Source organism: Tamandua tetradactyla, chromosome 23, assembly GCF_023851605.1.
Source record: "Tamandua tetradactyla isolate mTamTet1 chromosome 23, mTamTet1.pri, whole genome shotgun sequence".
Lineage (NCBI taxonomy): Eukaryota > Metazoa > Chordata > Mammalia > Pilosa > Myrmecophagidae > Tamandua > Tamandua tetradactyla.
The window spans coordinates 28,966,975-29,039,063 of record NC_135349.1 but is presented as its reverse complement, the minus strand read 5'-3'; the positions used below and the strand labels follow the sequence as shown (position 1 = coordinate 29,039,063).

The 72,089-nt window shown below is 37.0% G+C and overlaps 1 protein-coding gene and 2 pseudogenes across 1 annotated transcript; 2 read left to right on the top strand and 1 right to left on the bottom strand.

Moving 5' to 3' along the window:
- The first annotated feature begins 6,295 nt into the window (after window positions 1–6,295).
- Window positions 6,296–8,507, top strand: LOC143666737 (vesicle-associated membrane protein 7 pseudogene; annotated as a pseudogene).
- Window positions 8,508–21,604: 13,097 nt separating this feature from the next.
- On the top strand, window positions 21,605–22,528 carry LOC143666736 (olfactory receptor 9G4-like). The gene has a single exon (XM_077140310.1). It carries the CDS (start codon window positions 21,605–21,607, stop codon window positions 22,526–22,528), a length of 924 nt encoding a protein of 307 aa, XP_076996425.1.
- Window positions 22,529–51,119: 28,591 nt separating this feature from the next.
- LOC143666735 (olfactory receptor 9G1-like) lies at window positions 51,120–71,857 on the bottom strand (annotated as a pseudogene).
- Between the last annotated feature and the right edge of the window lie 232 nt (window positions 71,858–72,089).

Here is a 72,089-nt window from a genome sequence, read left to right as displayed (position 1 = left end):
CTACATCTTTCAGACGGCACTTAAGCTTCTTGTTTGAAGCCTTAAGCCCATCCCTTTCACCCTTTAATGTAGACAGTGTATCTAACAACAACCAACCAACATCTCCATAACTCTTATTTCTGCAAAACTCTGTAAAGGTGTCAAAAACATTATCCCCCAGAGTCTGGCTTCGTACAAGCGAAGCATTAGGAGAATCGAATGATGATATTTTGACTATCTCCTTTGCCAACTCAGTCCATGGATTGGGAGTGTCATTCTGATTATGGGAATCAGAGTCCTTAGTGTCTCTGAGTCCAGTCAGAGTAGAAAACCATTCATAAAAACCCATTTTTAAGATTCTGTTCCTTAAGAACCATTCCTGGTACCAAGATGTATTAGTTAGGGTTCTCTAGAGAAACAGAATCAACAGGGAACACTTGCAAATATAAAATTTATGAAAGTGTCTCACGTGACCATAGGAATGCAGAATCCAAAATCCACAGGGCAGGCTGCGAAGCCGATGACTCCAATGGATGGCCTGGATGAACTCCACAGGAGAGGCTCACCAGCCAAAGCAGGAATGCAACCTGTCTCCTCTGAGTCCTCCTTAAAAGGCTTCCCATGATTGGATTTAGCATCACTAATTGCAGAAGACACTCCCCTTTGGCTGATTACAAATGGAATCAGCTGTGGATGTAGCTGACGTGATCATGACCTAATCCCATGAAATGTCCTCATTGCAACAGACAGGGCAGCGCTTGCCCAATCAGATGAACAGGTACCACAACTTGGCCAAGTTGACACCTGTCCCTAACCATGACAGATACCACATCCCACATTGCAGATCACCACAGGAAACTATTATGATCAGTAAGAATTTTAAGATTAAAAGTACCATTTTTCAGGCCAATGATTTTGGTAGTCCAGAGGGTACTGAGGCCAAGTCACTATAGAGAAAAATAGAAGTTTCTTTGGTTTGAGGTTGCCTTGCAAATCTAAGTTTTTTTAGGTGGCATAACAGATAGCCCAAGGGAGTGTCCTTAGGGAGAATAGATTGTGTTGTACCATGGCCAGGGAAGAGAGAGAGTGAGGAAGTGGGAAAGAACAAGAACACTCAGTAGGGAGACTATTTGGGGTCACAGTTCAGGGGTGTAAACTGTGTCTGAAGAACAGAGGTGGGTGTCCCCACATTTGCATGGCAGAGAGAGAGAGAGAGAGAGAGAGAGAGAGAGAGAGAGAGAGAGAGAGAGAGAGAAAGCATCTCTAAATGGAGTCTGGGCATCCCCAGAATCCACTAGGACTAGGACCAGGAATAAGCAGTAGCCCATGGGATGTTCCAAATAAGCACTTAGATTTGTGAGAGTTGAATTCTGGCTGTACCATCCCAGATGGGCAGGGTGTTTATAAAACACTGAACAAAACTTTTCAGAAAGTGGGGTCCCCAGAATCCAAAGTGGGGCCTTTATGCTGTGTATGCCTCAGCCTAAATTGCCATGGACCCTGCCAAGATGTCCTGTGAGAGTATTTCAGCACAACCCAATTCCTGAGTCTTATGTTAGAGAAGGAGAGGACCATTTTTGGTTGCTGGGTGCAGTGAAGTGAAAGGAGGAATGCTCAAGCTACAATGGAGAGAGTGAGAACATAACCAGTTTTTGGCACCATATGTTAGAATAAAATTTGGGGGTGGTTTGGTACAACACTCAGAACCATACAGCAATCAGAGGTTGAAAAAGGTTTATTTTAAAGGAGGGAGGGGGAAGATGAGGAGGGGGAAGAGGAAGGTAAGGAGGGATGTTCTAGTTTGCTAGCTGCTGTAATGCAATATACCAGAAATGGAATGGCTTTTAAAAGGGGGGAATTTAATACATTTCTAATTTACAGTTCTAATGCCAAGAAAATGTTCCAATTAAAACAAGTCCATAGAAATGTCCAATCAAAGGCATCCAGTGAAAGATACCTTGGTTCAAGAAGGCCATTGAAGTTCAGGTTTTCTCTCTAGTGAGAAGGCACATGGTGAACACAGTCAGGGTTCCTCTCTCATCTGGAAGGGCACATGCCTTGGGATTTCCTCACCTGCTTACAGGGCCCCAGCTCTGGTCACATGTTTTGGGGAACCCAGGTTTTTTTCTCCAGTGAGGGCCCAGCTCACAACATTGGGCAAGAGACAAACTGCATGGAACCAGCTTCCAGAAGTTCTCCACCTTAGCACAGCCAAGAGCTCCCCTCTATCTCATATGCATTGTACTATCAGGAGGAGCACACCAGGGCATGTGTCATATTCAGTGGGGGGTAAAATTGTACATGTGTTAAAGGTCAGGTGGACTTAGGAACTGTTTCCCTTTCTAGGGGTTATGGTGAGACCCTTGCTATCCTAGAATAGCAAAAACAGCACTACTGAACTTGGTGAGGTGGGATTATAGCATACTAAGGACTTTCCTTTATGGTCCATACAGAATAATCTAGGTCTAAGAACTGCACTGGCGTGGATATTAGTTATAGCTTTCACCTTTTTCTCAACAAAGGTGGTCTTGAAGCATGCCTGGCATGTGTCATTCCCCTTGGAAGGGCTTATGGCCAGGCCAAGAAGAAACAGAGTAGTGAGATGCATGATGCTGGCTATGGGGAGAGCCACCATGTGAATATGGAATTAGCCTCGGGGAATGAGTGGAGACACACACTCTGGGCAGCGGCTAGGAAAGGGGAATTTACCTGGGTAAGAGGGATCCCACCAAATTAAAGTTGGCTTTTGGGAAGAACTTCAGGTGACCTATTCCCATGAGGGCTAAAACTGCTAAACAAAAGACAAATGCAAAGAGCAAGAAAAGACAATTAGTCCACAGACCCAGCAGGCCAGGATGTCCATGTGTCAATTCCTTAATCTTTGGCTGTGCATAAATCAGTCAGCTTCTGGAGTGACTGAAGCAGGACTCCAAGCTCTCCTCAGGTTCTGGCTGTGCATTGAATAGCTGCTTCCAGTGAAGTAGAATAGGACAACGACTGTCATTCTGGCCTCAGTCACAGCTGGTCAGCTGATCTGGGCTGTGATGAAGAAGGTGTGCAATGGATTCCAAAGTATGATGCACATTGGGTGTTCAGGATCTGGGGTGCACTCTCAGGGGTCATCTGCAGTAGGCCTCTTGACCTAAGAGTGGTGAATTCACAGGATGATCTCCACAACTCTGACAGCTGTTGGGGTTACTAAAACAACACTGTAAGTACCTCTCCATTGAGGCTGGAGGGAACCTTATTTTTCCAGTCTTTTATCCACACCGAGTCCCCTGGCTCAAACTCATGTAAGGGAGGGAAGATATTAAAGGGTTCTGATACTGCTTCCAACACCTTCCCTTTTAGTTCACCTAAAATTTTTCCTAATTTTGACCATAATTTCATTTTCCAGAAACCTTTAGCAACTTACTGTATTTGTTCAGGATTGGTCTTACATTTCCCTTATTCTGTTACAGTCATTTATTTTATCATAGGACAAAACTGTTCTCTTTTTCCTTTTAATAAAAACACATCCTGGGTGGGCCATGGTGGCTTATCAGGCAGAGACATGGGTTCCATTCCCTGTGTCTGCCTATGCAAAAAAAAAAAAAAAGGGAAAAAACACATCCTTTATATCCTTCATTATTAAGTCAAACTTCAAGCAAGCATTTCACCACATACAATTACTATCAAAATTGATTTTGTCAGAATAATATTAAATACTAAAAATTCTTTCATTGATGTATATTTGAAACATCAGTATACAATTTTTAATGAGAATTAATGGCACATATTAAGACTTTTTCAAAAAACTATAAGGACAAAACTTGCCAGCAAGGAGTTTCTCAATATTAAGCAACTACCCCAATTTAAAAATATGAAATATAAAACAAAGAGGAGCCTCACATTTGGAGTCAAAGATAGTGGGGTTTGGTCTAATCCCTTTGTCTGGAAGAAAAAGATTAAATGGGGGTACATAGGTGCCAAGGAAGCTAGATGCAGGTCTTCTGCCTTGCCATGAGTAGGAGCATTATTGTCTTTATAATTATAACTTGGTTTACATTTTTCTTCATGCATTCTCTTTGTCTCATTATATGAGAAAAACGTTGATACTTTTTCAGTTGACCACAGCTTCCAGCAGGGCTGGGAACATGTCTCTGTGGGAAATCCTATTACTGGAATTGAAGAACCATTTCCCATTATATCTTTTGGCCTTTCCTTTCCCTGTATTCCAGTGTCCCATGGAACAGCTCTGACATGTTATGTAAGACACTGTTAAGTGGATTGCCTATTTCTCCTAATAATCAAGTCATTATCAAATGTTTATATGTTGGAGGTGCTGCCTTGGTAACATTTCTCTGTGAGGGATTGACAGGGAGGAGGTAATATGTGTTGATCACTCTAATACAATTGCTGACTTCATAATTTGCTTTTTAAATTTCTGCATTGCATCTCACAAAGTATACTGGGTCAATTATTTTGTGGCCACATAGTGTCAGCAGGGCATTCCTTATTACACCTTTTGCAGCCAATGACAGCAAGTTAGAACTTTTTCCAGTCTGCCGACTAAACTTCTGAAAAGCAGTCTATATAAAGGGATTGGTGTTAATTCCTACAGGTTTTATGCAGGCAGCATAGTCCAGCACCATTCCTCTAGCCACTGCATCAGTAATTCTAACATCCAGGTAATTAATGGCTCACCAGTTTTCTGAGTAAAACATCTAAGAATGTCAGTTATTTTTTGTTCTTTTATAGTGATTTTGAAAGTAATCTGATTGTCCTTTTATCTTCTTTTTGCCTTTGTATTGGGACAGCTCCTATTTTTGGAGGATATTTACTCTTTTTTTTTCAGAGATTGCTCAATCTTTCTGTTTGCATATTTTTTTATATTCCACTAATAAAGCCCATTTCTTCTACACACTCCAATCACTTCCTACACTTTTTCTAATGGAATGTTTTCTAGACACATAGCAACTGAATAAACTTTCTCTGTTTAATTTTATTCCCCCAATCTTCACAGTGTCCTGTGCATTTTGCCCATTCCTTTGGAAGTGATGAGTAAGGTAAATCATCCCATCTTGGGAATTCTTCATTCTTTACTTTGAGTTTAGAGAACTTTTTCAAAAATGACATTAGCTCCTAATCTATGTCTAAATCTTATGTCTCACCATTACTCCACTTCTAGTGAATTTTGAAGAGGGGTTACTGACTTAAAAATTGCCAAATATCTTATATAGCATTAGAAAGTACAACCCGGAGGAGACAAAACATTTAAATCCAAAACACTCTGAATACAAACAGGACAAGAAACTGGCAACTTCAAATTTATCAAGAATGGTCCTAATAAAGCATTACAGTACACAGTCCATATTTTCTGCACAAATTTATTAAAGCTTGTCTTACTGACCTTTACCATTATGAAGCTGTGCTGAAATGTGAATCCTGCTCACAGTGCCAGTTTTTTGCACAAAAGGTAGCATAATATTTGTGGTCATTTGACTTATAGGTTTGGAGTCATGGACAATGCAGACTTCAGTGATATAAAAATAGATTTTATTAGGAAAGTAATTAAAGGAAAATAATTTAAAGATAATAATTAAAAGTCTTCAAAAGCATAGTTACATCAGATAAGACAGCACCAACACCTGAAAAGAAGTGCTGGAGAATTTCAGAAGCAGCATTCCAACTCTCATTAGTAAAAAAGCCACAGAAATCTTGGAGATAGCATTAAGAGTCTCCTTAGTTAAGATCCATAGCAGAGCATAAGATTTTGATGAGATGCTCTCTTTCTTTCATGAGATTTTTCTCTCCCTTCTTCTTTTCCTGTTTCTCCTTTTCCTTTCTCTAACTGCTTTCATGTAGGTTTTTTTCTCTTTTTATGATATCTTCACATAATAGTGGCCAAATTCCTATTAGCTTATGTGACTGGGCCCAGTTTGGTCCTCTGGGAACTGGCTAGGGGTCAAAAGGAGCTTCCTGGGAGCTAGATATTTTTATTAAATTACAACTCCTTCCAGGAGGATAACCAGTCCTCCCAGCTACAGTGCACATTTCAACTGTTTCTTACCAAGGTCATGCAATGGCAACATCAGTAGTACAGAATAGACCTTCTTAATGAGGTAAATTTTAAACCCTTTACAGATGTTTTCTTCTTACTTTGAAATGCAAAAATTTTAATTTATAAGACAGAGTAATGATGATCCATAATGTAAGATAATTTCTTTTTATCTTCCCCCAAATAATAAAGTTTAATTCACACAGTTTCCTAAGTCAGCCAGGGGTCAGCTTCCCTTTCCAGTCATGAGCAAAAGCTTTCTTGAAATTAGACACCATGCACCTCAATGCTGTCTTACTGACTTCGCCTCCCATATTGGTGGTGGCAACAATTAAGGAGATGTCTTACAGACAAGCAACAAAGGTTTTGAATAAACTGTTTCTTTGTTCAGTTTGGCTGCTCCCCTAGTGGAGATGTTTAGTGACTTTTGGCTTTGGTGGCCCAGTATAAACCTCCAGTTGGCCTCCTTTTTGGGTATGCCCACCCTGAACCTATGAGGATCATCATGGACTCACAGAATCCAAACTCACTCACAGCCTGGTGCATGGCTCCTATGGCTCAGGACTTCCTATCATTCACATAATCTCATGCACACACTCCAACACCCCTTCTGCACCCCCCTTCCTAAAACTAAACCTGAATATATCTGTTTCCCCTGGTCCTCCAGACAGAGACCAATACTGAGGGAGTCTTGAGAAATGATCAGTCTCCCCTTCCACTCAGGCTCCCCTAGTCTTTTATAAATGGGCTGAAACTGACACACATGGGTGATAATCAGTCAGATGGGTGGTGTTCCCAAGAATCTGACTCCAAAAACTGTCCTGGATCCATTGCCACTCTGGTGGTGATGAATGCCCTGGCCAGGGAGGTTAAGAATCTGAAAGGTGGGGAAAAGCACCATTGCTGGCACTGGATTACATTGGGCCTCCAATCTGGGCCATGTTGCTACTGCAGGCAAGGGAGGTAATAATGTCACCAGCTCTTGATCCTGGATGAGCCCCCAGAAATGTTGTGTGAAATAAGGCTGCAAGCCTCCAAGAATGTTACACAGAAATAACAAATCACAGCCAAGGCTCTGAAGCTTCAGGAAGTAGGTTTTTATTTATCTATGGCCATAGGGCTCAGCCAAGTAGCCTCTGAAAGTCTTAGCCCTGAGTAAAAGATTAACATCAGTTTTTATAGATAATAGAATGACATGTTAAAGACAAGATATGCTTAATATAGTAACTGGTGGGGTTGAAAGGAAATGATTGGCTGTTTTTAATCAGGGAGGGCATAATCTGGGTTTACAGAAGTAAATGAGCAGTTAGCAGAGAGGGCTTCACAGGGACTTCTCTTATCCTGCCTATTGACGATCCTCAGGGCCTGGGAGATTTTTCAAACAGAGAATGGCCTGAGAAAACAGGGGCCTGCCTGCCACAACAGGAAGTGGCTTTAACAAACAGGGACTGCCTGCAATAGTTGAATGCTCCAAAAGTTGAATGCTCTTGCAGAAGGCACCTGAAAGATTGAAGTAACTGCTATTCTTTTAGCTTTTCTTGCCAGGGGAACCACTATCCTTAATCTCACAGACTTCATGTGGAGAAAACTTTCTGGAAGTGACAGCAGATGCTGGCTAAGATACCTTCAGAAAATAACAGTCACATACTCAAAACAGCAATTAGTTGTTTCATTACACCTGGAAAGACAGGAATGCTACAGGATGTTAATTTTGAATGTTCTAAAGGATTTAATTCTTGACGGAGATAAAGAAGATGTTTAAGAGCACAGAAGCACCTCCATATGCCATGAATAGTGAGTGCTCAAGTGTCTTGGCTGCACTACTGAAGAACAAGGGCTTAGACTAAGTGACATTGATTCAAGTCCAACTGGATGAACTGAAAGGAATCATGGCCAGAAACCATGGCTGTTGGCTGCAGCTATGACCCTAAGGAATGTTAAATTAAAACAAGAGAGAAAGGGATCAGGGGATCCAGAGACATCAGTCTTCAGACAAGTTTATTTTCAGCCAAGTGCAAAATTACACACTGGCAAGAAAGGTGATAAAGGTTACCTGCATGCAAAAGCTAAGGAGCATACAATGTAAAAGCAGGTTCCAAGGAGTAAATACTTCTAAGGTTAGGATGTTAATTTCCCTTAAGCAAGTCTCTTCCACACCTCATTGTGCCTTATCTGCATATCTTAGTTTCTATTGAAGTTCCAGATCCTGAAAGCTCAAGACTGCATTTCCTTATAGACTTGCAGTCTGCAAGCTTTAGGTTAAACATCAACCTTTTAACTCCTACACATGGCAGAAAGATTGGAATTATCAGTAGCCCAAACAGTAAATCTTGTCACCTTCAAAAAGACCAGCAGAAGATTTGCCAAAGCCATGAGTATGAATAATCTCATGTTTACCATCATCATTATTGCACTGATTGTGTTGACCTATATCATTGTGTCACCTCTCTGTGCTGGATTTATGTGGCCAAGCTGTGTGAAGAAATAAGAAAGAAGAAGTTTTTGCTTATCAGCCAATTTATCCCAGTCACTTCAAGTTGAACTATTTATTGCAGCAGTAGCATTAAAAGGTGTTTTCTTCTTTTTTGTTTTAACTAATGTCTACTTTAGAGAAACATTTTTGGTTTTAATTGCACAAGGCTTTCACCAAGGTGGAAACCACCAGTTTTATTAACTGCATATTAAGCCTAAGAAGTAACTATGTATGTGAATGCAAACGTTTTCAAGAGACAGTGCTGCTTATATCTTATCCTAATATCTGGTTATTGAAGTGTTGTAGGCACTTCAAAACAAAATAGATGGAGAAAATAGCAAAAATAGTTGCTATTTTGAGCTTGTAATCAAATTTTTGTTTCTGCTTGTTTTTAAGAACTCAAACAGGTTAGTGTTCTAAACATTTTATGTCAATCAGATGGAGAACATTTTTCTAGTCCATTAGAAGCACACATAATTTCCCCTGTTCTCCAGTGTTTACTTTCAGAAACAAAGTTTAATGTGCTGATCATTCACAATACAATGAATACCTTGACATCCTATTTCCATATTACAGTTGATTTGAGAGGATGATAAGTTAAATATTGTTGAAGATTGTCTTGTTATATATCCCTTTTAGTTCTGTGGATATTTAGGGCAATTGTACTGTTAATTGAATATGTAGTGGAAAGGGTAGAGAAGCAAATTGCTCTGGCTCACAAAATATAAAGAGAACTACATTGGATGTGCTAGCAGTTTAGTTCTATGGGAGAAGTATTGTAGGAAAATTTTCCATTCTAGGCAAAACCCAACTGAATAGGGTTAAGAGCCAAATTCAAGATTTTGATTTCACTGTTTTTAAATAGCAATTTGAGCATCCTTTGTGGGATAATACATTCTTTAATCTCCCTAGTTTTCTAAGAGGGAATTCTTTTCAGAATTTTGAAAGTAGACAGTATGATGCTTAGAAACAATATGAAATAGTGTAACATTTATTTAATTGCAGTAAGAAAACAGGACAAAAATTATACTGCTTAGGCCTTTCCACCATGTGTTATCTATTATGTATTTTTTCTTTTTGATGTGTATCTGAAAGGAAAATATCTAATGCTGTAGATCTAATTATTTTTATTTATCAATAATTGTTTCTAAGTGAGAAATTATATTATGATGACTATTTTCCAAAGAAAAAAACAAATTCATCTATAGAACCTAGTTTCCTATTTAGACTAGTGATGTGCTTTGAGCATATTTGTTTATCATAATCTGCCTCAGTTCCAGTTCTTCCATCTAAACCTCTTGATACTTGCTACCTGCTTCATTTATTTGGAATATATCTTAGGTCCACTAGAACTCTTCTCCTGTTGGGCATGCATGGAACAAACATTTTTCCGGTCCTCTTTATCAAAACAAATGGCCTTTTAATTGCATTAACATTTACTATTAGAAAATACATCTGCTCTAGAAAAAAGATTGGCGCTTCTGAATAATTGTTGCCAAATGGCTTTAATCCAAAGAAAAAGGCTTAAAGATTATTTCCTTTTCATATACACACCTAGATAAATTAAATTTTCATGCTTCAGGGATCAATTACTTCACTGTTCCTTAACCTACTTATGCGTATATTTTGACATATTATTTTCATGTCATTTTAATCATCCTGAATTTACAGAAATAAATAAAATGAAACAATAAACTGTTGCAAACAGGATTTAGAGCAGGCAGACCTCTCCCCCACTTCTTATTCTGTTTCAGCTGCCTTCTCTGTGAAAAATCCCCAAATCCCCTCTCCTGACCTTCAGGAACAGGTGAAACTGCAAGCAAGTGAGTTAAGACATATTCCTGGAATACAAACCTCCTCTCCTAGCCTTCAAGAATGGGCAAAACTGCAGGCAAATGACATCTGGGATGGGGACTCTCCCCTAACAACTCATCTGCTTTTGTAACCTGCTTTGTGCCTTAAATTAACCAATTGTTTTTCCTTTAATATTGCCAGTCACCATATTAAGTTTACCATATCCCCAGCATGTAATACCGTCTATAAAAGCTAAGGTTGCCTTTTGTTTGGGGCCCAGACTTTCAGAGGTTACTCAACTGAGCCCCATAGCCATAGAAAATGAAGGCTATTTCCAGAAACTTTGGATCCTAAGCCTGATTTATCCTATTTCTATATAACATTCCAGGAGGCTTAAAGCCTTGTCCCATTTTTCATGCAATAAAACGTTGGAATATATAGTAACAACTATTTGCTTTTATCTTGTAAGCTGTCTACTAATGTATTTTGAGTGTATTTAAAAATAATTGTTACATAAATAGAGCTGTGGTTTTTGGGGAACCTGCTGTCTGTTTGTAACATAAGCTATAAAACTGCTGCTATTTTGAGATGGTTAAAATAAAAGCCATTTATTTCCAATTTACAGTTCATAAATTGCGTGTATGTATAATATGCTACTATACAAAAGAGAAAGTGGGGACAATGCACATAGCTTTGGAATCATTGTAAGATTTATATGCTTTAAGTTACTTCTTTTGAACGTATTCATTCATAGATGAGAAAAGAGGGTAAACTGAGAAATTTCAATTCCAAAGGTAATATGCTTTTTGTTGGTAGAGAAAATGAATTAGAAAGTTATGAGAAATGATGTCATATAAAATGGAAATGGAAACAAGGTTGCTGCTTTTTCCCTTATTCTTATATTTTGGCTTTCTTAAAATAAAGATACCAGATTTCTTTAGGTGCCTAAGAAAATAAATACCTTTACTTGACTGTGAGTTTCTAGCAATATAATTCCCCAACCAAATTAAAAAATCAAAGGCAAAAGTATAACATCTGTATGACACAGATGAAATATATGATAAATGATAGATAGATAGATAGATAGATAGATAGATAGATAGATAGATAGATAGATTCCAAAAAGCTTTAAGGTTAAGGGAAGAGTCTGGGTAACAGTCTCTACTGGGTGAAACAATGATTTATAGTGATTAAATTTATATGCATTTATATTTATTTGTATAATCAGTTTTATATATTACATATTTATCATTTAAAATGTGGAATATTTCAATGTAATGCATCACATTTCCTAGAAACAGCAGCATTTTGAAACACAAAACATCAGATGGCACCAACCTAAAAATTCCTATTATTGGTTTTCAAGGATAGATTGGCATTCACTGAGGGACAAAATACAGAAGGATAACCATGGTAGAGCAAAAAGAATATGGCAAGGAGCATAATTCTTGACCACTTGATATATTCTAGAAAATTTAATTACTAAAATTTGAAAAATCTTATATTCAGACACGTTTAATATTTGCATTCTGACAGATCTACAGTCTATTTTAACTGTTTTATTGTATAGTGTAACATATATACAAAACAAATAAAAAAACAATAATTTTCAAAGCACATTTCCACACGTAGTTACAAGACATATCCCAGAGTTTGACATGAGTTACCATGTGATCTTCTCATACTTTTTCTCCAGAATATAGGTGACTAGAAGGTTTAAATATTTTTATCATCACAATCCTTCTTCTTTGTAAAAAATAAGATATAAAAAAGCAATAAATTTCAAAGCATGGCACCACAATTAGTTGTAGAACATGTTTCAGAATTTGACATGGTTTACAATTCTACAATTTTAGGTTCTTACTTCTAGCTACTCTAAAATACTGGGGACTAAAAGAGACACCAATTTAATGATTCTGCTTCATTTTCATTTCTTGAATCCTATCTTCACCAGAGAGTCTGCTTTTAATAAAATACTATATATTTCATCATATCCTCAATAATATATCATACCTGAACTGCAAATGAATTGTAATTGAGTCTTTGGAGACTGAGGTAACTTTTTCTGGGTTGCTATATGGAAGGAGTCCCAAAAGACTGTTGTGGAAATACATATGTCATATCAAAGACAAACAAAATCATCAGAGGAGAGGGAAAGAATGACATTTCCAAGAAATTGCCTTTCTGACCAAGGGTAAGTATATGGGATCAGGGGTAGCTAAGCATTTGGTCTTTTTGTGTCCTTAGTTGTAATTAAGAATAAGACCTCAGTGTCTGGCCTGGCTTTCAAATGATCACTTCTGTGCCAAAGGTACACACACATATAAACTCATGCACTCACACACCACACACATGTACAGTCACACTTGCACACCATATGCTGACTTTAAAACAGGGTCCCATGCAACAATGTATCTGGCCTTCATCTTAAATTGGAAATTCAGTCTTTTAGCTTAACTTGAATCATCATACAGTCACTTACCTAGTGGAGAAACTTACAAGACAAAAAAAATGGCATGTTGTTTGACACTTAACAATGTTTTCCAAGCTGTCAGGGGTGGCATTTTCATTTCTTGATACTGATTTTCATTTTCCATAGAATTTTGTGAGCTCCCAGCAAAGGAAGCAGGAAGCAGGGCTGCTACAGGGGAAGACACAATTTACAAGCAATTCATGTCTGATATTTTCTGTGCCTTTTATTTCACATTCACATATTAATTGAATTTATTTCAAATTCAAAAAAGGTCTGAAGTCTTGGAAAAGAGTCCTCTCCTTCACTTATTCTTCCTTCTTACTGGTCTTATGATACATGAAAAAGTGAATCCTTCTTTGATATAAATGCAAGTGCCCATTTTCTCATCCTAGAAATATTTATAGACTGCCCATTAGTTACCAGGAAGTGTTCAATATGCTGGAGATACAACATTAAAAGAAAAGTCAAATTGTTCTGTTCTTACAGATGTCATAGTCAGGTTGTATTTAGGTGCAATAAAAAGATAATAAACTCAAACATAAGTTGGAAGAAGACAATAAGTATGGGAGAAATGGAGCATTCTGTGCAGAGTAATAAGGAGGGATGTGCTGGTGGATGTTGGCATGAAAACTAAAATAGATTATTAAGATGAGTTTACTTGAGAAAATGACATTTGAAAGGGGCTTAAAGTGAAGCAGGCAGGCCCCTGGCAGCAAGCAGGCCCCCTGTTTACTGAGGCCACTTCCTCTTTGGAAATTCTCCCAGGCCATAAGGATGGTTGAATGCACATTTAGGCAAGATGAGAGAAGCCCCCTTTCCCCATGAATGCTCATCTGCTTGTGTAAACTCAGGTTTGCAATCTTTCTGGGTCTGATGGTCAGCACACAACCAACTGTTTCCCTTGAGCACTGCTAGTTACCATATTAGGAAAACCCTGTCCCAAATGAACCATTCTGCCTATAAAATCTAGTGCCAGACACTGTTTGGGGAACAGGCTTTCAGAGGTGACTTGGCTGAGCCTTGTGTGCATGTACTAATAAAGCTTGCTTCCTGAAACTTTGGAGCCTCGATCCTGGTTCTTCTGGTGTTTTGTGTAATGTTCCTAGAAGCTTGCAGCCTTGTCCCTGGTTTTGCACTACATTTCTGGGGGCTTGATTGGGATCGAGAGGCCGGTGATATTCTCACCTTCCTCGCCCACAGCAATGGTGTTGCCCAGACCTGAGACCTGATGAAATCCAGTGCCAGCACCGGGGACCTTCCCTGTCTTTCTGAATCCCAACCTCCCCAAAGGAGGTGCTGATCACCACCAGAGAGGTGACAGATCCCGGACATTTTCTAGAACCATTTTCCTGAGAGCACTGTCCATCTGACTGGTAAGCACTTGGGCATGTTAGGCATCATCCCACTCATAAAAGACTAAGGGAGCCTGAGTGGCAGGGGAGCCTGATCACCTCCCTAGATTCTCCAAGTACCAGTCTGCACCCAGAGGACCAGGGGAAATGAAAGTCTTCAGGTTTGGTTCCAGGAAGGGCCATGCAGGAGGGGTGTTGGAGTGAGTGTGTGCAACTGTGAGTGAAAGGAAGTCCTGGGCCATAAGAGTCATGCAGTAGGCCACCACTCAGTTCAGACCCTGTGATTTGTGTGAAGCTGATAAGGGCCAGATGAGACTGAATGAAGTGACAGTTTGTTCAAAGCCCCTTGTTGTCTGTCTGTAAGCACTCTCCCTAATCACTGGTGATGCAAATATGGGAGGGCAAGTCAGTAAGACACCATTAAAGTGTATGATGTCCAACTTTAAGAAGGCTTTTACTGATGATTGGGGAGTCAAGCTGACCCCCAGCCATCTTGAGAAGCTGTGTGAACTAAAATGGACCATCTTTCAGATAGGTTGATTATCTGAAGGAACTTTTGAGTTAGAAAAGGTGAAGGCAGTTTGTAGTGTAGTGGCAAGGATGCCTGGGCACCCAGATCAGTTTCCCTATATTGCCACCTGGCTGGAAGTGGCAAAAAAGAAGCCAGGAGGATAAAGACTTGATTTGATGGGCAGTGTAAGGTGTTTCTCACACAAGTGGTGGAAAGTTTCCACAAGGAACTGATCAGGAAGTCCAAGGTCCTGGTTCTATCCAGGGCACCAGAAGAAGAGAACCCCCCACCTTATTTCATGCCACCAACACCTATGACCTAGTTGAGCTCCTCCATAGCAAGGCCAGACCTCCCCAGCAGCTCAGAGATATCACCTGAGACCCTACTGAGCCTGGCCATCCCTGAGCTTCCCGAGCCATGACCAAGTGAGGCCAAGGAAAATAAAGAGAATTCAGGATAAAAGCAGAGATAATTGCTGCTGCCTATGAAAAGCAAGACCAAGGACCCCTGCTGAGAACAACTCAGTGAGCCCAAGTGCCCTTGGGAAGGGACCAGTGTGCTTATTGTAAGGAAGAATGGCATTGGAAAAATTAGTGTCCCAATAAGGTTGCCTCATCAACAGGCAGGGGAAAATGGGACACAGGCTCCAGTCCTCATCTGGATCCCAACACCATTACTGTAGCTGTTGATGAGCTCTGATTAGAACAGACTGGATTCCATATTTTAGGCCCCTGGGAACCCATGGTCAGAGTGAAATGGGGGGGCTGAGCAATGGACTTTATGGTAGATACTGGTGCTGAACAGTCAGTGATAGATAACCCAGCCCTTGGGAGATGCTTTCCCATTTCCTGACCAGACAATAGACACAGTGGGTGCCATCAGTATAGTGCAGAAGAAGCCATTCCTGAAGGTCAGAGAGTTCAGTATTGGGGGCAACTTTGTGCCACAGCAGTTCCTGTACATGCTTGAATGCCCACTGCCACTACCAGGAAGGGACCGCCTCAGAAAGTTGCATGCACAAATTACTTTTTGGCCATGAAGGAGAAGCCTCTTTAAAAATTGATGGTCCACAGAAAATCTTGTTTCTAACCACATTACTGGGTGAAGAGTGGGGGTGGCATGAAGAGCTTAAAGCAGGAGGGGGAGGTCTGCCTTAATCTGCCATTTCCTGACATTCCAAGTGTCTGGGTTGAGCACAACCTGCCATACTTAGCCAAATGCTGCTGCCTCATGGTGATTACCCTGAAGTCCATGGCGCATGCTGTGGCACTGCAATGGTACCTGATTCCCCAGAAAGCCCTCAAAAGGGTTCCAAAGCCATTTAGCAAGCAGGAATCCTACCAGATCATCTGGCCATATAACTCCCTGTGGAACACTCCACTGATGCCCATGAAGAAAACTCAAACAGGGGAATTTCACCTGGACCAAGACCAGTGAACAGTCAACACAGCTGTGGAAACCATTCACACCATGGTTCCTAACCCATATACCCTCCTTAGCCTGATCCAGGGAAAGCCAGATGGTTCTCATGCTTGGACTTGAAAGATGTCTTCTTCTGCATCTGGGTAGCCCCAGTCAGCCAGAATATATTCACCTTTGAATGGAAAAGGTCTTCTGTGGGAAACAGAAAAAGTCTTCAGTGGTTCAAAAACTCCCCCCTATTTTTGGGCAAATGCTAGAGGAGGTACCTGCAATCATTACAATATGTAACAAGAGCACACTTTCCAGTGTCAAAGGTGGCACTCACATAAGCCCTGAGTCTAGGCATTTTGGATTTAGAAAAACCCTTCACCCCTGTTCAGCCATGAGTGGGAAGGGACAGCTATCAGTGTCTTAATGCAGACCCTTGGATCATGGAAAAGGCCTGTAGCCTATCTCCCTAGGCAATTGGGCAATGTAGCACTAGGATGGTCTTCCTGCTTAAGAGCCACTACCCTCCTAGTTCATGAAGCTGGAAAGCACACATTTGGGCAGAAACTAATTGTGCTGTCTCCCCAGTCAGTCTCCAGTCTTATGTTGCAAAAGGGGGCACTTCTGGTTGTCAAACGCAAGACTCACCAAGTACCAGGCCACTCTGTGTGAAGCCCCAAACTTGCACCTTGGCACCTGCTAAACCCTGAACCTCACAACTCTGCTACAGTCAGGTCTGGGACTCCAAAACACAACTGCATAGAGACTGTGGATGAAGTCTACTCCAGTCACCCAGACCTGAAAGAACAACCATTAAAATGTCCTGGCATCAAACACTTCACTGATAGAGGTGGTATGGTAAAAGATGGAATGTGTTATGCTGGATATGCAGTTGTCACCCTAGTAGACATACTAGAGGCAGAGGCCCTACCCTTAGGAACATCTTCCCAAAAGGCTGAGCTCATAGCTTTCATCCAGAGTCTGAAGTTGGTGGCAGGACAAGAAACCAATATATACTCCACCTCAAAATATGCATTCACAACATTAAATGTGCACAAAGAGTGAGGGCCGATAATGGCAAGAGGAAAGCATATCAAGCATGGGCCAGAAATCCTGATATTAATGGAGGCAGTCTGCTGTGGCTGTCATCCACTCTCATGGCCACCAGAATAGAAATTCCTTAACTGCAAAAAGCAACCACAAGGTGAACTCAGCTGCCAAACAAGTGTCACTGGGACAGCAGGGTTCCCTTCAGAGCACAAACTGCTCTTTGTTCTCCTCATCCTCCACCCATTATAGTGGTGGAAAGAAAAGCCAAGCTATTCCAAGTCAGAGGGTGACTGCCTAGGGAGGAAAGGGAAGAAATACCATGATGGATGGTCGGTCCTGCACAACAGAATATTGCCATCCCTGAAATCCTAGCCTGGCCCCTAGAATAGAACAAATTTTCACTTTTAAACTCACTTGAGGGAAAAGGTCCTCACTGTTAGTTTGGGCACTCACCTCTACATACCCAAGCACCACTCTTGGGTGAAGCTAGCATGTAAGAGGTGTGTCACCTGCCAGACAAACAATGCCAAGCAGCCCAGTGCCAAGATGGGAGGTCTTAACAACCAGTTAGCAAGTCTAAGTCTGTTCATAGATTTACAGGTAGATTTCACAGAGCTTCCATGGGCCCAGGGATATCGCTATCTCTTGGTGTTCATCTGAACCTTCTCAGGTTGGGTAGAAGCATACCCCACCTGCTTGGAAACAACCTGAGAGGTGGTGTGAACCCTCCTAAAAGACATCATTCTTTAGTACAGAATGCTGCTTACCATTGGCTCTGACAGTGACCCCGCTTTTGTAGCCAAGACTCTCCAAAAGCTAGCATAAGTCTTGCAGTTAACTTGGAAGCTCCACACTTCCTATCAACCTCAAAGCTGTGGATAGATGGAACTGATGAATCAAATTCTAAGTGGCAATTGAAGAAAATATTCCAAGAAACAAAACAGACCTGGTGCAGGTGCTCCCTATAGCTCTGTTTAAGATTAAATCTGCCCCAATAAATAAAATAGATTTCTCCCCCTTGAATTGGTATATGCATGGCCATCACCCCTCACCAGGGTCTGGCAGGGAGACCTCAGAGAAATAGGGAACCTAAATCTAACCCAGCACTTGGTTCAACTGGGATGGATTCTATGTGAGCTAAAAGGGAAAGCACTGGGAGCAGTGCCTGAGCCTTTCAGCATCTACCCTTCCCCATATGTGAATTTGAACTTGAGGATTTAGTATGGATGAAGGGACTGAAAAAAGTTCCCTCCAGCCTCAATGGAGAGGACCTTACCATGTTGTTTTGCAAACCAAACACCTGTCACAGTTGTGGAAATAATCCCATGGGTTCACCACTCTTGGGTAAAGAGGGCCACCATAGATGATCCCTGTGAATGCACCCCTCATCCTGAACACCTGACATGCATCATTCTCTGGAAGCCACTGATCACTTCTCCATTTCAGCCAAGACAAGTTGACCAGCCCATGATTGAGAGCTTTATAACCATCGTTTCCCTGCTGTAGCTCACTGGAAGCAACTAATCAATGCATGCCCAGAGCTTGAGGAGATCTCTGAGTCCTACTTTAGTCACCCTGGAAGCTAAGTGATCTACACATGGCCAAAGATTGAGGGATCGACACATGGACATCCCGACCTGCTGGGTCTGTGGACTTATTGCCTTTTTCTTGCCCTTTGCATTTGTTCTTCATTTAGCAGTCTTAGCCCTCTTAGAAGCAGGATACCTGAAGTTCTTCCCCAAGACCTTAATCCAACGATATCCTTTCTACCTATGTACTCTGTAACCACCATCATGTTCCTCACCCTCATAAGTTTACTCATCATCCCCATGGCCCCTTCAGGGCCAGGCATGACTCCACACTATTTATTCTGGTGAAGAAGTAAAAACCACTGTGGTGTCCTAGGCCTGGTAGGTATATGCATTTTCATTCCATGTCTCCTGCCACTCCTAATAGGCAATTTGCAATGCTCTGTTGCAGCCCTAGTGGAAAAACAAACCATGGCAAAGGTCCTGGTTGTGTGGAAATACCAGTACCAACACCTGCAACAAGAAGAAAATGAACTGTAAGTGATGCGACTGCTCATTGGTGTGGACAAGCATCAAGGGGAGAAATGTAGCAGGCAGGGCCCTGGCAGCAAGAAGGCCCCTTGTTTGCTCAGGCCACTTCCTCTTTGGAAAGTCTCCCAGGCCCCACGGATGGTTGAAAGCACACATAGGCAAGATAAGAGGCCTCTGTAGGCATTTCTAATGAAATATGAAAAGATCTCATCAAATATATTTATGTACCTGTTCTGACACTTTATAGTTTCTTGTGTAACATAGAGATGGATCACTTTCATCTCTTTGAAGGAATCTTGTTTTTAAGATTTCACTAATACCTTGAGGCTCCCTCTTCAATTCATTCCCTAGCTTGCACCCAGGGTGAATGTTAATTGAGTATATTTGATAATGTCACACCCCCCATCATGGTAATGTCTTCATTCATGTTGGTTTAAAGATGAAAATCCTCAATATGACTTCCTATAAACTCCTTGATTTGGTGTCTCTTCTGGCTCATCATTGACATATTGCACTGCCTTATTTTTATTTAATCTTTCTTAAGTCCTTGAGCTTACTAGGCTGTTTTCCTACAAGAAAGACAGATAAATACTTTTTCTTCTGATGTGTCTGATCTTCCCTCTCTCCTACAATGAGAGATCAATGCTTCTTATATTTCAGAGTTCATATTCATGTTTCTTATTCCACGAAGACTTTCTGAACAGTAGGCCAGAAAATGTATTTTACCCATTGTTATTCTTTTTAGAGACAAAAATGGGAAGAATAGTAGTTGGTTCTGTCCAGATATTCCAATTTTTTGCCCAAATCATATTGAATTTAAATGAGCCCCAGCTATGACTTTCTGTGTAGAAAAAATGATACACCACCAGTGCTTAAGTTTAAACATTGATTGCAAAAACCAATATATAAGTGATAAAGAATGTTCTGAGTAAACATTGGAGGCCACGACTTTATAACACATTTAGTACATGATGTTAAAAAGAATAATTCTTGTCAAGATAACATGATTTGAGGCTGGAGATTTCCAAAAAATATTTAGAATACAAAAGAATGGTGTTATGTGTCTAATTATGAATCTCCTAAAATATGTGAGATTATTATAGAGAAATTGATAATGTGTGTCATGTAATGTCATTGAAATGCTGAGTGGATAAAGATAAAAGTAGTGAAACAGAAAGTTGTAAAAGTAAGCTGAAACCAGCTTGTAAAGAATCTTGGGTATCTAACTATGGCATCTGTATTCTATGTGTTAATAAGTAGATAAGAGGTGGAGAAATAGATTGGCCTTCTAGATTTTGGGCTGCTTTAACTCAGTGCCATCATTCAGCTTGCAATGTCTCTGAACATTTGCAGGTTGATTTGAAAAATTAGGACACCCACATATTTCTTCCAAACAAGCAATTATACTGCATTTCAAGTAGAGGACATCTGTTGGTAGTTTAGCTACAACTCAAAGTTAAAGGTTTTAAATATTAAACAACTTCCAATCCTTCCTCCTATTGCCACTATAATCAGAGAATGTCACTTGGCTACTTAGACCATCAACTCTAATTTGTTAATAGTAATATTTACAAATGGATGCCACCCTCTTACCTTCTCTGACGAGCTTTGGACTTAAGGACATAATCTTTGAAGGATTTATGTTCTCGTCCCAATATTCAGTGTGCATGGTAGCAAAAAATGCACTAACCATGCATATAAATTTTACACCAATTACTGGAAAGAAAAACACAACACTTACTTTATCTTAAAATGAATATTTTTAAAGCTGTTTTTAAAAAGTAAAGAAATTTGGGTTTTCACCATAGAAGGCTACATCTTTGCCTTTGTTAGGAGAACGAGTGAGAAAATTATACACTTATAACAAAAGTTAAAAGCATGACCTCTTCATTGAGAAAATTCTGGGTTCCGACATCTGATGTTTTCTTTCCAGACCGGTAAACTTGAAAGTTATTTAAGCTCTCTGTTCTTCTGATTTATTAACTATAAAGAGAAAATCATAATTTCTGTCTTAAATGGTTGTGGTGATGAATAAAGTTGGTTAAGACTAGGAAATAATAGCAACTGACCCTTTTGAGTAATACGTAATTTTACCACATTACAAATAATAGCAGGAGTGTTAGCACAATATGGGTATTTATACAAATATCAGCAAAGTACAAGGCACTTAAGAATTTTTAAATTATATGTGGAGCAATGCTGAGATTTTATGAGTTCTCATTATGTGACAAATTTGGAACTGGTGTTTTCATGTATGTCTCCTTTACTCAATCATGTAATCTGTTAGTAACATGTTAGTAACTTTCATGAGCTTCAGATACTAAATTTCTATAATTCTATCAGCAATAAAAATTAAGCCTCTTGGCAATTGTTGAATTAATTGATGTCCTTGTTGAACTGTTGCATGGGAAAAAAATCATTTTTTTTGTTTATAATCTCAATCAGGTTTTTCCTCTGTAGACATGGAAGTGGGAAATCATACATTCCTAACTGAATTCATCTTGCTGGGCTTCACATCAGACCTCCAGTTGCAGCTGATTCTATTTGGAATATTTCTGATCCTCTACTTGCTAACTTTGTCAGGGAACATGACCCTGGTTATCTTAATCTGGACTGATTCTTGCCTGCACACACCCATGTATTTTTTCATTGGCAGTCTATCTTTCCTGGACTTCTGGTACACATCTGTGTATACCCCCAGAATCCTGGCCATTTGTGTCTCTGAAGATAAATGTATGTCCTTGGAAGGATGCAGGGCCCAGTTCTTCTTTTCCTGTGCTGTAGCCTACACTGAATGCTATCTCCTAACAGTCATGGATCATGACTACCACATGGCAATTTTTAACCCTTTACCATATTTAGGTACCATGACCAATTCTCTCTGTACTGGCCTTGTTGCTGGGGCCTACACAAGAGGTTTCTTGAATGCCATTGCTCATACTTCCAACACTTTCTGCCTGAAATTCTGTGGTCAAAATGTCATTGATCACTTCTTCTGTGATGTCCCACCACTGGGGAAAATGTCCTGTTCAGATACCCAGATCTATGAAAAAGTCCTTCTAGGTTTGGTGGGCTACACAGTACTGTCCAGCATACTTGCCATCCTCATTTCCTACTTCAGCATCCTCCTGGCTATCCTGAGGATCTGCTCTGCCTCTGGAAGGTACAAGGCCTTCTCCAGCTGCACTTCCCACCTGATCTCAGTCATGCTTTTCTATGGGTCCATGCTCTTCATGTATTCAAGACCAAGCTCTACCTACTCCTTACAGAGAGACAAAGTGGCTGCCCTGTTCTACACTGTCGTGAATCCATTGCTCAACCCTCTTATATATAATGTGAGGAACAAAGATGTCAAAGAGACTTTCAGAAAAGCAGTATGGAGATGAAATATCATTTTTCTTCTTGCTGAACATTCTTTTTGAACTTTCCAAATTATTGCCTTAGAAACACATTTTTAAACCTTGCAATATTAAAATTAAATAAATTATACTGAAATAATGAACTAGCATATAAATCACTCTTTAATTGTTATTATTGTGTCATGATGTAAAGTAATTTAACCTAAAATATTGAATTGTTGATATTCTCCCCAATGGTATTTTGCCTCTTTGCAGTACTAGGGTCTCCTTAAAATTTATCTTCTTGCTTGTTTTGGGAGTTCTTAGAGAGAAATAAATGGAATTGGATTTATTTTTGTATTTGTTTTAACATTGAAGTTTGATAAAAAAAACTATATTGCTTTTGGAGGAAGTATAGAATAGCTAGACTACTGGAAATGTGATCTGAATTTTAAAATATTATTTTAGTTTCCTGGGTACTAAACCAAATGTCAAAATAGTGCTTTCCCTTAAAGAACATGAAATTTTCTCTGACATTTTCTGGGCTGGAAGCTTTGCTCCTTCCTCGGTCAGTGGCATTCTGGAGGGATGACAATCATTGAGGTTTCTTGACCTTTATGTCTCATGGCAATGTCCTCACTGTTCTGTTGATTTCCAGTTTCTACTCCTCCATGTGACTTTCTCTTCATAAAGCCTCCCATATTATTGTTTATTCCCAATATCATTCAGTTGAATCACAACTTATCTAAAAATAACTTATCTACAATGGGTTCAGACCAAGGGAAATGGATTATGACTAAGAAAACATTTTTTCCCTGAGGTTTATAACCCAACCTGTCAGTATTCCCTCAAAATTCCTTTATAAAGATCAAATTGTGTATAAAGAAAATAGCTCTCTAACTCTGTGCTTTTTACTTTAACATAATATTTGGCAAAGTGTTTAAGAGTTGCTTATGCCATAAAAATATCCTAACTCTTTTAGGACTGTGTATCAATGTAAACAGTGACCTCTCTCTCATGTAATGGGCACTCCACAATACTCTCCTTCAAGGAACAGCATCATATATAACCCCTCTAGGGGAAAGTAAGAACAACTGGAGGAATTTCAAACACACAAACAAATAAACTTCAGTTATTCTAGACCAAAGATTGTTTTATTTTACCAGAAGAATTTATGATGAAAGTTAAAGTTCAATATTGGCATATATAAAATCTTTAGTAGATTTTTTGTCCAATACTCCCAATGACACTGCAAGTTAAGGATTATTGTGAGAAGCTGGAAGCCCAGAAGTTGGAATTTAGTTAAGCTTCTAAATAAGCTTCTATTAGTACAAGCTTAATAGCTTTTTCTGTGATACACACGTTCACAAAAAGATCAAAAATAAAATTTCAGTGCAAATTTTATAGGAATTTCACCATTCATATTTCTGATCTTTCTTTCCACTTGCATTTATTCTCAAACACCTTACTGCTGTCCCCTTATTTTCATAAAAAAAATTCTAATTATTCCTTGTTCTTCTATTACTACAGAAGCCCTCAGAGTGCTTTGCAAAAGGGACTTGGGTATATTTGCCAGATCTGAAAAACTCATTAATTTTTTTCACCTTCACTTAAAACCCATCCCATATTGAGAAAAATACTTGAACAATCATAGAGGAGATAGTCAAATAAAATTTAATTATTTGGGAACCCAGATGTGTCACGTAAACTTCTACTTTGTATTAAATCAGAATACCCTAGAATGAGGATAATTTTTGTCTGAAGGTTTACATAGAATTACTGAAAATTCTTCCCTCTAGAAATACTTCACAACATAATGAACAGAATGAAACCCTAGGGAAGTGCAGAGGTTAGTGTTTTCTTCAAACACTTGATCGAATGATACATATGTACAGAATCAGCAGTAGTAACTTGATATATGTTTGTGCAATCCCCTTTAATTTGGTGAGCTGTTTTCCTGATGTTGATGGTATTCAAGTACAGGAGACAATGGATATGGAGAATGTTCTCACTCATCATATAATGCAAAAGCTATAGTTCTGTGTGACTTGAATGGAATAACAACGAATATACAACTGAACCAGGCTCATATTAGCTTTAAACAGTTGTAGCTTTTGATGGATAAGCAATGCTTGCTGACATTACTGGTTTAGTTGAATATTCTGAAAGACTCATGCATTTTACTCAATCTTCAAAATCATTGACAGAGCTGGAAGATGCCCCAAATATTATGCATTCAAATATATGAACACACTTCTATACACACATGCATATGTAAGAAGGTTCTCACTAATCAGGTGGATGGGATAACATCTTCTGTGTATATCATTCAACCTATTTCCACAGACACATCAGTTCATGCTCACTGGGCCCTATACAAAATGGTCATATGTTGGTATGTGTTCTACCATATGGAATCTACTCATCATGGATATTTCATCACCTCCACTGCACAGTATCCAGAGTTCCTACAAAGTAAGCCTCTGTAGCAAACAGGTTCCCCCTTCCCCCACTTTCTTTTCTTATTCAGCTGCTTTTACTGTAGAAAATCCCCAGACCCCTTCTCCTGACCTCCAGGAACCAGTGAAACTGCAATCAAGTGAGATAAGACACATTCCTGGAATAGAGACCCCTCCTCTAACAGCTCATCTGCTTCTGTAACCTGCCTTGTGCCTTAAACTGACCAATTGTTTTTCCTTTAATATTGCTAGTCACCATATTAAATTTAATTTATCTCTAGCGTGCAATACCATCTATAAAAGCTAAGGTTGCCTTTTGTTCAGGGCCAGGCTTTTGAGGTGACTCGGCTGAGCCCCATGCACAGGAGCCAATAAATCACTTACTTCCTGAAACTATGGACCCTTACTCTCCTGTTCTAATTTTGCAGAATGTTCCAAGAGGTCTGCAACCCTGTTCCTGTTTTTTGCTCAATACCACCTCTATGCCTCTGATATACCATCATTTTCTGGGAGGATTGCTGACCCGTAAGAAGTAAGCTAACTAAGTTAGACTAGTTCTGCTAATCCAAAAATTCTGGGGCATTGATTTTCCTCTTAGGAACATTTTTTTTCATCGTGTTTGCTTTATATATCCATTTTATTCTTCAATTTTTCCTGTTTTAATTTCTAAATGTGTACTTTATAATGCCTTGTTCATCAAAATGGCACCCTACCTCACATTAACTGGATGGAAGGATGCATTAGATAAAAGGGACAGCAACAAGGCCTCCTGTATACAGAAAATATTGGTTTTATTATCAGCCCATCATCCAGAAAAAACAGGTTTCATGGAATAGTGAAATAGCTAGAAAAAGGCTTAATTATAACTGTTGAGGTGTTCTCCAAGATATGCTATATGTTTTGAAATGTTATCCTATCATATGATGTCATCTTTCTTTATCGAGAATATACATGTCAAGAAACTAAGTGTGTGAAGGAGACATGACCCCTATAGTGGCCAGGAGGTTGAGCCTTGCAGACCTCCAAGTTCAAAGAGTAAAGTCAACCAAAGGACTTACCTGCTGAGCTCTGACTTTCATTTTCACTTTTGACCCAAAGTCAGCCCTCCCAAACAATATTGAGAGTCAATAAGTGAGTATGACAGAAAAACAAAGGAAGGTCTGGTTTGTTAAAACCAAAACTGTTCTTTTAGCAGCTGGCTTTACCTTGTGGCTTTCTGACTGACTTTTGTGAGTTTTCCTTAGATTGAAAAATGGTACTGGTTGCTTTCACCTATCCTTCCTTCCTTTTCTCCTTCACTCAAGAGTCAGACTTGCATCTTATTCTTCTCTCACATCTAGACCATTCTGTCTCCCTCCCCACTTTCCTTGTACAACCACAGTTGTTTCCCCTAATAAAATCCTTGTATATTTACTGACATTTTCATTTCATTCTTCAGAGTACTCAGGATTACACTGTCTCTTTATCATTATATGAAATAACTTACTAGAATTTTATTTCCTGTCTTTGTAACCTTAAGCTCACTGATTAGGAAGGCTTATATGCCCAAGGGAAGAGTTCTTGACCAAAGAAGCATCATCAGTGTTATCATCAGTTGGAATCTGAAATGCCCCTGGCCATCTAGGACTCTACTGGCCCTGAACAGAGTGGGATCACTTTACTGAGAAGTGTGTTTGATCCCAATCACTAGAGGGAAATGAGTGAATGTTACAAAATGGGCCAAGGAAAACTCTATTTGCAATCCATATATTTAGCAGTGTATATTTATATTTAGCAAGACATACACCTTTTGAAAGGACACATTCTATAGCCCAATAAAAACAAGATTGCTAAACATTCACGTCTCATAAGAAAGAAGATAAGAACCAGGTAAACTTTCCCATTCAACTGAGAGATTGGGAAAGAATGAATAGACCACAACCAAGAAGGCCCATGGACAATAATTTTTACATACAATTATTTAATGGATAGTTGTAATTTTGTGTGCCTCAATTATATAGATCTTTGTTACTTCACTTCCTTCTGTCTTTTATTTAGACACAAAGCTGATTGTGAATGCAAAAAACCTTGGAGTATTTTGTGGGGAATTATACCTGTAATCCAGAAATTCCCCTGGCTCATGATCCTGCTGTAAAAGACCATCAAGAGTTGCATATTTTCTTCTACAGGATAGAGCTTCCAGAGATTTTTATATGAACATCTATAAAAATTTTTACTTCATGTAATGTTTAATTCATAAAACTCATATCTAAAAGACATACCTTGTAAACCAATTTCATTTAATTTTTAAAATTTATTATTTATATTAGAAAAATTAAATTTCTTCATAATTCATATTGTAGCTTCAACTTAATATACCAGATGTTTTTGAATGCTTTAAAGCCATAAACTATAGATGGTCTACTTCCAGAACAGTGATTAAAAACCTATCACTGAACATATATTTTAAAACACTGATTTAAGATTATTAATTAAATGCTGATTAAGTTAATATTTATTTTTATGGCTTCCTAAGAATGTTACTAACCTTTCTTTATCTTCTTATTAGGGCTTTGGTGTTACTATTTAGACATGATTTTAGAGTTGAGATGTTCTTTCCAGATACAAAATAATAAGAGTATACATTTAGCTTAGCTAAGGTTTTAGTCTCTGGATTTCTATTGATTCTTGTCTAGAAAATGAAACTTAGTTCCTTCTCCTAAAAGTATTAAATAAGAGTGGCTGGCTATCAGTTTGAGCTTCCTGTTTTGTAGTTAAATTTCAGGGTAATAATAATAGCACATCTTACATAAATATTTGTCACATCAATTTAAATTTTGTAGCCAGCATTTCTCTCCAGTTGATGTATTTTCTACTTCACTTTGGCTAGTATTAAATATTTTTTCTGTCATCATAACATACTTCTTTAGTCTGTTAACACTTAAAAAGTATATGTTATTCTATGAATTTCAATATCAGTAGTGAGAATTATTGAGCACTCTTGTTTTAGAAAACACCCGAGTCAGCATAAGCAGTACTCCTTTGTAGAACATTTGAATAAATCAAGCATTTTAGAATACCACTGCTTCTATTGGATTTCCAGTAGTTTAATGTGGGCAAAAGATGATAATTTATGCATCCCTGGGTATCACTGTCCAGGGCAATGTGTAAGGCTGTCAGTGCTAAGTGGACATTCCTGGTTCAGTGTAGCACTCCTACTCTTCTGAAATTACATTGTTAACAGAATGAACATAGCTAACAGTGCTTACACACATGGACACATGGGCATATTTATCCTTTATAGATATTAATTATATTAACATTGCCTCACATTTAAAAATAAATAAAAATTATATGGAACCTCTTAAAATCACTACCTGTTTGCCTTCTCTATAAAACATTTTTCTTTTGAATAACATGTACAATAGACTTTTGTTTCTTTCCTTGATTACTTCATAATAATTATCATCTGTTTTATAATAATAACTGTGTTTTTGGTGCTCAAAATATCACAATTTGAATGGCAAAAATTCATCAAGTTGTTTCTAAAAAGTAAACCATAAACTGATTCAGAACAATAAAATCTGTAGCTGCTTTATTAATTTTTCTTTAAGGAAAAACATATGTAAGAGATAAAGACATAGGTGAGATCATGTGTTCTGAGTTAATTTTACACCAAGTTGATCCCTAGGTGCTAATGGACCTCTGTGTTGAAGCTCAGGGGGATTACTACATATAAAAACATTTATATGTAGTATAAAAATGGGAAGAGAAAGTGGGAATGTTTTTTAGTTTAAATCATAGGAAAATTTTATAAATTAATTCAACTTATTTTCTCCTATATTTAGGAAATTACTGTATAGATATTATTTATAATGTGTATTAGCTTATAAAAATCTGCTTATGTTAAAGGGAATGCACTGTTATTTTTCTTTGTTGTAAGAGGAGAGTTCTTTTTTTAATTTAATTTGTTTGTAAATAACGTAGTTCATTCCAAATTGTTATGTTTTATATTAAATTTTTATCTGTAAGGTTGTCTTTATTTTCTTTTCTTATGTCTACTGAAATGACATATGTCAGGGTGGGAAATTCTTTAACTCTAAAACAGTCCTGACTCAAGGTACAAATTACTTGTGCTTGAGTTTCAAGTAACCTAAACAAAACTTTTGCTTGCATCTTCTTAGTGGTAGAGTAAAAGGATTTATTTGAGGAATTTATGCAGAGCCTCTTTCACATCCTTATTCCTCAGACTATAGGTCATGGGGTTCACATGGGAAACACCACAGTGTAAGATATAGAAGTTATTTTGTCCTTATCCAGTGAATGTCTAGACTGGGGGTGAGTATATGTGTAGAGAATAGAGCCATAATATAAGGTGACAGAGGTCAGATGGGAGGAGCAGGTGGAGAAGACTTTGAGGCAGTCCTGGGTGGAGCGGATCCTCAAAATGATGATGATGATGAAGAGGTAGATGGCCAGGATGAACACAATGGAGGTAATGATATTGGAGGTCAGAAGGAAGATCATTGCAACCTAGTAACCATTTTTCCTGCCACAACCAAGCTTCACAACGAAAAGGAAATCACAGAAAAATTCATCAATGATGCTGTCACTACAAAATTTTAAAGCAAAAGTTCTTTTTGTGATGACAGTAGAGTTAGTAAGGCCCCCAAATATGAGGCTGCCACCAAAAATGCCCATAGCTTTTCTGACATTGCCAGAGAACAAAGCAGTGACTTTGAGATGGCTACATAGCTGTCATAAGCCATGGCAGTCAACAGAAAATAAACTCACTATTGGCCAGCTCAGTGGAGAAGAAGAAATGTGCTACACATCCAACAAGGGAGATGCTGTTGTCTTCACAGATGCAGGTCACTAGGATCTTTGGGGTGTACACAGAGGGAGACCAGAGATACAGAAAAGCCAGATTTCCAATGAGAAAATATGTGTGTGTGGAGTCTGGAGTCACTGCAGGACAACCCAATTAGAATGGTGTTTCCCACCATGATTACAGAGTATATGCCAAGGAGCACCCCAAACAGTACCAACTGCATCACAGGATCTTTGGTGAAGCCCACTAGGATGAACTGAGTCATGGTGTGACTGCCCATCTCCTTGGCTACAAAGAATCTCACCTAAGAAGGGGGAAATGAGTGTTCATAATGAATCAATGTGCTGCATATTCTGAACATATGATAAACAACATCACACCATTGCTAATTCCAGAAGTTTAGAATAAATTAGTCAATACAAGTACTTATTTAATATTTTTAAATTTTCAACAGTTGTTAAGTTTTTAAAATTGCATGTGCACAGTCTGAATTTGTAAGTTATTTCATTCATTTTTTCTAGATGTGATTATTAAGCTAAATGAGATGCTTGTAATTCATATTTTCTTGTATTTGAGTTCTCTTCCTAATGTTGATTTGGTTTTTACTAAATACATGACTTTTAAAATAAAGTGAGATTTGTTTTCCCTAAATACTGTACTTCATATCATTTGTTAACATATTTTTTAATAAATCAGATATTTTTCTTATGGTGCACATACATACTGGAACAACCATACATACATACATACAACCATTTTAGTTTCATATTTCAAAATAGTATCCATATATATAGGAAATATTCAGAACATTATAAGAAACAATAAATGTTTTGATATAAAGTTTTGAAATGCATGTATACAGATGGATGATATATAATGACGTGTTTATAAGTTTCATTTGACAAAATGTATTTTACCAATATTCAACAATAGACACATAATACAAAAATAATTTTTAAATGTATGTAAATTTGGAATCCATTTCTTAAATGTTACATATCATTTTTTCTTTTCACTATTTTTTAAATTTTATTAAGTATTTTACATAATAAAATGTAAGGAAAAATTTGTTCATTAGAATATGATTGTGCAACTCAGTATTCCATCTGAAACAGAAATCTCTCTGTCCTCTTTAGGATTATCTGCAAACACAATAAAACATTATAATTAAATATTTGTGATGTGATATACCTAGAAACTACAAAATTAAAATTGAATCAAGGGCAATTCTGGTCACACTAACTGTCTACCAACCCCAGTCATTTTGTAGCTAAATAAACATAAATCTCAGTAAATATGATGATTAGCTGCTGCAGGCCCATTCTCTTGGGACCTAAGAAAGTGTTCTGATTATTCTAGAATCTCATTACTGGTATTATTAATTGTACTTCTTTCTGATCAAAATATAGAGTAGTGGAAGATAGGTCCAATTAGTTTTGCTTCTACAATTCCCTAAAGATGGCATTATCAAGGTCCAAAGAACACCATGTAGATAAGACAAATAATCAGATGTCAGTATTTGTCTGATTTAATCTACCTGAAGCTACTGAGAGTTCATCACTATCTCTTGCTAGAAATATTTTCTACACTTGGTTCTCAGGTCATTGTACTTACGTGCTTTCCTTCTGCTTCTTTTTCTGCCTGTTCTCAGCATTATTGCCACAATCTTTGAATTTTGAAATTTTCCTAAAGCAGCACTTTGACCTCTACTCTTCTCCATCTATATTCACTTCCTGGTGATCTGTCAGGTCTGATAGCTTTTAAATGTTCTCTATTTCTGAGTGAGTCTTAATTTTGCATCTGCTGACCCCTTCTTTCCCCCAAACTTCAGACCCATACAACCATATGCTTATTTAGCATCTCTTACTAGATGTCTACTGGGCATCTCAAGCAAAATTGAGTTCCTGACAAACCTTCTCAGTCATATTTCACTCCAACTTGTTTTTCCAGTAAATGGCATTAATTCAGTCTAGAGAAAATCATGTAATGACATTTAATATCTGTTCTCTTTATCTTTCATATCATACCTGATTAATTAGTAAAATTCTCATGGCTCTATCTTTAAAGTATATCAGAACTGACCATATTTCCCCAGTTCTAGTGTTTCCACCCTGGTTAAGCCACAGTCATCTCTACTTGCATTATTACAGAAGCTTCTGAATGATCTCCCATTACTGTAATCAGCCCAGTTGACTCAGTTTTCAACAGGGAGCCAGAGCAGTCCCGTTAAAATGCCATTCAAATCTTATTATTCCACTTCTGTGAACCCTCCACTGACTTCTCCAGTTAGTTGTGCTGGTTTGAAATGATATATGTACCCTATAAAAGATATGTTTTAATCCTAATCCCATTTTGTGAAGATAGCCACTTCTTCTAATCCTTATTTAGCACTGTATGTTTGAAACTGTAATCAGATCATCTCCCTGGAGATGTGATTTAATCAAGAGTAGTTGCTAAACTGGATTAGGTAGAAGCATGTCTCCACCCATTTGGGTGGGTCTTGATTGGTTTATTGGAGCCCTATAAATAAGGAAACATTTTGGAGAATAAGAGATTCAGAAAGAGCAGAGAATGCTGCAGCACCATGAGGCAGAGAGTCCATGAGCCAGTGACATTTGGAGATGAAGAAGGAAAATGCCTCCTGTGGAACTTCATGAAACCAGAAGCCAGGAGAGAAAGTTAGCAGATGATACCATGTTCACCATGTGACCTTCCAGCTGAGGGAGAAGCCCTGACTGTGTTTGCCATGTGTCTTTTCACTTGAGAGAGAAACCCTGAACTTCATCAGCCTTCTTGAACCAAGGTATCTTTTCCTGGATGGATGTCTTTGATTGGACATTTCTATAGACTTGTTTTAATTGGGACATTTTCTCAGCCCTAGAATTGTAAACTAGCAACTATTAAATTCCCCCTTTTAAAAGCCATTCTGTTTCTGGTATTTTGGATTCTGACAACTAGCAAACTAGAACATTAGTCAAAGCCAAAATTATCACAAAGATGTCCAAGCTATGTATGCCCTGACCTTCATCTCTCTGCTCCTGACCTCCACTGTTCTCCCCTTCAGTGCTTGCTATATTACAGCCATGTGGGAGGGCTCAGGGAAATATCTGCTGGCCTTCTCTCCAGGCCTCTGGGTTCCAACAACTTTCCCCGGGGTCATTTCTTTCTGCATTTCCAAAGGCCTGGGATCAGCTGCAAGTGCTGAGATGAGGTATGCTGAACTGTTTGGGCTGTGCTACATTGTGCTCTCCAATTTAAGCACCAGACAATTAATTCCAACATCATTCATTGCAGTAGGCACACCGCCTAGTCAACTGCAGATGTAATCACCAACAGATGAGGTTCATGTACCATTGGTACATGTCCACAGCAACAGAACTAGGTGCCTTCACCTGGCCAAGTTGACAACTGAATCTAACTACCACAGGTGGGAAACAGGAGTTCACTTTTTATCTCATGTTCATTTGTAGATTTATTATGAAGTCACTTAGGCTGCCTATTTTAAAGGAATCAGTTAGTGAAAAATGATAACTATTTTGTCAACTGTGAGCATCTTTGAAAGCACGGAATCCAAGATAACTAAAAGGGGTTACCTCTGGAAAAGGGCTACAAACATCTGGACTCAATCACAGTTTTGACCCTGTCTGATTCTAATATTCTCTGATTCTCTTAATAATCCCAGAATTTCATCCCTTATAAAAATCACAGCAAAGGATTTTCATCACTTTGAGTCAAGTGCTGGCTTAGTGTTTCCTATTTAACTTATTCCCTACGAAAGTCATCATAAGTAGGTTTTCTAGCTCTCTTGTGCTCTTCACAGCCAAGTTCCAGACAAACAGGGACAAATAGTCACATAATATGGTGTCTGATGATTGAAATATACCAACAATTTGCATGTCCTAATAGAATGGTCTTGTGAGGGAGGCAGTTTTCATTGAACATCAAATTATCTTTTATGTACAAAAGCTATTAAGAACCATGAATTAGAAATCATAGGTCTGCATACTTTGAGGAGAGTCAAACCTGAGATGGCAGTGTTGTAGTAGAGACAGCACAGGTCAAGGAGATGACGTGGTTTCAAGGTTTGTTTCCTTGCTCAACAGCTGTGAGACCTTATAATAGTTATTTAATCTCTTTAAGCCTCAGTTGCCTGAATGTAAAAGTAGAATAATAATTAGAATACCTATATGGAGATTTTGTAAATACTAAAGGTGATGATGTTTTAAAACTACTTAGCAAATCGTTTGGAGCATGGGTAACATTTATAAATCAGTTGCATCTAATTCAGAAATATCAAGCAGCACTTAATAGATTACTAAAATTTCAATGCTGGGGCCTCATTCCTTACAGTTAGAATTCAGTTGATCAGGTCTATCCATGGAGTCTCTTATCTGCTGCAATATCAACTATTATTAGAATGACAGCAGCAGAATGTTTCCAAACAGTTTGGATTCCAAGTGTACTAGATTCAAAGAATTCTTCATGGTTTTCCAGCTTGGGGGAAGGTCTAACAAGGCAATTATACCAAAGCATTCTTTGGGGAAGTTGGAAAAATCTTATTTGTGCTCGTTTGAAACTGTTATGTACCAGAGAAAAGCCATCTTCTCTTAATCCTAATCAAATCTTCTGGGTGCAGGCCTATTGTAGGGTCAGACATCTTGATTAGATTGCTTCTATGGAGATGTGATCCACCCATTCAAAGTGGGTCTCCATTTGTTTACAGGACTCCTGAAAAGAGCTGCCATAAAGAAACATTTGGGAGAATGCTCAGGCACAGACATTTGGAGATGCTTGCACAGCTGGCAGATGAAACCAAAACACAGACATTTGGAGATGTTAAGCTGAGAAGGTGAAACCCAGAGTCTGCCCCAGAGAAGATAAGTGAGGAACCACAGATACTTGGAGAACTACTGGAATCAGAAGAAGAGAGAAATAACACCCCAGACAGAAGGACCAGCAGATATTAGCCACATGCCTTCCCAGTTGACAGAGAAGGCCCAGATGCCATCAGCCTTCTTTCAGAGTCAAAGTATCTTTTGATGGATGTCTTACTTCAGATATTTTCATGGCCTTAGGACTGTAAACTTAACTTATTACATCCCCTTTATGAAAGCCAATCCATTTCTAGTGTATTGCATTCCAACAGCATTAGCAAACTGAAGCATTATTTAGTAAGTTTGAAAAGTTTAGTTTGGATACTCTGATACCAAATTCATAGATGCATTTAGTTATAATGGTTTCTCACATTATATGTTGAGTTTTGATAACATCAAATGAAAATATAATATATACACACATATACTGCACACATGTATGTTTATATATACATTTGAATGTTAATAAATATATAGACACTCATATATCTTTAATGTGCTTATATTTTCCATTTTCCACTATAGATCTATCCCTGTATTTTTCCATTCTGCTTTCTGCTTCATGAATATGAACTTGTATGTACAGTACTACATTTAGACAAGGTAGGGAGGAATGGAAATGAAAGAAAAGTCTAGGGTCAGAGTACTTAATCCCAGCAAAAAAAATGATTTTGAAAGCCACCTTCACCTCTTGACCAAAGCCTCAGTTTTGTTCCTTCTGTCCTCACTACAAAATCTCTATAGTTCTGGTCACTCCTATTTACCTATTTTCCCTTCAGACCTAGATATAGTAAAATTCTGTAGGAAAGGACTGTTGTATTTGTATAGTCTTCCTAACTCTGCTCATATCTTTGCAATAGGTCCCTTTACTAATTCTCCTGAATTTAATCAACTTCAGTGGCCTGTGTGTCCTGACAGAACTTTGATAGATATAGCAATTGGTATTTGGAATAACCCTAGAATCAATTCCTCAATGGTGTTTTGGAGATTAATTTGCTCATACATTTAAGGAGTATGCAGAAAAGTCTCTTGTTGTGTAAACAGGACACCGGGAATGCTTGACATATGGCATATGATGGCAGTAAGATACTTTAAATTATTTTCAGTAATGTCAATCCATGAAGTGTATGTAGAGAGCAAGGTTCTGAGAGAGTATTTGGTTATGGTGCAGACTTACTACCATAAATAATATAGATTATATAGATTAGGGGTCTTTTGGGTTAAAATCTATTAATAATATCCTACTGAGAATTTGAAAGGAAAGTTGGAATGCTCCACCTGCAACACTTAAGGAATTTCTAATTTCTGGTAGTCCTTTAGGAGAGGTTTGTTTTGGGTTCAAGCCAGTACTTGATTGTAAGCAAAGTTTTAATATCAATTAAGTTCTAAAATTGCCAGAGGTTGTGTGGCAGTTGGAGAGAATAGGTGGAAGGAAGAATTAGGATCTTAACAAATGTGTTAAGGGTATTTGACAGTCAAGGATAAGACTAACAACCAAAAAAAAAAAAACCCTACCTGTGCAGGCAAGCAATCCCTAACTTTCCCTTACCTAAGGAAACTAGCTTTACTCTGGATAGATATTTAACAACTGCAATTAGTAAATTGCCTGATAAGCTTATATAAATCTTTCAGCTGCTAGCACCACCACTCCATTTTGCTTGTACAATGATAGTCAAATATCAACATAGATAAAGAAATTCAACCTGCACTTAAAAGGTGTATACACTAAAGAATTATAGGACCTCAACAATATATATTGATAGAGTTGGGAAAATTCATGGGATTAATTTTGTGTGGTGGTATATCATCAATCAGGATGAACAATAAAACTTGATCAAACTGAATTTATCAACACACCTGCATCTGCCCAGGATTCAGAGACTAAATGTGTTTCCTCAAATACCTGGGAGTACCTTAATAGTCTGTTTGCTGGATTGCCACTTTAGTTCCTAAAGCAAAGATAACCAGGAGATTTTCACTTCAAATGACAGAGAGAAAAGAAGAATTTTTCTTTCTTTTTTAGGGTATGTCAAACTTCCATTTTTCTTACAAAAATAGTAGGAGTCACATTCACCTCTTAATCAAAGTCACAGTTTTGGTTCTCTGTTATTACACAGACTAATAGGAAATCGATCATTTTCACAGATTATAGAATATTATGCTGGTTAGTTTTCATGGAAGTTTGGGTTTTTGTCTATACTTTTGCTCTGGCTCATGGGCAGTAGGTAATGAGTTGATGCATTGGTCAGATATTTGAAAAAATAAATATTGAAAAATGAGTTACAAGACTGGCATAGTGGTATGTATGACATTATGGTATTATGAACAGTTCACTGTTCATAAGCCCAGACTATGAAGTCAATTCAACTCCCTTGTAAATGCCCACAAAAAGGAATCCACAAAAGGAGGACTTAAAAATCATGCAGGCAACAAGATCCATCTGTCAATGTTAATCAAGTATTCCTTCATCCAAACTAGTGTTTGCTTAATTGTACCCCATACAAAATGATAATGACAGTAGGGTTGGAGGTCATTTATAATCAAAGAGCATGAATCTATGTTCATCAAATCTGTTCTGGTAGCCATACTTCTGAGTGCCCAAATTCCCAATACCAGAGACTAATCATATATCCTCAATGTGTCACAGTTTCCTTGAGGTAGAGCCAGTCATTTGTCAGTTGACTGGACTGATTGTACCCATAATGCTAAAGCAAAACTTTTTTTCCATAAGGTTAAACACAAATGTTGGACATGTATTTTCTTTCCCTTTACATGCCATTTTTATCAAAACCAAAATTTATTTATAGAATACATACTCTTAAACATGACATCACACCCAACATGATTTCTAAAGAGGAGAAACATACTATAGAAAAGAGAGAACAATGAAGGACACAATACTCTTACAGATTTTATAACATCACCCAGAAACAGATAGCCTAATAGAATGCTTCAATTGTTATCTAAGGAGATGTTATACTGACAGCGGGTAGACAACACTCTATGAGATTGGAGTATTAGTGCAATTTATCATATATGTTAATGAAATGTCAATATTTGATTCCATCTCTCCAATAACCAGAGTGAGTTGGTGTAGAAAACATGAAAGTGGGAGTGGACCCTTACACTATTAACCAAATAATATAGGAAATTTACTTTTTGATCCTAAGTTAAACTTGGGTTCATGGGATCAAAGGTCTTAATACTAAAAGAAGAGATGTTTCCAGTGGAGAATGTAATCATGTTGCTGAGGAATTGGAAGTTATAACTACACCCTGGCTCCTTTGGTTTCCTCATACTATTGAAACAGAATCTTGATGATTGATTTTAACTACAAAGGAGAAAATTGAGTTGCTGCCAATAAAAGGTTTGAGAATGACCATATTTGAAACCCTAAGGTTCCAATGGGATGCCTTTTTTAAGATTCCCTTTCCCAGTAGACCTTTTAAAAGGCAAAAGTGTGGCAACTCACACAAAAAAGAAAGAAAACACAAAATACAAGGGCTCAGATCTCATAATAATAAAAGTTTAAATTACCCAATGAGCAAGTAACTCCATCCATATCAGGTGATGACAGACAGAAAAAAAAATGGTTTTGTGTCATAGAAAATGAATTTCTGATTGCAAATTTGTGCTTAAGCTATAGTTAAGAGTTTATTTAGTTGTATTAGTATTTAGTGTAGTTGCAGATTTTTGTCTAAGTCTAAATTAAATATTAAATACTTTAATTCAAATGTTGTATGTTAACAGACATAATGGTCACTCTAAAGACAGAAACCTATGCAGTATGATTCATGGAACATCAAGAGGTCTCTGTGGTTCTGAAATTCTCTCCTTGTTCTGAAGCTATAGAGTGTCACACCTGTATATATATACTATTGATAGTTTATTTAATGTCTGTGGGTATCATTACATATAAAGGCATAAATTTAACTGTAATATATTTTATGCTCTCTATATTAAACTATAACCTAAGTTTAAATTAAATCTTCTTGAGTGCTATATATATTTTCTATTGATGAATTATATTTCCTTAGAAAATTAAAGTTTAATTAAACATTTAACACAATGATCTTTTTGAACAGTTCAAGTACTTACTGAAGACAAAACATTATAAATTCATTTATGACAGAACATGTTACTAACTGATCAGTTATGTCTAATTAAAATCATCAGTTCTGTAGGTTTAGTTAAAATCTTCATTATATCTATATTTTGTGCTATAAGTTCCTATGATTATTTATAAGCACAGCTGTGATCTTTCCCTATTTTCGAAATATATTTAGATTTTTTCTTGAAATTAAGGTAACCTTTCAAGAGAAAAACAAGAATATTCTCCCATACCACCCAAGGTTAGAAATATGGACACTTAAATCATTTCTTCTTATTTGTAGAATGTAACAGCTCTTCTCCTAAGGTAAATAAAATATGAATAAGGTATCAAATGGTGGATTTTTTATAGTTAATATTTAGATATTAGTATAAATCCACCCTTTTAAACATGTTTTAATCTTTTTACCATATGCTTCCCTTGAAAATAATTTACTTTCAATTCTCACCTAGCATTAAATAGCGTTATTTAGAAAAAGTTAGTATTAGGAAGTAAATTAATTTTCTTAACTATACACTTTAACTAAAGTCATGGCTACTATGAGTGAACAATTTGTAATCTTGAGCACAAGGTTTAGTCAAGAAGAGTAGGTAATAGGAAGGGTTAATTTGAATTTTTTCAACATTTCATAGTGCTTTTTAAGTCCTAGGGACTAAAGAAAAAACAAACAAACAAAACATGGCAGTATCCCTAGATTAAGAGTCTCTATAGCAGATAAATTGGAAGAATGCATTTGGAAACAGTAGCTTTTTATCTTGTGAAATAGAATGGAGGGCATATAAATTGTCTTATTATTTATAGATATATGATATATATATGTGTTGTAGGTGTTTGCACATATGCTCCACAATTCCTCAAGTCCCATCATTTTCAATTCCTTGAAGCCTTAGTCACTGTTTTATTCAAGGGGATGCCATAATTTCTGTTCTGCACACTTAATAAGATTCCAATTATAATCAAAAGCATAATGATAATAGTTAACATGTTTTGAGCCCTCACTCTCTACTTAACCGTGTTTTAGTTGCTTTATATGCATTATCTCATTTAACCCATCCATTACACCTGTGAAATAAGTGCTACACTTGCCCCAGGAAGGAGGACAGACAAGGAAAATAAGGCAGAGATTAGTGAGGTGAATTGCATAAGACCTCTCCACTGCTGGTTGGTGGAGTTAGGCATTATTACTGTCTGTGTTACCACTAGGTATATATCCCCTGATAGTGTGTCATGGTGCTTGTTAACTAGAAACTAATTGTTTTTATCATTTGTTGTGAGTTTCATCATTCCTAAAAAAATCATCAAAATAGTTCTTATTTACATGGAAACTTCTTAACGGCTCTTTGGAAGATTTGGAAAGGACTTTAGTAAAACATTTTCCTGCTATTCTTGATGAAAACAAGTCTGTGCATTTGTTTCTCTCTCCTTATTCCTGTTCATCTTTCTCTTATCCATGAATTTCCTAATTTGGAAATTTTAGTTTGAGTTCACAGAATTATTAGATTTGAGAAGACTTGATTTCAATAAAAATATAAGAACTGATCAATATTGAGTATTGTATTATAGTCAATATTATTTGAAAGAAGATATTTTTGTATAATAATAATTTGCAACTTCTTGCTTCTAAAATGCCTTTCTAAGAATTTCCAAAATCTCTTGAACCAGTGTGTTAAGTTTAGTGCAACTTTCTGCCGGTATCTAAATTCTCTGAGAGCATAAAGAATGTCTTTTACATTTATCTGAGTATGTCTAGGTCTGATATTGACTAAGTTATCAAAATTATATTTTTGAAATGGTGAAGTAAAAAAGAATGAGGAAATGCATGAAAGATTGACAGTTTCTATTTGCTATTGTATCTGTGCCTGCCTCTCAGTTTCCTCATCACTACCTAACTTTCTAAATTGTTGCTTTTAATCTGCTAACAACTGGGATAAATTAGCCATACATGTTAACACTGCAAAAATTAAGAGTAAAGAGATACAAGTTGGGGGTTAGTGGATTTCAATGAATAGACTTTAACTTCTTTGGAAACTGCCCCATCCTGACACATGGGACAATATGGGTGAACCTTAAAGACATCATGTTGAGTAATTTAAGTCAGGCACAAAAAGACACACAAAAAAACAAATATTGCATGATCTCACTGATATGAAATAATTAGAATGAACAAATTCATAGAGTAAGAATTTAGAACATAGGTGAATAGGGGCTGGCTTTGGGGTAGAGAAAGGGAAGTTAATGCTTAAATCATACAGAATTTCTATTGGGGTGATTGTAAAGTTTTGGTAATGGTGGTGGTGGTGGTAGTACAACATTTGAATATAATTAACAGCTCTAAATTACATATGTGAGTCTAGTAAAAAGGGGGAATTGTAGTTTGTATATGTTATTAGAATTAAAATTAAATAACAAAACATGGCTATACAACAAAATCAGCCCTGTGTGGTTTACAGTAAACTATTGTTAGTAGTAACATTATGAAATGTTCTTTTCAGGAATTATAACAAACTTACTTCACTATGCAAGATGTAAATAATAAGGTTGACTATGGGAACTCTGTGTTTTATATACTTTCTACTTGATATTTCCATAAACTTACAACATCTATCTCTAAAATATTACTATTAGTTGAAAAAATCCTAATTGTGGTCATGATACTTCAAAATTTTTTCTGATGTGTCAGGTTCAGGAGGGTAAAATTTTACATAAAGCAGGACCATAATTTTTGTACAAGAAGCCATTTGGCATGTAAATGGCAGTACACTATTAGAGTCCAAGATGAATTGAAACCCCTTCCCTCCATTACTTCTAAATATGAGCAATTCTAATTGCTAAAGCTAAGCTGAATTTTCTGATTTTAGGCAAGTGTGATATTTTACATAGTGCCTTTCACAGGACACTTGCTTTAGCTGGTGGACAGCTTATACTCTAGTTGCATGACCCATGTACAGGTGTTTCTCTTTGTCTGGAAGTTGTCTTATTCATCAATTTTTGCTCTTTCTTCTTCTTTAACATAAACGCTTAATGACACAAATTTCCCTCTCAGTACTGCCTTTGCTGTATCCCATGAATTTTGATATGTTGTGTTTTCGATTTCATTTGCCTCAAGATATCTACTGATTTCTCTTGCAGTGCCTTCCTTGACCTATCACTTGTTTAAGAGTGTGTTGTTTAGCCTTCATATATTTGTGAATATTCTAGCCCTCTGTCTTTTAGTGATTTCCAACTTCATTCCACTATGGTCTGCAAAAGAGTTTTGTATAATTTCTATTTTTAAAAATTTATTGACACTTCATTTGTGACACAGCATATAGTCTGTCCTTGAGAATGGTTCATGAGTACTTGAAAAATATATGTATATTGCTGTTGTGGAGTGTAATGTCCTGTAAATGTTTGTAAAATCTAGTTCATTTACCATGTTATTCAAAATCTCTGTTTCCTTATTGATTCTCTGTCTAGATGTTCTATCTATTAAAAGCAGGAAATTGAAGTCTTCAACTCTTAAGGTAGAGGCTTCTACTCCTCCCATCAGTGTTGTCAGTTTTTACCTCATTTATTTTGCAGCATTGTGCAGGCTTGGTGAATAAATATTTATGATTGTTATATCTTCCTGATGAATTGTCCTATTGACTTAACAAAAAAAATAGATGTACCTCCACAAACCAATCACAATTAAAAGCATTGAGTTGGTCATCAAGAAGCTCAAAAAAAAGAAAATCCCAGGACCAGATGGCTTTACAGGTGAATTCTACCCAGCATTCAAGAAAGAATTTGTACCAATCCTATTCAAACTCTTTAAAAAATTTTTTAAATATTTTTATTGAGAAAGATCCACACACATACAGTCCAACTATATTATACAAACAGTGGCTCATATTGTCATCACATAGTTGTGTATTCTTCATTTTATATCATTTTTATAACATTTGCATCACTCCAGGAAAATAAATAAAATAAGAAAAAAGAACATATCCATACCATACCCTACATCCCTCCCTCTCATTGACACACAGTACATCAATCCACCCAATTTTCACTCATCTCCCTATTATTTATTTTTATCCTTATTTTTTAAAACTTATTTGTCTATACACTGGGTAAAAGAGGCATAAGACTCAAGATTTTCCCAAGCACATAGACACTTGTAAAAACTACATAGTTGAATAGTTTTCAGCAAAAATCAAGGTTACTGGAACACAGCTCAACAGCTTCAGGCACTTCCCTCTAGCCATTCCAATGGACTATAAAGTAAAAAGGGGTATCTATATAATGCATAATAATAGCCTCCAGGAAAGCCTCTCAACTCTGTTTGGAATTTCTCAACCACTGTGACTTTATTTTGTTTCATTTCTCTCTTCTATTTTTTGGTCAAGAATGTTTTCCCATTCTAATGATGCTGGATGCCCACTGTTCTCCAAGAGTCATGCCCCATGTTACCAGAATATTTACACCTTTAGTAGTCATGTCCCACATAAAGGGGAAGACAGTGATTTCACCTACCACACTGACTTGGAGAGAGACAAGCCACATGTGAACAACAAAAGAGTTTCTCTGTGGGTGATTCTTGGGCCTAATTATAGGCAGGCCTAACTTCTCCTTTGTAGAAATAAATTTCATACATGGAAAAACCAAGGTTGAGGGCTAAGCCAATTGATTGGATGTCCCCACTGCTTGCTAAAATATTAGAAATTCCCCAGAAAGATATGGTGACTATTTCTTTCTTTCCACCCAGGTCTGCAAGGAGACTTTGCAAATTCTTTTTTATTCTCTGCCAAAATTACTCTGGGATATTGCAGAAGAACATACTAACCTGTGCTAACCAAGAAAATGTCATGCCTTATTAAATATTCCATGTAATTATGATTTTCAAGTCCACTGACCATACAAGTTCAATTAGATAATGTGCTACCAAAATAAAATTGAAGAGAAGGTAAGCAATCTAACTCATTCTATGAAGACAGCATCACACTAATAACAAATCCAGACAAAGACACTATGAGAAAAGAAAATTCAGACCAATCTTTTTCATTAAAATAGATGCCAAAATCCAGAGCAAAATGTTTGCAAATTGAATCCAGTAACACATTAAAAGAATTACACACTATGTTCAAGTGGAATTTATTCTTGGTGTGCAAGTCTGGGTTAACACACAAAAAATCAAATAGTGTCATACATAGATCAGCAGTTCAAGGCAGAAAAATATCCTTTCATGATGAAAACAGTTCAAAGAATAGGGATAAATGGAAATTCCAAAACGTGATAAAAGGAATAGATGAAAAACCCACAGAAGACATCATCCCCAATGGGGAAAGACTGATAGCTTTCCCTCTAATTTCAGGAACAAGACAAAGATGCCCATTGTCACCATTGTTATTCAGCATTGTGCCAGAAGTTCTAACCAGAGCAATTAGACAAGGAAAAGAAACCAAAAACAACCAAATTGGAAAGGGAGAAATACAAATTTCAGTTTGCAGGTGACATGATACTGTACGATGAAAATCCTGGAAAATCTATATCAAAGCTGCTACAGCTCATAAATGAGTACAGCAAAGTGGCAGGGGAAAAGTTCAACACCCTAAACACAGTAACATTCCATACACTAGTAGTAAGCAATCTAAGGAGAAAATCAAGAAAAAAATTCCATTTACAATAGCAACAAAAGAATCAAACATTTAGGAATAAATTTAACTAAGAATACAAAAGACCTATATGCAGAAAACTACAAGAAATTGCTTTAAAAAATTTTAAAAAAACATGAAAGACCTAAATATGTACCATGTTTATGGATTGGAAGACTGCATACAGTTAAGATGTCAGTTCTACTTGAATTGATTTATAGATTTAATGCAATAAAAATTATAATCATGACAACTTATTTTGCAGAAATAGAAAAGCTAATAACCAAATTTATTTTGAAAGGTAAGGTGCCCTGAATAGCTAAAAATAAATTGAGAAAGAAAAATGAAATGGGTGATCTCACACTACCTGACTTTAAAGTGTATTTTAAAAGTACAGTGGTCAAAACAGCATGGTACTGGCATAAAGATAGATATACTGACAAATGGAATTGAATTGTATGTTAAGAATTAGACCTCTTACCTATGTACAAATTGATCCATTTATCAATTGATCCATAAATCATAAATTGATAAAGCAGTCAAGCCAACCCACCTTGGAGAGAGCAGCCTCTTTAATAATTAATGCTGGGGAAGCTGGATATCCATGTTCAAATGTATGAAAGAGGATCCATATCTCACATGTTATACAAAAATTAACTCAAATATATCAAATATTTAAACATTAGAGATAAAACAATAGAACTGTTAGAAGAAAATGTAGGGAAATGTCTTATAAATCTTGTAATAAGAAGTTGTTTCCTAGACCTTAAACCCAAAGCATGAGCATTGGAAAGAGAAATAGATCAATGGAATCTCTTCATAATTAAACATTTTTGTGTATCAAAGAAGTTTGCCAGGAATGTAAAAAGGCAGCCAATGCAATGGGAGGCAATATTTGGAAATTATATATCAGATAAGTATTTAGTATCTAGAATATATAAAGAGATTCTTCAATTGAACAACAAAAATATAAACAACCCAATTAAAAATGGGCAAAAGACATGAACAGACACTTTTCAGAAGAGGAAATATAAATGGCTAAAAGACACATGCAAATATGGTCAACTTCACTGAAAAATAGGTAAATGCAAATCAAAACTATGATGCGACATCATCCCACACCCACTAGAATGACCATTACTGGAAAAAAATACAGAAAACAAGTGCTGGAGAGGATGTGGAGAAAGATGGCCCCTTATCCTTTGTTCATGAGAATGGAAAATGTTACAAATGCTCTTGAAGGCAGCCTGATGATTCCTTAGGAAGCTAATTATAGAATTGCCATATGATCTGGCAATCCTACTATTAGGTATATATTCAGAGGAACCGAAGGTAAGTGTTAGGTCACAGAACAGATTCCTCACCCTCTCAGCTTCTTTGGCAGGTCCAGAAATCCAGATATGAATTAACTATCCATACCAGCTGGTGCTGTATACTGCAGAGGGCAAATGAAGACATCCCACACAACTTGAAATACAGTCTTAACCTATTTCTGCTGATAACACCCTTCCATAACAGTGCCTCATACTGCCTGATACCTGCAGCTGCAGATCAAAGAATAATAGTGTGCTGATGCCTCAGCAATCTATCATACCCTAGTCAACAAGCCCCAATCCAATCAAGAGACAACACACCACCTCCCTCAACACAACACCCTCACCCATGGCATCACTGTCTCTTTAAAACACAGCTCCCAGAACAAAGACTCAGAGCCATTTTTTTCTCTCCCTGCTGGCTCTCCAGGTGGGAACCAATTTCAGGCCCCTACCTGCTTTCTTCTTTTCATTCTACCACCTGATTTTTCCACAATTTATTCCTTCAATAAATCTGTTCATCTTTAACTCTCTGTCTCATGGGGAATCCTTAAAGATCCTGTGCCTAACAATAAGGACACAAATGGACATTTGAAAACTGATGCTTATAGCAGCATTATTTATGATTGCCAAGAGATGGAAATAGTCTAAATGTCCATCAACAGAAGAGTGGCTGAACAGACTGTGGAGATATATATATGGAATACTACACAGCTGTAAGACAGAATAAAGGCATGAAATATTTAAGATGTGAATGAACCTTCAGGACAATTTATTGAGTGAAATTAACCAGAAACAAAAGGACAAATACTGTATAGTCACAGCAATATGATGTAATATTAATGTATTAATGAGTGAACATTGAGAGTTAAACACAGGTTATGAGGACATAGAAGGAAGGTTGAGACTGGGCATTTGGTGCTAAAGGAATATAGATTGTGCAACAGGACTGATTTTGAAATTCAGAAATGATAGCAAAATACTGCCTGATTATAGCACAATGATATAAGTATATTGAATGAAGCTGTATACTTCTTCAAAGTATGGCTGAGGGAGAAGGGCTGGGGGCACAGATGGAACCAGAAGGTAAGGCAGAGGATAAAGGCTGAGATGGAGTAACTTAAGAATGCCCAAATTGGACAATGATGGTGATTAAATATGCAAATATAAAAAGTTCTTTTCATGAGGGAGAACAAATTAATGTCAACATTGGAAGAGGTTGAAAATGGACTGTATACAGGAAAAGATATAATCAAAGTAAGCCAAGATCTCTAGTCAGCGGTAACATTGTAATATGCTCCCACTGAATGTGACAAAGGCATTATGCCAAAATTAAGTGTCAACAAACAGGGGACATGTGGGTGGGGTGTGGATTATATGCAGAAGAAAAGGAAATGTCTTCATATACATTATGGTGGCAAAGGCATGTATATTTGTTTTGGTTGGATTGTATGATGTGTGAATAAATTTGTTTTAAAATGAATAGTGAGAAACAAGAGCTAGAGAAAATTTGGAGAAAGAGATAAACCTATTCACAGTTGGTAGTGAAACTGAGAGGTGCAGCTTCTGGCCCCTCAGAGGGCACTGTGGTGCTGAGGTAGTTCATAAAAGTGACCTCAGTCTTATTGCTGTATTTACTTACTAAAATGGCTTTATGAATCTGTGTACTCACAAGAATGTATAAAAACATGTTTTTTGAAAGATGAAACAAAACATCTGCTGTGTCTGCTAGGCATGTACAGGTCTGCCTGCATTCCAGACAGAAGAAATCATCTATAAGCCAGAGCTTATAGCACTATCCCTGTCTATTCCCATAGTAACTCCCACTCTGCTTGCTTTTCTATATAATCTGGAGACAAAGGATATTCAGGGCTCAGACTTTGGATGGAAGTGCTCTGAGCCTGCCAGCAATAGAAAGCTTTTCCAATTCTCAGAGTGTCTGGTGCTTTCTTGTGTAGTGTTCAGAGTTTTTCCCTACTTCATTTATGATACATTAGATGGGAAGCTAAACACCCCAAGGAAAAAACACCCTTGTGTCCCCTCACCATCTCTGGAGAGGCCCAAGCTGTGGACCAATCTCAATCATCACTGGCATGCCCTGGAACCTCTACCTCTGGTTTGGGATCATTTAGTTGGAATGGGACACTGGCTTCCCTGACTGGGGGGGGAAGTCCTGAAAACAGCAGCCCTGAAAATTGGGCTGGAGTCCTGCCCTTTGGAGTAGTAAGAATGGCCACTTGATCATATATAGGAACTGACAGGTCCTGCCTTTTAGGCAGAAGAAGAGACTGATTACCTCATGAACCAGGCTATGTATCCTTCAGATAGAGGAAAAAACAAAGGAGAAAACCCCAGTAGTTGGATACACTCTGGTTTTGGGAGGCAATGTAACCTGTTTTTTTTGAGTGCCTGGTATGTAAAAGTGTGTGAATGAGACATGGGTCTGTCCCAAGGCTTTAGTGCTGTGTCACCCATGAAGTGAATAGAGTGCCCTGATCTGCAGTTCTGTGGGTCTTCATACAGCTCATAAGGTGGCCCTCTCAATCAAAAGAAGGAAAGTACAATTTGGGGGTTTATACCAGCCCATGTCATGCCAAGAGGACACTAAATTCCAGTGAGGGAAGTGGTCAGAGATGAACAAAGTGATCATCTTTTGTTTATTCTATTCTTTTGCTGTTTGGTGTCCTGGAGGGATCACTATAGGTAGTACCGAAAGCAAAACTCCCTTAGCCTGCATTCTTCAGAATTTTAAAAAAAAGATTTACTGGAGACTATGGAGTAAAGCTTAAGGCCCAAGAGTTGTGCAATTTTGTCAAATGGACTGGCTGACTTTTGGAGTTGGATGGCCATCCAAGAGGTCATTCAACCCCCAACTGATCTTAGCCATCTGGCAAGTTGTCACAGGACAGCCTAGCCACCCTGACCAGTTCCTGTACATCGACTCCTGGCTCCAACTTGTTCAGAATTCACCACCATGGCTAAAAGCCTGCATTGAAAGTCCTGGTAGCCCATGCTTATTTGGACATTCCCCTCCCCAGAGGAGTTGCAACAAAGCAGTTAGCCTGAGCCACAACTAATTTTCTGACCCTGGAGAACTCCCCATCACTGACAAAGAAAAAGCTTTTTCCACCATCAGACCACCAACTTACTCCAGTCAATCACACAGACCCATCATCCAACATTGCAAGATTGCCACCAGATTTGCATTACCCTCTTCAACACAGAAAAGCAGAGACAGATTTCACCAGCTGCCCTGAAGTAGTTGGAAGAAAATATTCCTGCAGGGATGATGAACACATCCCAAGATGCTCAAAATTCCTTCCCAGATGCTGACCTACAGTGGAACTCAAACACTGAAGCTGGCAGAAACAGTTTAAATCTCTACCAAGATGCACTCATTCAAGGCATGATAAAGCAGGCCAGAAAAACAATTAATATGTCAAAAACCACTGAAGTCCTACAAAAGTCAGATGAAGCTCTTTTCCAGTTACATGAGCACCTCTGTGTGCACCCCTTTTGACCCTGAGTCACCAGAAAACCAAAGACTTGTTAATTTTGCTTTTTTTGGCAAGTCCAACCTGACATCTGGAAACAGCTGCACAAATTAGAAGGGTTTTCTGGAATGAATATATTCCAGCTCCTTGAGGTACCTACCAAAGTTTACATAAATTGAAACCAAGAGGCATGGAGAGAAGCTGACCATGGACTAAAGGAAAAAGCACACTTACTTTTTGCATCACTCACCCAGGGCATCAGAAAGCCCTGATTCTCAAAACTCAGAACCTTCAAGTGGTCAGGATCAGGAGATAAAATGTCCACTTATTGAGGGCCATCTGGAGAATGCAGGAGAGACATTCCATTGGGAAGAAACCAGTGTGCCTACTGTAAGGAAGAGGAACACTGGAAAGAAGAATGCCCCCCAAAAAGATGGAAGAAAGGTACCAAGACCCCTCCAATCATGCAGCACTCAGAGCTATTGATTTTGTAGTCTAGCAGCCCTTGAAAATGACTCAGACTGAGAAAGACTGGGCCTCTTCATACTCAGCTCCAAGGAGCCCATGGTCATGATGACAGTAAGGGTTAAAAAAGATGGACATTATGGTAGACACAGGTGCAGAACATTCTGTTGTCAGGCAACAAATTGGATGAAAAACTAAAAGGCAAACCACCCTTATTGGTGCCACTGGTGTCTTGGCTCAACATACTTTCTTAATAGCCTATAAGTGTCTACTGGTATTCCATGAAGTTTCCCATCAATTCCCTTACCTTCCTGACTGCCCAGTACCCCTACTGGTCTGAGATTTCCTGACAAAGCTCCATGCTCAAATAAAATTTAATGCAGAAGGGAAATGTGTCCTGACGCTAAAGGACCCCCCTAAAAAATCAAGATGACCCTGACAGGTCCCCAAGAAAAAGTGGCACCTTTTTCTTGCCAAGAAAGACTGAAACTGATCCAACCATTCAAAGGTGCCAGGAGTTGATCCTTCTGTTTGGGAAGAAAACAGTCCAATGGGGCTAGCAACAAATGCCCCTCCAGTCCTTGTGGTACTCCACCCAGGAGTTGCCCCAGTGTGTCTTAAACAATATCCAGTCCCCCAAGAAGACCAGGTGAAATTCCAGGCACACATCACTACTTATTTGTTCATGATATACTACAGAATGCCAGTCTCCATGGAGCACTCCTTTGCTGCAAGTATGAAAAGCCAGCACCAATGATTACCACCCCATTCAAGACTTGTGGGCCATCCACAAAGTGATTGTTACCTTACATCCCATAGTGCAAAACCTATATTCTTTCTTGAGTTTAATTCCTGCAACAGCATCATTTTTCTCCTGCCTTGACCTAAAACGCATTTTCTTCTACATTTGTCTGGCAATGGTCAGTCAACCCATTTTTGCTTTTGAATGGGAACATCTGTGTATTGGAAAAAAAATTCATGTGGATGTGCCTGACTCAAGGGTTCAAAAATTGTCTGACTATATTTAGCCAAACCCTAGGGAAAGACTTGAATTCCACAACAAAAAGTATAATAATGTTTGCTCCAATATATGAATAATCTACTTTTAGCCAGCATAGCCTCACAAAACTGTCTAAAAGGTATAAGAGCACTCCTGATCCACCTAAATCAAGAAGCTACAAAGTCCCTAGAAAAAAGACCCAACTCTCTTTAAGAGGAGAGTTGTTTTATGTTTTAGTTTTTCTGTTGTTTGCTTGCTTTTTAGCAACACAAATATGGAATTAAATCTAATTTGTTATGTTTCATATAAGACTACTCTCACATAGATTGCTCTTAATTTCCTATCTTAGACCTTCTGCAAAATCATATCTTAATGTGGGAACTTCTGTAACTCTATAACCATCCTTGATCATGATGGGACTCAGTGGCAGCAATGCTGGAAATGCAAACATCCTGATCAAAATTGTGCTGCATGTTCTTAAAAGTAGAGAAACTGGATTTATTTGAAGAGTGAACAGAGAGCCTCTTTCACATCCATATTCCTCAGACTGAAGATTGTTGGGTTCAACATGGGGAGCACCACTGTGTAAAATACAGAAATTATTTTGTCACTATCCAGAGAATAGCTAGACCTGGGGCAAGCATATGTATAGAGAATAGACCCATAGAATAAGGTGAAAGATGTCAAGTGGGAGAAGCAGGTGGAGAAGGCTTTGAGGCGGTCCTGGGTGGAGCGGATTATCGAGATGATGATGATGATGATGATGAAGTAGGTGGCCAGGATGAACACAATGGGGCAATGACATTGGATGCCAGGAAGAAGAACAGCACAACCTGGTAACCATCCTTCCTGCCACAAGTGAGCTTTGCCAAGAGAAGCAAATCACAGAAAAAGTCATCAATAATGTTGTCCCTACACAATTTCAAAGCAAAAGTTCTTTTTGTGATGATAGCAAGTTAGTAAAGCCATCAAGATGTGAGGCAACCATCAAAAATGCACATAGCTTTATGGACATTGCCTGAGAATAAAGCAGTGGCTTTGAGATGGCCACATAGAGGTCATAAGCCATGGCAGCCAGTAGGAAACATTTGCTATAGGCCAGCCCAGCATAGAAGAGGAACTGTGATACACACCAAGAAAAGGAGATGCTCTTGTCTTCAGAAATGCAGGTCACTAGAATCTTCGGGGTGTACACAGAGGAATACCAGAGATCCACAAAGGACAGATTCCCAAAGAAAAATCACATGGGTGTGTGGAGCCGGGAGTCATTGCAGATCAACACAATGAGAGTGGTGTTTCCCACCACAGTCACAGAGTAAACTCCAAGGAACACCCCAAACAGAACCAACTGCACCATGGGATCTGTGGTGAAGCCCACCAGGATGAATGGAGTCACAGTATGATTGACTTTCTTGATGGCTACAAGGGATCTCACCTAAGAGGGGGAAAATGAGTGCTCATAATGAATGATGGTGCTGCATATACTGAAAATATACTCAATAAATGGCATCTCACTACTGGTAACTCTAGAAGTTTAGAATGAACTAATTGATACATGTATTTTTTTTAATTTGTGAAATCAATAAGACTTTACAAATGCATATTCAAATATCAAGTTTCTAAGCTTGTTAATTACTTTTTTATATAAGGAATGCCTAACTAAATGAAAGAGAGGCTTATCATTCCTATTTTCTTGTATTGTGGTTTTCTTTCTCATTTTGATTTACTTTTTGGCTAAATAGATAATTTCTAACTTAAAACATGACATGTTTTCTCCTAAAATAGTGGCTTACATACATATATTTAATATAATTTTTTTAAAAAAAGATATTTTCTTGTGATGTACACCTTTCATGGAAAACTATACACCAATTGGAATCATATTTCATAATAATATATAGCAATATAGAAAGTACTCAGGATATTATTAGGAAAAAAGGAGGTTATAAGACAGCAACTGATACAAAGTCTTTAAAAATATATATACAGACATATGATATTCAATGATGTGGTTATAGAGCACATCTGATAAAATGTCTTTCACCTATATTCAATAATAGACACATAATACTTAAAAATACTTCTAGATATAAGTAAATTTGGATTTAGCTCTGGAATATTATATGTTATTTTTCTTTTAATGATTTTACATACTATTATTAAGGGTTTTTACATAAGAAAATTAAGCAAAAATAAATGCATTAGAAAATGACTATATGACTCAGTATTTCATTTAAAACAGAAATGTGCCCATCTTATTCAGAATTCACTGCAACCAGGTAAAATATTTAATGAACTGTTTACTCTCTGCAAATGTAAGTACAATATTCTAATGTACCGTGTAACTAAAATACATAATGTACACAGCAATATACCTAGAAAATACACAATTGCAATCGACTTAAGTGACAATTGCAGTCATACTACCTGCTCACCCACCTGTCATTTTGTAACTAAATAAATATAAATCCCAGTGAATATGCTTATTAACCTTTGTAGGCCCATTCACCTGGGACCTAGGAAAATGCTGTTTATATTAGACTCTCATTGCTAGTATTCAGTTCATTTTTTTCTGAGCAAAATCTAGAATAATGGGACATTGCTTTAATTAAGATTTTTCTCCTAAAACTTCCTAAAGAGGGCCTTATCAATGTCCAGTGATCTCCATGTGGATTAATTCAATAAGCAAATTTCAGTCCTCATCAGATTTTTCCATCTGCAGCATTTGACACAGTATATCACTCTCTCTTGCTAAGTATGCCATACACTTCATTTTCAGATCATCATGTTTGCTTGCTTTCCTTCTACTTCTCTTGCTGCTTGTTCTCAGCATTACTATCACAATCTTTGAATTTTGAAGTGCCCCCATATCAATTCTTTAACATCTTTTCTCCTCAATCTATATGCACTCCCAGGTGATTCCATCAGGTCTGATGGTTTTAACTGTTCTGTATTTCTGAATGACTCTTAATTTTGTATCTGCTAACCACTTTTCTCCTGCAAACTCCAGACCCATGCATCCATATATCTATTTAACACCTCTTACTGGATATCTACTGGGCATCTCAAGCAAAGCTGAGTTCCTGAAAAACTTTCCCAGTCCTGCTTCTCACACCAGCATCTCTTTCCAGCAAATGACATTAATCCAACATAGAGAAAATCATGTAATATCATTCAATATCTATCCTCTCTATCTTTCACACCATATCCAATTAATTAGCAAAATTCTCTTGGCTCTATTTTTTAATTATATAATAAACTGATGATTTTTTTCTAAACTCCAGGGTTTCCATCCCAGACTAATCCACTATTGTCTCCCATTTATATTTTTGCAGAAGCTTTTGAATGTATTCCCATATCTTTCATCAGCCCAGTTGACTCAGTTTCAACAGGGAGCCAGAACAGCTCTGTTAAAATGCCATTTAAGTCCTGTTATTCCACTGCTTTCAACCCTCCAATGACTTCTCAAGTTAGTCAAAGCCAAAATTATCACAAAGATGTCTAATCTCCACAAGCCTGGACTTTTTCTCTCTGGTCCTGATCCCCACCATTCTCCCCTTCACAGCGTTCTATGCTCCAGCCATAGTCCCCTCCATTCTATTCCTCAAGTACAAAATAAGGCTTGATGGTTTTTGCAGTTGTACCTCTATATTTCAGGAATTCTCATCTAAGGCATCCTTATAATTAGTTCCCTTACAAAAATAATTTATTTTTATTCCTTTCTCTGAATTGATGCAAATGTTCTGAGAAATGATCATGATGATGAATATACAACTATGTGATGATTTTGTGAGTTACTGATTATATACAAGAATGGAATGATCATATGGTAAGAATGTTTGTGTTTGTAGGTGGTTACATTTCATTAAAAATGATTATGGTGAAGAATACACAACTAGGTCATGATATTGTGAGCCATTGATTGTATACCATATATGAACCATATGTTTGTTAAGATGTGTCAATAAGAATATTAAAAAATCTTTTTTTAATTAGCTCCCTTTTTGTTAGGTTTTGGATATGCATAATTTTACTTCTTTTATCTTCTTCCCTGTCTGCTGCATTGTAATTAACTTCTTGTCATTTCTTATGACCTTTTCCTACTTTATTATTTTCTCCAGTACAACTGATTTTTTTATATTACAAATACCTCATTTCTGTAAATAACTTTTTTTCCTTCACCTTCACTAGAATGGGCTCTTCCTCGTGTGATTTTGAGGGGAAATATATCAGTTCATTGTTTATTGCATGTTCATCTGTAGATTTATTATAAAGTCACTTAGGCTGACTGTTTTAAATGAATAAGTACGAAATGAGAAATATTTTATGGATGGGCAAGATCTTTGAAAGCATGAAGTCCAAGATAACTAAAGGCAGTTACCTTTGGAAGACTTACAAACACCTGGATTCAATCACAATCTTAATCCCATCTGATTCTAATATTCTCTGATTCTTTTAATGATCCCAGAATTTCATCATTTGTTACAATCATGGCAAAGAATTTTCAACATTTTGATTCAAGTGCTGGCTTAGTGTTTCCCATGCAACATTTAATTTATTTCCTCAAATTCATCATAAGTGGGTTTAAAATTTACTAACTTTAGAGGTTCATACCATGGAAAGATTCTACAAAGGCAATTAAACCTGTGTTGAGTCATTTCTGAGAATCATGCTCAAAGCAAAAGAAGGGAATTAAAAAATGATTATGATATATTGATAATCTGCTCTTTAGAAAATATCTTACTAGAACATTTCATTGTTAAATAACTCTGTGTAAAAAAAAAATATGTTTAAAAAAAAAGGGCAGGCCACGGTGGCTCAGCAGGCAAGGACACTTGCCTGCCATGCCAGAGGACCCAGGTTCAATTCCCAGTGCCTGCCCATGTAAAAAATAAAAAATAAAAAAATAAAAAATAAATAAATAACTGTGTAATATATCTTGCAGCTCCCATATAGACAAAAAATTTTCAAGTGCAGTCAATGGCCTTGTCCAAGGTTAACTCAAAACTTCAGCACCACTAGGATTACAAACTGAGATAAAACCAAATTGCAAAATTCAAGGTATACCCTGTTTACCATGCAAAATTTAAAGATGCGTAATCTTTGACTATCTATCCAACTACAACTATATTGCTTTAGATATGGTTGTGAGTTATCCTCAGTATCTATACAGGTAGATTTTGTACAAACATGTGCCCTCACTCCTCATAGAATCATTACCTGATTAAAAAGTGAAAAAATGGCTTCATTTTGACTAATATCATTAATAGCTTGTTAGTTTCTCCATTATATATGAACATGATACTTACTGAAAACTTAGTATCAGCCAGACACTCTTCTAACTGGTTCAGAATTTTCATCTCATTTTGTTGTTCACAATAATCTTATGAGGTAAAAGTAATTATCATTCCCATCTAAAGATGAGTTATCTTAGACTCAAAAAGTGTTGTACATACAACTGACAACAAGGCAAATCTGTAGGCTGAGAAAGCCAAGGCTCAAAACCATTTCTTCTAGTATTTTTCACCTGTATCCAAACTCTGACTCTGTCTAGCACCAACTGTGCTCTAGAATTTTTGCCAGGTACCAAGGACATAGGGTTGATCTAAGACTAAGACAAGGGCAAATTTTTTAGAATGAAAACAAGGCTTGTTAACAAATTAGTGAAACAGGTCATGATCAAATTATTATATGCAATTATATTATATGATCAAATTATCATACTCAATCATAAGAGACAGGTCAAAAAGGAGACCTTACCAGGTAGGGGCAGTGAGGATGCACTTATGTGCTCTGAGAGGTTTGATGTGGGAGGAGAAGCATGCATCTGTCCTTAAGCAATGAGTGGACATTAACCATGTGGTAAGAGGACAACCTCTGACAAAAGAGGCCATGGTAACCAAGCTGAAGCAGGTAATGGAGAAGGGCAGAGGAACTTGTGGAAATTTGGCAGATATGTCCAGAAAATACATGCTGTATTTGTTGAAGGAGTATGGATGGAGTTAGGTAAGATCACAGAACTCTTTATGCCACGCTCAGAATTGCTTATTACTCCCTGATCTTGCTGGAACTAGAAATCTCTAACTCTCTTGTATTTTTCACAGGCAAGTGTCAGAAAACAGGGATAAATAATCACATGATACACAGTCTGATGATTGAAATATACAGGCAATTTTTATTTCCTAAGAGAATGGGCATGTGTGGGAGGCAGTTTCCAATTGAGCAACAGATTATATTTTGTGTGCAAAAGCTTTTAGGAAACATGAGTTAGAAATCATAGGCCTGTATGCTTCAAGGTTAGTCAAACCTGATTCAGCAGTGTTGTAGTAGAGACAGCCCAGGTCAAGCAGATGACATGGGTTCAAGGTTTGTCTTGCTGCTCACCAGCTGTGAGACATTAGAGCAGTCATTTAATCTCCTTACACCTCAGTTGCCTCCATGTAAAAGAAGATTAATAGCTGTGATTACTAGTTGTGGCTTTTGTATATATTAAAAATGATGATGGTTTTATTTTTGTATGCAGGGGTCACATTTCATTCTTTTTCCATGTGAGTGTGCTGTTATTGCAGCACCATTTCTTGAATTTCTGGTTGTTTGTTTGCTTGTTTGTTTGCCTTTTTTGGGAATTGCATGGACTGGAATCAAACCCAGGTCTCCTGCTTGACAGGTAAGAATTCTATCACCAAACTACACTTGCACCCACTAGAAGAAATGACGTTTTAAAACTACTTAGCAGAGGGCTTGAAGCTGGAATAATTTCCATAAATCAGTGGTCTTCTAATTAAGAGATATCAAACACCACTTAACAGATTGCTAAAATCTCAGATCCAGGACCTGTCTCTTATAGTTAGAATCCAATTGATCAAGTTTGTCCAGGGAATCTCTTATTTGCTGCATTGTCCACTATTATTAGAATGACAGCAGCACTATTTTATACAAGAGAGAAGATGAAAGGAAATATTATATAAATAAGTTTTTACAGAATATTATAAAATTTGGGGAGAAAATATGGGCTGGTGAGCATAGATGTGGTGTCAGACAGACCTGAGCTGATTTCTGATTCTAACCCTTACTAATTTGGTACCAATAATCATTGATTTAGTCCTGCAAGGAATCAATTTACTCACATGCAATTTAATATATTTCTAATCTATAATAACACATTCCTTAAAAGATTGCAGGGAGATGTAAATTATGTTATTTATTTAAAATCTTAGCAGACTTTCTGACATACAATAATAGATATAATTCATGGAGAATTTAACATTACATTAGTTATTAATGTTATAAAATTGTCAAGTCATAGAATTGTTATTGTTATGCATAAGATTGAAGATGGCAAATATTGCCTCTTTTTCTTTTTGATATTCTTTAAATACTTTTGTGAAGACTCTGCACATAAGAACTTGCACGTCAATATCAATATCTAATCACTGAAGCTGGAACACAAGATGTGCTTGAGACAACACAGGACGAAAAATTGCCATGCCCTCCTCACAAAGATACAACATCCTTGCTGACCTGACAAGAATGTATCATGTTGACATAACTTATTTTTTGTTCCCTAACCCCTTCCTTTTACCTATGAAAATCCTAAATCACTCCTTCACTTTGAAATGGTTTTAGTAAGATTTCCCCAGTTCCTTGCAAAGTGCATTTGCAATAAATCACCTTCACACTGAGAGCCATGTTTCTCCTTTGTAGCACCGGGTCAGATGGGCCCTTTTATGGAAAGTGCCATGCTTGCAATAACACCTTCCTTATTCTCTCGATTTCTCTGTTTCTCTGGCCTATAATACACTCTATAAAAAATATTTTTGAACTTTTCTCAGGAGCATATTCCTTTGGGAAACTTAACTCTATGATTATTCTCACTAGAAAATAAGAAACTCCACAGAATACAACAAAAATGTGGGCTTATTTTCACCCGTTTTCCCCCTGAGGCTAAATATGGACACCAAATCACAAGTTAAAACTTTGCCTTAAGAAAGGAGAGCTCTTGGGTTGGCCACAGTGGCTCAACAGGCAGAGTTATTGCCTGCCATATTGGAGATGTGGGTTTGTTTCCCAGTGCCTGCCCATGCAAAAAAAAAAAACAGAAGGGAATTCTTTACTGATACTCATACCAGACATAGAGAGAATCTGAAATGAAAGAAAAGACTAAGGTCAGAGTACTTAATCTAAGACTCCTTCCCTGCAAAGGTAGTGGAAGCCAAATTCACCTCTTGACCAAAGCCATAGTTTTGGTCCTTCTGTTCTCAGTGCAAAATCTCTATAGATCTGGTAATTCTTCCTACCCCTTGTCTCTTCAGTTTTAGGCATAGTGACACTCTGAGAACAGAAGGACTTTTGTCTCTTTTGTAGCTTTTCCTTATTCTCTTAACTTTTGTAAATGACTTCTTTATTAATTTTCCTTAATTTAGTCTATTTGAGTGGCTTGTGTTTCCTGACAGAACTCTAACAGATACAGTAATTTATATTTGGAATAACCCTAGAAGAAATTCCTCAAGAGGGGTTTCTGTGATTCATTTGTTTACATATTTAAAGAGTATACAGAAAAGTCTCCTCTTGGATAAATTGAGCACTACTAATCCATTGCACAGGATGGCATTATGATAATATAAGTCATTTCATGAAGTTAAGGCAGATAACAAATGAAGATGATTCTTTAGAATAGTTCAAGAACTTTCAGAAGACAAAGCATTTTTAATATAAGAATGACAGACTATGTGACTAAATTTTTACTTAAGCCAAATTAATAACATCAATTCTGTGGGCTTGATTGATTATTTCATTATGTCTGTACTTTGTACTGTAAGTTCCTATGATCATTTGTGATCTTCCCATGCTATAGCAATAATATTCAGAAATTTTCTTGAAATGGAGGTAATTTTTCAAGCAAAAAACAAAGAATATTCTTTACCACCACCTGAGATTAGAAGACTTGAACATGCAGATTTTTGCTTCTAATTTGAAGAAGGAAAGAGCTCTTCACCTAAAGTAAATACAATAGGAATAATTTTCAAATGCATGATTTTCCTTTTTTATAGTTAATCTTTAATTGTTACTATAAATGTCTCTGTACAATTTGAAATATAAATTTTACTCTTTTGCCACATATTTTCATCAAACATAATTTACCTTCAATTCTCACTTAGCATGTGATAGTGTTTTTCAAAAATAAAAGATACATTTAGAGAGTAAATGCCTTTGCTTTACCATAAAATCATGGCTAATATGAGAGAATTCATTTGTAATCAAGAAAAACTATGGAATAAGAAGGGTTCATGTTAGTTTTTTCAACATTTCAGAATGCTTGTTATGTCCTTGGGGCTGGAGAAACAATCAAATGAACAAAGCATGGAAGGATATATAGAAAAGCCAAATATTGATAAAAAAAAGATAGACTAATGAAAAAAGTTGTTTCTGCTTACAAACACATATATGATCATAAAAATAGAATATATTCAAATGATAAAATGGTTCACCTGAGAAGACTCTGAATAAATCTTAAAGACAAAGAAATTTAAGAGGATGTCATGTATGGCTAAAATTTAAAGGATTTTGTAGGAATTTCTATAAATGGCAACTTGGATGAAGGCATTGGGAAACAGTAGTTTTTGCCTTGTGAGGTAGATTTGAGGTAATAGCTACATTGATTGAGATGCCTTTAAAGAATCCACATGTAATTATAAAACATTCAGAGTTTTTGCAACCTGTGAGCTTGATTCATGGTGAGGATGCCAAATTCATGGGTTTAAGGGACAGACATTTTTCCAAAAAGAAAGTTGTTCTTCTTATTCCTATGAAGAATAGGAGACTTTGCACAGTCTGATAGAAATAGAAACGTTTAAATGCTGAAAAAATTGTGCAATTTAATGGTTTTTACCTTTTTTAAAAGCAATTTCTGGCACAAAGTGTTGAAAATGCTCTTTAATGTCACTGTGCATTCAGAAAAAGCCACAGGGATGGTTGAATATTCAAAATAACTACAGTGTTTATACGTTGTCCTAACTTATGTTCCTCAATGCATACAAATTCTATAAATAAATGTGTGCCTATGGAAATAAGTCTTCTATTTTTGGTATGTTTTATCATTTATAGATATACTGTATACATGTGTGTTGTAGATATTTACACATATATTCAGCAATTCTTGAAATCATCTCAGTGAATCTGCTCAATGACTTGAAGCCCTAGACTCTGTGTAATTCATAGGGGTGCTATAATTCCTGTTCTGCCCACTTTACAAGGTTCCAGTGAGAACCAAATGTATAACATAAGAGTGGATGTCTATTGAGCCTTCACTACTTGCTTAACTCTGGTTTAGGTGCTTTATATGTATTATCTCATTTAACCTATTCATCAGACCTGTGAAGTAGGTGCCACTCTTGTCTCATTCTGCAGATGAAGAAAATAAGGAACAGATTGGTGAGGTGAATTACATGAGTACTTTGCTTGTGGGTGGAGTGAGCATCTGCCCTGTCTACTTCACCAATAGCTATGGTCCCTGATAGTGTGTCATGATGTTTGCCAACTGTAAAACTTGCTGTTAATATTATTTGTTGTCATTTTCATCACTTCTAAAAGATATCTAAAATATTTATTTACAGGAAAATTTCTTAAGGGCTACCTGGAAAACTTGGGAAGGAACTTGGTGACATCCTTTACCACCATTCTTGATGACAACAGCACTGTGACTAAGTTCCTCAGTCCTTATTCTTCTTCTATTCTTCCCTTATCCTTGAATTTATTTTGGAAAATTTAGTTTACAAGTTCACAGGATTATTTTATTTGAAAAACCAAATTCCAATAAAAAATATAAGAAATCCCTCTGAAGCCTATTACATTATATTCAATATTATTTGAAAGGAGGCATTTTGATGCTTCAGGTCAGTCTTTTCATAGCCTGAAAGTTTTCATTTCTTAAGTTTCTTTCCAAGATTCTCCACTATCTCTGAAACCAGTTTATTTCATTTATTGCAACTTTCTACTGGTATGTAAGTTCTCTAAGTATAGAGAATTTTGATTATGTTTACTGTTATATATCTAGCTCTGGTTTGTACTAGTTTATCAAAGATATTTTGAAGTGAAGATATAAAGAAGTAAAAAAGGAGGTAAAAGGGAATGAAGAAATGCATGAATGTTTGACAGCTTCTACTTGCTATTGTAGCTATTCTTGCCTTCAGGTTTCCTCATTGCTCCATATCTTTCTAAACTGTTGCTTTTAATTTCTAAAGACTAGCAGAAATTAGGCAGAGATATTAATGCTGTGCAAAAACTAAGAGTGAAGAGGCACAGGGGTTAGGGACTCTCAGAAAATAGCCAAGTTAACTTTAACTTGTTGGAAGTTTTTGATTAATGATATTTTCCTGAAATTCTGTATCTATTTAATGTAATAGTAAAGAAGGCTGTGCAACCCTGGAAGCTCCTAGAAGCAAACACCAAGATAGAATAAATGTGATTTTGTCAGGGTAAACAGCTGTTTGTGTAGGGTAAAATGAGCAGGGAGGTAAAAATGTTCAGGAGTGACATTAGAGCAAGATGAAACTATGACACTCAAATAAAGGAAAGAGGAAAGGAATGATGGATAAAAGCATCCTACACCATTTTGCAGTCTAAGAATAATTTGGCAAGTCAATGGAAAGACCTACAACTCAACAATAAAAACACAAATAACATAATTAAACATGGGCAAAGAACATGAGTATATATTTCTCCAAATAGGATATACAAATGGCCAAAAGCACATGAGAAGATACAAAACAACATTAGCTATGAGGGGAATGCAAATGAAAATCACACTGAAATGCCATTTCACACTGACTAGAATGGCTACAGCTAAAAAAAATACAGAAAATTTACAGCAGTTGAAGAGGAGGTGGAGAAAAAGGAACACTAATTCATTGCTGGTGGGAATTTAAAAGTATGCAGCTGCCATAGAATGTGGAAGATACTTTTGTTGTTCTTCACAAAATGAAGTATAGAATTACCATATGACCTGACTATCACACTACAAGGTACATTCCTAAAAGAATTGAAAACTAGGATTTAAACAAATATATGCACATCAGTGTTCATACTGACATTATTTACTATTCTCAAAAGATGGAAGCAACCTAAGTGTCCATTAACTCATCAGTGGATAAAAAAATGTCGTATATCCATACAATGGAATATTAATCAGTATTAAAAAAGAATCAAGTTCTGATTCATGAAACAATATGGATGAATGTTGAAGACAACATGTTGAGTGAAAAGACAGGCACAAAAGTACAAATATTGTATGATCTCATTGATATGAAATAGTTAGAATAAACAAACTCAGAGAATTAGAATCTAGAATACAAGTAACCAAGGGATGGGTGTGAGTAGGGAATAGGGAGTTAAAGCTTAAAATATCCAGAATTGCTATAAAATGGATTGTAAAATTTTGCTAATGGATGATGGTGATAGTAGCACAAAATTTTTAATGTAATTAATAGTTCAGAATTATATAGGCAAATGTGATTAAAAGGGAAATTTTAATTTGTATATATATATCTAGAATAAAACTAAAAAAAACATTGGGCTGTACAACTCAATGAACCCTGCTGTAAACAATGGACTATCATTAATAGTAAAATTATGAAAATGCTCTTTCATAAATTATAGCAAATGTACTTACTCTCTATACAAGGTATTAGTAATAAGATTGTATATTATAACTCTGTATTTTTATATATTTTATATGTGAAATTCTGTAAATCTAAAACTTTTTTCAGTAAAATCTTAACAATAAAAAAAATCCCAGCTGTGGTCATTATAATTCAAGATTTTTTCTAATGAGTTATATGCAGAAGGATAAGATTTTACATAAGGCAGGACTATAATTTTTCTATTAGGAACTGGGTGGTTTGATAGATGACAGTGCACAATGAAAGTGCTCACATACACTGGAAACCATTCTCTTCATTACTTCTGACTGTGATCAATCCTAATTCCTAAACCTGAGAGGAAGTGTCTGGGTTTTAGGCAAGTGTGATGCTTTATTTTACCTTTTATAGGATACTTACAGGCAGCCTGTGCTCTAGCTGTTCAACCCACAGCCAAGTGTCCTTATTTGCATGGAAATTATCTTGATTGTAATGGGAAAGCTTGTTCAGTCTAGCCTGTCTGTGACCACCTTATCCTTTCACAGGGGTCTTAGTCTTTGAAAGTAGAGGTGTCTCATCAAAAGGTGCTGTGAACCCTAATAAGATGTAAGTCTGCATTCATGCCCACCAAAATAATTATTTGATCATCTGAAGTCTGAATAAAGGTCAATTGATTATTAGGGTAGTGTCCTTCCACTGAAAAGAACTCAATACCAAAGTGGGTATTTTTAATGTCCCATTCGAGTACCCACCAGACAAGGAAATTTTCCTTTTATAGCAAAAAAGGCAAACACCAAAGGGCTGCTGCTGTCAACTCAAATTAAAAGAACTAAAGTGCAAATGCCCATTACCAGAAGACACCAAAAGAAAGGCCAGATCCTCTATGAAAAAAGGGGTGTTTACTGCCAAGAGGACTCATGACAAGAAGCTGGGCCATTGTGAAGTTGACAGAGCACAAAGAGCTACTGTTAGTACCTGTGCTCAAATCCAAAAGTGGCACTGGAATCAGGTTGTGACTTTTCAGATAACCATTTCTGACACTATGTTATGGGAGCCAGAAAATAACAAACTAAGCTGTGAGTCAACAAATGCATTTACTTGGGATCTTACAATTGCAGTTTAGGGATAACAGATTCAAATTGTGTTCTGTGTTGGCTGTTCAAGGCATGGATTTTTAAAGGAAAAGATTGCATTAATTGTTTGTGGTTGGTGGATATTAAAGGTGATTCAAATGTCTTTCAGATTTGAGGGTATGCCAGTTTAAAATGATCATGTACCCAAGAAAAGCCATGTTCTTTAATCCTGATTTAATATTATAGAATAGTATTTTTTTATTTCCATAGAGATGTGACCCAGACAATTGTGGGTGGGACCTTTTGATTAGGTGGTTTCCATGAAGACACATCTACCCCCATTCAAGGTAGGTTGCTTATTGGAGTTGTTGAGGAGGGAACCACTTGGAAAAAAGCTTCAGAGCTGACACAGACAGAGATGTTTTGGGATGCAGAAAGAAAATATCCCTGGGGAAGTTGTTTGAAATGAGATGCCAGTGAGCCTTTCCATCTTACAGTGAAACTCCCAAAGTCATCGATACTTTCTTGAACTAAGGTATCTTTATCTGGATGCCTTATTTCAGATATTTTTATAGCCTTAGAACTGTAAACTTGTAACTTAATAAATTCCCTTTATAAAAGCCAACCCACTTCTGGTATATTGCTTTTCCAGCAGCATTAACAAACTAAAACAGATAGTCTACTGAGTTCCTTATCTTCTATTTTCTGTCTTATGTCCAGACGTCTTCAGGGTTTTGAGGAATATTGCTCCTTGAGGCTTTGTATACTTTGTCAAGTTATGATATTTGGTTGAGATTTGCATAAGAATGAATTTCCAATTCCATTTTAAATCTCTTAGCCATAGAAAGTCTATTTTGTTTAATTTTTGTAAGATTAATATGTGATTACAAATTCATGAAAGAATGTGAATGATGTGTTAAGCTGGTTAACTGAACTTTAAATTCAAAATAGCTATCATACTTTGAAGAAGTCTAAGGCGCAAGAAACCTGATAAAGATATCTAATTATCTTTATGTACTCTGTGATTGCATAACCATGATCTACCAGCTCCTCCAAGGCTTGTTCTTCCAAGGCTCCAAGGATGCTGATTTCACCAAGGCATTAAGGAATTCATTATTCCTATGGCATTGGTTAGATGTGAAACCATGCTTTTTTGTGATGAAGAAACATTCTATTTTTATGTTTTATATAAATACCAACTCATGTTGTCCTAGCAGGGAGTTGTAACCTCTTTACAATTCTCTGGCATAAGTCAACTTATTAATCAGAGTCCTTTGACTAAGAGGAAAGTGGGCAACCTTTGAGGAAAGACTGTAAGCCAAGATAGATACTGTATACATTCCTCCAAGAATTCACTTGGTTAGCTTGCAGGTATCTTCCAAGGAATACAGTCAATCTTGAAGTTATTGTTACTGATGCTTAACTGTCACTAATTTCCAGAGACTGAAAAACACCACTGAGATCCACACTCCTGATGTGGGTTGAGTGCATCTATCAGTGGACCGACAGAGACCAGGTATGCAGACTGTTGTTATTTACCCAGACTCAGAAAGTGTTTTGGGTGAATATGGATGGAATAAAATGGAATGTTCATATTAGATACTTTTATGTGATCCCCAGAATGAGGATGTTTCAGTTTGCTAGCTTGGTTCAAGAAGGTTGATAAAGTTTACAGTTTCTCTCTCAGGTGGAAGGGCACATTGTAAACATAGAGTTTCTCTGTCATCTGGAAAGGCACATGGTGAAGATGTCAGGGTTCCTCTATCATCTGGAACTGAACTTAGTGAACACAGCATCATCTGCTAGCTTCTTCTCCTGACTTCCTGTTTCATGAAGCTCCCTGGGAGGCATTTTCCTTCTTCATCTGCAAAGGTCTCTGGCTTGCCTCTCTCTGAATGCAACTTTGGGGATATTGGGGAGATCACTTTTTTCTCAGCTCCACCTTCTCCAAGCATTGGGACTGCACCCAGATAAACATCACATGAGGATTTAACCAAATGTGGAACCAGCCAACCATTTCAGAGAAAGTCAGGACTGGACATGGAGTAATCAAGGAAGGATTTGTGGAAACTTCTTATGTCTGATGGGCATGATCCAAGGCTACTGTGTTCTTTCTTGGTCTTTTCTGGCTGGTGGACTTTGCTTCTCATGGCTATGTCATTCTGCTCTGCTCTCTGAATCTCCCACTCTCCAAAATGGTTCCTCTTTAAAAGAATTCCAATAAACCAATCAAGACCCACCCAAATGGGTAGAGACATGTCATCACCTAATCCAGCTTAGCAACCACTCTCAACCAAATCACATCATCCAGGGAAATGATCTGATTACAGTTTCAAACATACAGTATTGAATAGGGATTATTCTACCTTTATGAAATGGGATTTTTATTAAAACATGGCTTTTCTAGGGGGTATATTTCCTTTCAAACCAGCACAGAGGATAACCGTTATTATCTGATTGTCCAAGTGGAATCCTCAAGGCCATCTTTCATTCACTGCTCAGCTGAAATTTTCACAGTCTATCATGTAATCACTCACATAAACACGCTCAATTCCACTATTCCACTTGCCCTCCATTCTCCTCTTCTGACCATAGCTCAGCTTCAGTTAGGCATATTCCTTTGCCCTGGTCCTTCACCAAAGCTATTTATTGCAATTAGAGAAAACCCCCCAGCCTTCCCTCTGTGGCCTTGATCTTGCCTCACCTTTCACCCCCTCCCAAAATAGAAATAATCAGATAAGTTCACCCACTTGTATACCAAAAAAGGCAAACACCAAAGGGCTGCTGCCAGCAACTCAAATCAAAAGAACTTAAAGTTCAAATACCCATTACCTGAAGACACCAAAAGAAAGGCCAGATTCTCGACAGAAAAAGGGGTGTTTACAGCCAAGAGGACTCATGACAAGAGCCTGGACCATTGAGAAGTTGACAGAGCACAAAGAGCTATTGCTAGTACCTGTGCTCAGATCCAAAAGTGGCTCTGGAATCAGGTTGTGGCTTATCAGATAACCATTTCTGACACCATGTTATGGGAGCCAAGAAATAATAAACTAAGCTGTGAAATATTCATATTTCCTTCTCTACTTTCAAAACTGATAATGTGCCACAATGCATCTTGTTCTTCTCTCACACCTAGACTTTTCTGCTTCCCTCCTCACTTTGCCAGGCAATGACACACATTTTTCCCTAATAAAATCCTAGTACATTTAATTACATCTTCACGTCTCCTCTTCAGAGGACCATGATTTGCACTGTCTCTGGAAGTGCTACTAGAATCTTATTTTCTGTCACTATTACTGTAGGCTCACTGGATTAGGAAATCATGCTCCTAAGGGAAGAGTGCTTCCCAAAGGAACAGCATCAGTGTTCTCATCAATTGGAATCTGAACTGCCCCTGGCCATCTACGACTCTATTGACCTTGAACAACAGGGATCACTCTACTGAGCAATGTGATTGATCCCAATCACCAGTGGGAAATAAGAATTTGCTACAAGGAAAACTGTTTGAAAATCCAGGTATTTAGAGGTATACCTCTTAGTAGTATCTTAGAATACCATTTAAAAGTGAACATACTACCGCACAATAAAAACAAGATGATCAAACACTTGAGTCTCACAAGAAGGAAAATTTGGGAAACTTAAGCAGGTAACATTCCCAGTCATATGAGAGACTGGGAAAGAATTAATACATCAGAACCGTGAAGAAAACCCATAGACAATGATTTTTATAGGCATTTAATGATTCCATTGTATATGTAATTATATAATTATTTAATAGTTATAATTTTGCATGTCTCAGTCATACAAATATTTGTTACTTCACTTTCTTCTGTCTCTTGTTTAGACACAAAGCTGGCTGTAATCCAGAAATGCTCCTTATCATGATCTATTATGTGAAAGACCATCAAGAATTTTACATTTTCTTTATGGGACATTTAGTTTCAAGAGATTTTTTGCATGAACACCCATGAACAGTTTTACTTTACATAACATTTAATGCATTAAACTCACATCTCAAAAGCATATCTTATGAACCAATTCCTCTTCAGATGCTAATTTTATATATAATTAGAGAAATTAAATTTATTTATGAATTTATATATAACAATGTATTATATAATAATTATAATATATAATATAACATTTAATATAATAATTATATATTTATATAATTTCAAATTAATATGGCAGAACATTTTTAATGTTTAAAACTTAATCTATAGATGACGTATTTCCAACACAGTGATAAAAACTTATTGTTAAACTTTTACATATTCTAAACCCTCAGTGCCTTATTTTAATTAATACACATTTATTTTTATTATTCCTAAGGTTATTATAAGCCTTGATTTATCATCTTATTAGAATTTTACTGATATTATACAGACATGATTATATAGTTTATATAGTCTTTCTGAGATACAAAATAATATTAATATACACTTGGATATACACTTAGATATGGGTGCATATTTATACTCTTAGATCTGGGTATATATTGATTTTTGTTTGGACAATGGAAATTGGATGCCTTTCTTAAGAGGATTAAAATGGAATTGGCCATCAGTTTTAGGTTCTTTTTTGAAGTTAAATTTCAAGACTTACAATATTTACACATCTTAATCAAAACTTTTTCAAATCATTTTTAATTTTGTAACCAGTATTTGTCTCTGATTTGGTATTTTCCAGTTTCATTTGGCTGATATTAAATAACTGATTTTCTGTCATTGAAACATACAGATTTTATCTATTTGCACTTAAAAAGTGTGTGTTTTTCAGAACTGTAATATCAGTAATAGGAATTATTGAGTATTGCATTTTAGAAATGGCCTGAGTCAGCTAAAATAGCTTTCCTTTTCAGAACATTTGTCTAAATCAAGAAGTTCAGAATTCCACCGTTTCTATTGTGTTTCTTTTGGGTTGTTGTGTGTGAAAACTGACATGAAATGTATCCCTGTGACTTAACTGTCCAAGTTAATATGCATGGATATCGGTGCTGACTGGTTACTAATGGCTCCACGTGTCACTACTGCTTTTAAATTTGGGACTACATGGTTAAGTAATACTTACTTGCATTTTTTTATTGTTTACACTCATAGACACCAATATATATTTATTATTTATTATCATAATTTATATTAACATAGCTTTACTTTTTAAAAATCAATCAAATTTACATGAAACCTCTCATATCTCCCTCCTTTTTATAATTACCTGTTTGTATTCTCTCTATGAACATTATTCTTTTTGATAACTTGTACACATAGACCATCATATCTTACCTTGTTTCATTTTTCCATAGTTACTATCTGAATTCTTATAATAATTGCGTTTTGGTATTCAGAACACCACAATTTGGATGGCAAAACAAAATAAACTTTAAGCCCCTAGAATATTTCACAAAAATCAAACCTATAGCATCTTGGTAATATTTTCTTAATAGAAAGACCAAACATAGGAGATAAAGGCATTGATAAGATCATGTCTTCTGAAACTATTTTGCACCAAGTGATCCTTGAGTGCTACTATACTAGGGGAAAGAGCAAATATAAAAATGTTTCACACTTTTGTGAAGAGAAGAGAAAGTGATTGTTATGCAGTTTTCAATAATAGGAAAATAGTAAAAATTAATTCAACACATTTACTCTTATTTTTATGAATTTACTTACTACATAGCCATTTACAATTTGTATCAGTGTAACAAAAATCAAATATGGCTTTTCTTTAAAAGGAGAGTTCTTTTAGGTTTTATTTTTGTTTTTAATAGAAAGTAATATGAAATTCTATCCAAATTTTTATATTTTATATTAGACTTCTGTATCATAGGTTGCCCTTAATCTCTTATTTTAGGTGTTGTGAATTGTCAGTGTCAAGGTGGAGAGTTCTGCAACTCTGTAACATTCTTTGATCATGATGGATCTCTATGGAAGCTGTTCCTGAGAAACAAAAATCCTGACCACAGGATGTTTGTTTGCATCTTCTTTTTTTTGTTTTTTACTATTTTTATTGAGATATCTTTATACACCATACAGTCCACCTAAAGTATACAATTAATGGCTCACAATATCATCACAAAGTTGTGTGTTCATGATCATGATCATGTTTAGAATATTTTTCTTAAAGGTAGAGAATCTGGACTTAATTGAAAAGCTTATACAGAGCCTCTTTCACATCCTTATTTCTCAGACTATAGATCATGGGGTTCAATATGGGGAACACCACAGTGTGAAATATAGAACTTGTTTTGTCCCTATGCAAGGAATAGCTAGATCAGGGGCGAGCATAGAGAGAATAGGGCCATGGTATAAGGTGATGGAGGTCAGGTGGGAGGAGCAGGTGGAGAAAGCTTTGAGGCTGCCCTGGGTGGAGCACATCCTCGAGATGATGATGATGACGATGAAGAGGTGGGTGGCCAAGATGAACAGTGTGGAGGTGAAGACATTGGAGGACAGGATGGAGAATAGTGCAGCCTGGTAGCCATCCTTCTCCCCGCAAGCAAGCTTCACCGGGGGAGGCAAATCACAGAAAAAGTCATCAATGATGTTGTTCCCACAGAATTTCAAAGAAAAAGTTGTTTTGGTTGGTAACTAAGGTTGAGCTAGTAAAGTCACCAAGATATGAGGCAGCCACCAAAAATGCACATAACTTTATGGACATTGCCTGAGAATAAAATAGTGGCTTTGAGATGGCCACATAGAGGTCATAAGCCATGGCAGCCAATAGGAAACACTCACTATAGGCCAGCCCAGCGGAGAAGAGGAACTGTGCTACACAGCCAACAAAGGAGATGCTCTTGTCTTCAGAGGTGCAGGTCACTAGAATCTTTGGGGTGTACACAGAGGAATACCAGAGATCCAGAAAAGCCAGATTTCCAATGAAAAAATACATGGGTATGTGGAGCTGGGAGTCATTGCAGATCAACACGATGAGAGTGGCATTTCCCACTATGGTCATGTAGAGAGCCGCTTTCCGGGTTTGGCCTAGTGGACACGCTGCAGCCTGCTCTAGAGTTCCCCCCGCCCATCGAGTGAGCCAAGATGGCGCTCACATCCTGCTTCCGCAAATGACGCACACGCCCACCAACCCTATCTTCCAATCACCTCTGTATACGTGGCACTAACCTATTGGGTTTGGGCACAGTATATAAGAGGTTACCCGGACGGGGTGGGTGGAGACGACCCACAGGGAGCCGTGCCTGACGGCCGCATAGAGGTTGTTCCCCCGCGGGATATTTCGCCCGCGCAGAACCTGTAACAGAGAATGCAAGCTTAACTCCAGTAAAGGTCTGTGCTTACAACTGCTGCGTGTCTTGGATCTGTGTTTCTCACCAGCGCGGATTTGTCTGTGTCTCTCTGTCTCTCCTCATTGTCTCACCCGCCGGCCGGGGGCTTGACGCTGAGCGAGAAGTCGCGGACATGGTCACAGAGTAAACACCAAGGAATACCCCAAACAGAACCAACTGTATCACAGGATCCATTGTGAAGCCCACCAGGATGAACTGAGTCACGGCGTGATTGCCCTTCTCCATGGCTACAAAGAATCTCACATAAGAGAGGGGGAAATTGAGTGTTGATAATGAATCATTGTGCTGAATAAACTGAAAATATGCTAAGTAAATGGCATCACACCACTGGCACTTCTAAAAGTTTAGAATGAGCCAATCAATACATATATATATTTTAGATTTTTTAATTTTCAATAATTGATCAGATTTGACAGTTTTATATTCAAATGTACAGTCATTAATTGTTTTTTCCTTC

Excerpts from the sequence above, each read along its gene's own strand:
- LOC143666736 (XM_077140310.1), top strand. The coding sequence starts at position 21,605 with ATGGAAGTGGGAAATCATACATTCCTAACTGAATTCATCTTGCTGGGC.